General features: G+C 42.1%; 2 protein-coding genes across 2 annotated transcripts; one reads left to right on the forward strand and one right to left on the reverse strand.

Annotated features, from left to right (window-relative positions):
• The first annotated feature begins 6,736 nt into the window (after positions 1 to 6,736).
• On the forward strand, positions 6,737 to 9,607 carry LOC112227088 (growth arrest and DNA damage-inducible protein GADD45 alpha). Its single transcript, XM_024391925.2, has 4 exons — positions 6,737 to 6,911; positions 7,601 to 7,702; positions 8,012 to 8,228; positions 8,728 to 9,607. Exons 1-4 carry the CDS (start codon positions 6,862 to 6,864, stop codon positions 8,839 to 8,841), a joined length of 483 nt encoding a protein of 160 aa, XP_024247693.1. The 5' UTR covers positions 6,737 to 6,861; the 3' UTR covers positions 8,842 to 9,607.
• Positions 9,608 to 16,391: 6,784 nt separating this feature from the next.
• LOC112227089 (guanine nucleotide-binding protein G(I)/G(S)/G(O) subunit gamma-12) lies at positions 16,392 to 60,698 on the reverse strand. The gene is made up of 4 exons (XM_024391926.2): positions 60,379 to 60,698; positions 18,495 to 18,529; positions 18,272 to 18,380; positions 16,392 to 17,156 (listed from the first exon to the last, which is right to left on the reverse strand). The coding sequence occupies exons 3-4, from the start codon at positions 18,362 to 18,364 to the stop codon at positions 17,031 to 17,033; spliced, it is 219 nt and encodes a 72-aa protein (XP_024247694.1). The 5' UTR covers positions 18,365 to 18,380; positions 18,495 to 18,529; positions 60,379 to 60,698; the 3' UTR covers positions 16,392 to 17,030.
• Between the last annotated feature and the right edge of the window lie 250 nt (positions 60,699 to 60,948).

A 60,948-nucleotide genomic window follows, 5' to 3' on the forward strand; every position in this document is an offset into this window, starting at 1 on the left:
ATTTTCCCTTACGAAAAATATATCAACCCCTACAAAAATGTCCATTAATTATAATCCACATAATAATTCACATTTCCTATTGCTGCAGGATTATTTTCCTGCTGTAGCAAACTGGCTCAAATGACGATCCTACATCTGCTACCACTAATATAGCACAAGTTAAGGTAGAAGTGGTGGTGGTCGTGCAGTACAATGGCGTGATTTATCATCTGATGGTCCTGTGTGGAAGCATATTATTCTCCCTCTCTCTGGTGTAAAGAGGTGTAGGCTCCAGGCCCCAGTTTTTACCTTGCCCTTGTTCCAGGCTGCGGGCTGGAGGAGAGACTAAAGTAAGAATGGGGCCACTGGCACCTCAAGGGTACTGTAGCTACTACAGCTCCCTGCTTAGAGCGGAGCTTGGAGCTTTTGCCCATTACAAAAACTCCCTGAGGTTCATTAGACTCATAATAGCTTTTAGTTTGATATAGCACGCAAGGGTTCCCTTCAGTAATTACATTCATCTGACGCACTCTCATATTTTTATTGTATGCATTTCCCATGTAAGGTAAGGGCTGCTCAATATCCCACAATAGTATACATAATATACTGTATACACATTACTCTAGGGTTTTCATTTTCACAATAGAAAATATCAAATTTCCATTGTGACGGTATTACAAAATGTTTTCTTTTAGGTATAGTACTATTCGCCTACACAGTCTACTGGTAATGATTTCATCATTTCCAAATAATGTATTTGTTTTAATAATAAAAAATGACAATAGTAATGTGTAAATGTGTAACCAAATGACCACGGAAATGAAGGTATAGGTAGGCAAGAAGCGGTAAAGCTGAATATTCTCTGAGAAAAAGAATGGCTTCAAAAGACCAAGACTACAGGAAAAGAAGGACCGAGCACGCCCCCATTCTCATCGACGGGGCTGTAGTCTACATCAACAACAAAATAACATGGTCCAAGCACACCAAGACAGTCGTGAAGACGACAAAACCTATTCCCAATCAGGAGACTGAAAAGATTTGGCATGGGTCCTCAGTATCCTGACTGCATTACTGCCTGGTATGGCAAAGGCTCGACCTCCGACCGTAAAGCACTACAGAGGGTAATGCATACGTCCCAGTACATTACTGGGGCCAAGCTTCCTGCCATCCAGGACCTCTATACCAGGTGGTGTCAGAGGAAGGCCCTACAAATGGTCAAAGGCTCCAGCCACCCTAGTCATAGACTGTTCTCTCTGCTACCGCATCGCAAGCTGTACCAGAGCCCCCAAGCCTAGGTCCAAGAGACTTTAATAATTCTACCTACAATATACACCTGCATATCACCTCAATTACCTCGACTAACGCACATTGACTCTGTACCGGTATACCCTGTATATAGCCTCGCGATTGCTTTTTACTGCTGCTCTTCAATCATTTGTTACTTTTATTTCTTATTCTTATTCTTTTTTTTACTGCATTGTTGGTTATGGGTTGTAAGTAAGCATTTCACTGTAAGGTCTACCTACACCTATTGTATTCTATTGTATTCTGTATACCACATGTGCCAAATACAATTTGATTTGATCAACGTTGTTTTCAGGGACTGTTAATGCTGCTGCTCTCTGGTCAATGAAGCTCTAGCTTCCTCTAGTGTATAAAAAAGGACGCTACAAGACAAGACATTTAAATACTAAATAAAAAACTCAAACTATCAGAGCTGCCAACTCATGCATTGTCCGTGAAACACACGCTTTTCACCCACTTCTCACGCTCTCAAGGAACACGTCTTATACCTCACACATTGAAAAGTACTGCTTTTGGTTTTCTAATTAGTCCATTGTGTAGTCAGCGCGTTAACTTTTCAACTGTGCTCCAAATAGTTTTGAAATCGGAGCATCTTCGCCTGATATTGAACATCACGAACCTCCATCATTGTCCTGTATTGCCACAGCACTGTGAACCGTGGCACATTAAAGCATATGATTGGTCTAGTTATGTAAAGGATCAAGGGGACTGGATGCGTGTTTTAAAGAAACGCCCCTCAAGACTAGAGTGGAGATGAATAGAAAACGTTCTCTGGAGTTTAGTAATCTGCTGTCTAGACCGGGTGCGTCCTCGTGCGCCAATGCGCGCATATTGATTTTGTACATCCACACCAGGCGATCCAAGACAGCAGGTTGAAATATCAAAACGAACTCTGAACAAACTATATTAATTTGGGGACAGGTAGAAACACATGAAACATGCATGGACACGTTTCTAGCTAATTTGTCCTGAGATACAAACATTGGGATGTTATTTTACCTGAAATGCACAAGGTCTGTTTTTTCTGGATCTTTGTAGAATTGTGACCCATTTTGAGTCACACAAAATCGTGTGTTCTCTACTCTGATATTTAATCCACAGATAAAAGGGGAACCCTATTTTATTTATCCTTTAAGAGCCAGAAGCTGCCAGCAGCAGCCTAGTGGTTAGAGTGTTGGGCTGGTAACTGAAAGGTTGCTGGATCAAATCCCTGAGCTGACAAAGTAAACATCTGTAATTCTACCCCTGAACAAGGCAGTTAACCCACTGTTCACCAGTAGGCTGTTATTGTGAAAAACAACAACAATGTGTTCTTAACTGATTTGCATAGCTTAAAAAAGGTAGAAGTCTCCTGTGGACTTGACATGTTGGTTGGCAACCAACTTTAAGGTGCATTACCACCAACTGGACTGGAGTGTGGACCTCAGTTCATCTTTCAATCACCCATGTGGGTATATGCTCCTAAAAACCAATGAGGAGATGGGAGAGGTGGGACTTGCAGTGCATCAAGCATCAAAAATAGAATCAAGTTCTATTTTAGCTCCTGGCTACGCAGACTCTCGTTGAAGCGCTCTGGCAGTTCAGATGAAATGATTGAATAACATCTATGTGTACATTTATTTGGTGCGCAACGCGAGCGGTGTGGTCAGCATGTAAGAAGAGAGCCCCGTAGTGCTGTTTTATGCACAATGTTGTCAACAAAATGGGGTTGCTGTTACTCCTGTCCCTATTGCAGAATGTAGCCTTTTGAAGTCGATTTAATCCACATTTAGCATTTAGACCCCTTGTTTGTTGATTGTCATTTAGGCTGTGACAACGCAAAGGCAGCAGGCAGAAAGACCTACATTATGTTTTAGCAAGGAAGTTAGGTAGGGTGATCTGATTTGTAACTATGACAATAATTTTGTCAAACAGATTGTGAACCCAAAAGTGTACATTTGAATCTAGATTGGGGACAATAAATATATAAATCATTGGGTTAGGGTGTACGAGCAGATTTCTGTCATCTTGTCGACGGGACATTTTATAATCTATTTACTTGACTTAGTCTGATCAGTGGAACAATTCTTAGTTGTAACAATGGACTAAAATATAGGGTGATTACGGTGCTCGTCAGCAAGAACACTACTGATATTCCCCACACTTATTGTATTATTCCACTTCATCCATATTTTGCCGGTGTAATCTGCATATTTGAAATCTGATATGCCTACCTGTGTCCGGAAATGCATTATTTGAGGTTATGTATTTTTGTAGCCATTCATGGACAGTTTTGAATAAGTCATACAAATAAGCATTGGATATTAAATGCTCCAGGAATCAAATATAATTGTTGCCATTTTAGTATTGTGTACATGCTAGGCAGAGATGGTAGGGGACTCACAACTCATAAACACAACACATTTTAGTATTGTGTACATGCTAGGCAGAGATGGTAGGGGGACTCACAACTCATAAACACAACACATTTTAGTATTGTGTACATGCTAGGCAGAGATAGTAGGGGGACTCACAACTCATAAACACAACACATTTTAGTATTGTGTACATGCTAGGCAGAGATAGTAGGGGGACTCACAACTCATAAACACAACACATTTTAGTATTGTGTACATGCTAGGCAGAGATGGTAGGGGACTCACAGCTCATAAACACAACACATTTTAGTATTGTGTACATGCTAGGCAGAGATGGTAGGGGGACTCACAACTCATAAACACAACACATTTTAGTATTGTGTACATGCTAGGCAGAGATAGTAGGGGGACTCACAACTCATAAACACAACACATTTTAGTATTGTGTACATGCTAGGCAGAGATAGTAGGGGGACTCACAACTCATAAACACAACACATTTTAGTATTGTGTACATGCTAGGCAGAGATAGTAGGGGGACTCACAACTCATAAACACAACACATTTTAGTATTGTGTACATGCTAGGCAGAGATGGTAGGGGGACTCACAGCTCATAAACACAACACATTTTAGTATTGTGTACATGCTAGGCAGAGATGGTAGGGGGACTCACAGCTCATAAACACAACACATTTTAGTATTGTGTACATGCTAGGCAGAGATGGTAGGGGGACTCACAGCTCATAAACACAACACATTTTAGTATTGTGTACATGCTAGGCAGAGATGGTAGGGGACTCACAGCTCATAAACACAACACATTTTAGTATTGTGTACATGCTAGGCAGAGATGGTAGGGGGACTCACAGCTCATAAACACAACACATTTTAGTATTGTGTACATGCTAGGCAGAGATGGTAGGGGGACTCACAGCTCATAAACACAACACATTTTAGTATTGTGTACATGCTAGGCAGAGATGGTAGGGGGACTCACAGCTCATAAACACAACACATTTTAGTATTGTGTACATGCTAGGCAGAGATAGTAGGGGGACTCACAGCTCATAAACACAACACATTTTAGTATTGTGTACATGCTAGGCAGAGATGGTAGGGGGACTCACAGCTCATAAACACAACACATTTTAGTATTGTGTACATGCTAGGCAGAGATGGTAGGGGGACTCACAGCTCATAAACACAACACATTTTAGTATTGTGTACATGCTAGGCAGAGATGGTAGGGGACTCACAACTCATAAACACAACACATTTTAGTATTGTGTACATGCTAGGCAGAGATGGTAGGGGGACTCACAACTCATAAACACGTCATATTTTGTCTATGTAGCGTAAAATGATGGCAAGGATCTTCAACTAGTAGGCATAAACCACCTGAATATTGATATTCATTCTATTTTTCTTGAAGGTCTGGTGATTATGAGAAATGTATTGTTATAACAACAAGAATATTTTCAAACACCCAGCACTTGGGAAACATAGATCAGGGGCGGTCAACCTTCCTGGAGTACAAGCAGGATTTTCTTTCAGCCCTATTTTAAAGAGAGAGTTCACCCAAATTACAAAATGTTTGTGTCATTACCTTGAAAGCAGTCTATGAACAAGCAGACTGCAATCTATGATTTGATTGCCCACTGCCATCAAGCATTAATATAAAAATGTCCTTGTTGTAGTGGTAACCCTCCCCTGCATGTGCTGCATACAACTTTCCACCTGAGAACAGGGCTTAATCCCTGCTTCCAACCTTCCCACTGTTTCTCTCATTTGCCATATCTCATTTCACTACTGTTTGAATAAAGTGTCAAACCACCCAAAAATCTAATGGTAAGTTGTTGAATTTTGAAGTCATGTCAAAAACCTTGAATTGCAATAAATTAGCTTTAAAACATAGCAAATCTCCCTCCAAGCTTTCTTCAAACTTTGGCAGCCCTGTTTTCATTATATTACTTTGTACACCAGTTGATACTAAAGTCCCATAGAAAACCATGAAAGGTTTAACTCTCCTGGCCTCAAGTGCTGTTCAGCCATTGAAGCTTCCTTGGGGGCAATGACATGAAATTTGATACCACCTGAACTCATTCACCCAGGTATGCATTGACATCAAATAGGCTGTCAAATCCAGATGACAAAAATACAAAATGTGTAAAGATGACTATATAGAAGAAAAGGAGCGGGGTTTGAAACAGATAAAATTGGCATAATAGATTGCATGCATTGTAGTAGTAGCATATACTTCACACGATTCTCACCCGTCTCCCGCAAATATTTTGTAGGCTACTCTCTCCTCCAGATGTCGCGGTTTCGCAAGCTCTGCCGAATGTCCAATCAGAAACGGTTTGCGTCTCGTTGCTATGTCTTCACACCCGGCTCTTTCTTATGACAGGTGAGTTTGCAGAATTTTCCTAGCAAAATACAGGTCAACATATCCTCGCATTGTAGTCCATTTCAATTTTCAATAACACAATTGAAATATTTGTTTATTCTGGTTGATGAACTTGACTTCTTGACACACGTCCTCCTATGATGTTTAGCATACAGAGTAGCCTCTTGATACGACTCTTTACTTTTCATCGTGTGTCATGTTCTTCACACCCTTTGGATAATACTTACTATACGTGTTTGTGTATGTGGGCATACCATCTGTAGGTTACTGAAGCAAATGTTCACAGACCAGATATAGCACAAGTAGGCTGCTACATGCTGTCTTGTGTTCTGTTTCCAAATGCACAAATAAACACGGACAGATAGGAATGCAATAAAGCATTCGCATCAAAATAACTTTTTCAAGACCTCTTTCGTTTATCTTGAATAACTAAATAACCCTTCACATTTTGACTGGCTTCATAACATGCTTACACCACCTCAGATACAGGTCATGCAACTGCTGAGGCAGACCACGCCTCTCTAAAATCGTGTTCCAATCAGAATATCTCATTACTGTTGCTACCAGTGGTTGCTACTCATTTTACAGCCATTCCCTATTTAGAACGGTCTTGGTAAATTAGCATGTGGCCAATGATCTCAAGTATGCAAATGTTCGACATAACCCCAAATCGCCAATAATATCTGCGTGTACAGCAGATGAGTTGCTTCATTTTCAACAGCGAACGATAAACGGAGTATAGTGACAAAAAAATCGCTAGCACAAAAAGTGATATATCAGCAAGCAATATCATTGTTTCAAATTGGATTTTATGTGCAAGATGACATTTGAGGAACTAAGTGGGGAATATTCTACAGAAAGGTAAACTATAATTTTAAGCGCTTTTGCATTTGCCAATGTTGTCAGTACAATTTGTGAGTGACTGTTCTCTGTCACTTGGCCATCAAGCCATGCATGCATTCAATTTACCAAAAAGAATGCGCAAAACTTAAATGTAATTTTATTCAGATATTGAACTACAGTTAACTTGACCCCAAACTTTGATATTGTTTACTTTGTTAACTAGCTAGGTAACAGTAGCTTGGCTTGGTTGAGCTTTATGCAATATTTGAATATGTAGCTAGCTAACGCCAGCTTTTCTGTTCAGCTCACTTACTGTTTAGCCTACTGTAAATGCCGGTGTCGGGTCACTTTAGGGTAGCACACTTTTGACATGAACTAAAAGCTTCAGTGTATTCGACTATCAATGTACTCATCATACAATAATATTAAGTCAATTATGGAGTGACATGCACCGAAAATCAAACGCGATTTCAGAGTTTCAACTTGCAAATCAGTCATTTTTACTCGCAACTAGCACAAGGTAAGTAGCTACCTAGCTAATGCTAGTATACCAAAGCCGGCGCCTGCTTTTGGCTGTAATTTACCAGGCTGATAGATTAGCCCTGGCATGGCCTCCTTTTCAAGAAGTTGAGCTTTGGCCATGAATATGTGAAAGTTGATGTGAATTTGATGTTAGTTCTAACAATTAGTTCCTTTCGCTGTTGTAGGATGGATACAGTGACAAAAGCCTTGGAAGAGGTTCTCTCATCAGCATTACCCCAAGGATGCATAACAGTAGGGGTCTATGAAGCAGCTAAATCATTGAATGTGTAAGTAGGCTTCGCTTCATTAAAATCAATTAAAGTTGCAATGATGTAGTTTTTGTCTATGCATGCCTGTTTTAGAATGTCTGCAATTTGGGGGCAGGTAGTCTAGTGGTTAGAGCATTGGGTCAGTAACCAAAAGGTTGCTGGATTGAATCCCTGAGCTGACATGGTAAAAATCTGCCATTCTGCCCCGGTAGGCCATCATTGTAAATAAGAATTTGTTCTTAACTGACTTGCCTAGTTAAAAAAATGTTTTAAATTCATGCGCTATTACTGCGTTACTAACCATTTGTCTGTTATTTTCTTCAACAGAGATCCAGATAATGTGGTTCTGTGCATCCTGGCTACAGATGACGAGGATGTAAAGGACGTGGCCCTTCAGATCCACTTCACCCTGATCCAGGCATTCTGCTGTGAGAATGACATCAACATCCTGCGAGTGAACAACACCAGGCGTCTGGCAGAGATCCTTGGAGGGGGAGGGAAACAAGGGGGAGAGCCCATGGACCTGCACTGTGTCCTGGTCACTGTAAGTATCCATTTCCACTAATATACACTAAAATATGTTAAATGTAGACTTCAAAGGGACTTTCAAACAGACCAGGGTGCTAAAAATGTCTCCAACGTTTATTTGATTTTAATACTAATATACTAATATACACTAATATACACTAAAATATGTTAAATGTAGTCTTCAAAGGGACTTTCAAACAGACCAGGGTGCTAAAAATGTCTCCAACGTTTATTTGATTTTACTGATGCACTTGAGACACTCATGCTCTGAACTTGTCAGAACACACCCAGTAATTACTCACTCCTTGAGTCCTGTAGCGCACCACTCAGTCTTGATATCTAGACTTGCCGCTTGTGGGATTTTCATTTAGGCAAATAACTGAATTGCTCATAGTCTTGAAACCCCCAGGTTTCTATCTATTCCATTGTCATGTTAGGCCTACATGTCATAAAACAGGCATTTGGATCCTTGTGCCACTATTGACTCATTCTCTCTTTTTCTCTTGTCTGTGCAGAGCCCACACTCCTCGTCCTGGAAAGACCCAGCCCTGAGCAAAGTGAACCGCTTCTGCAGGGAGAGCCGCTGCATGGACCAGTGGGTGCCCATCATCAACCTCCCAGAGCGCTGAAGGGTCCCCCCCCCCAACAGCAAGGCCTGCAAAGTACTCTCTCTGAACAGGAGTAGTGTAATCCCTGATGGACACACTACCCTGGGGAAATTCCTGATGGAGGAAAAACAAGATAAACGACCACAAAATAAGGCATTTCGAGAAGAAAAAAAGATCAGACCCTGCCATCTAGATGGGATACAAAAGAGGATGGTTTCCACTGGGCTGGTGGAGTTAAACTCTCAGCTATGGCAGTCGAGGCGAGATGAGGCACATTTTATGTTCGGTCACGAGACCGAAACCGACGTCTGTGCTTTTTAACAGAAGATGGACACACTGTACAGAAGGATAAAAGCATATATGGCAGAGCACTTCACCTTGTGGGGACTTTAAAGAGGGAATAGCAACAAAAGTAGGCACTGTTGTTAAGAGGACCATGGCCTTGGCGTCTCTCTGCAGAAACAGAGCACTTGTAGAAACACTGGACTTTTGCAATTTCATTTTTTATTCACACTGTTGATGTTGTCTTTACTTTTGTTTTGTAATTATTTAAAAAGGGAAGGGCTAAATATCTAATGAATATTCAAGATACTATGCATTCAGTCAGTGTTTCCAATGCCAAATGTTTTTTACTCAAGTGAAAAGTTCTTTTTTTTACAGTTAAGTTATTTCTTATGATATTTAAATGTATTTATATTAGCAATTTTTTACCATTATCTATATGAAAATCTCTGCAAAAGCACAAATGTATTATTGTGGTCAATAAAACATATTTTTGGAGCCAGAACTCGATGGTCTTTCTCATTCATTTTTTTTCAACATTTCTGGAAATGTAACAAAGCTAGTTGAACTTTGACCCCACAACATTTGTATAGGGAATCACATGCGATCATGGAGGTCACACTAGGCTCTATGCACTCAGTGACATCCTCTTGCCAGGTGACAATAGCCCCACCCCCACCACGCTTTGTCAGCATGATCGTGCTCATTCATCCGTATGCCTTCCCCTTTTCATCGTCCTGAATTCAGCCCACGGGTAAGCTGAGAGCCCTTCCTGCATACCTCTTTGAATGCCTCACACCTACCTGCTGCCTCGCTAGGAAAAGTACTGCACGTGTGCAAAGTGCACCCACAGTGCTCACGTGCACATTTGACAATCCAGGTTTCTGCGTAGTACACACACGCGTTGATTGTCCACTTGCATGCAGAACTATCTGCTGAACAAGACAATAGTGAGTGCTCAGGTGAATAAAGGTAGAATGGAAACAGAAACACTTGACTGCTTCAACTAATAGAGCATATCCAGGGGAACATAGTACATATCAATCGCGTCAAATAACAAACATATTACAAAACCTCTGCTGAGTGAGGTTATAGCGTAAACTTTCCCCCAATTATCAAACACATGCTGCTTGCGAGGACTCTGTTTGAGCCGGTTGCTGTTTATTAGCATTTCGCACGGAAGGTGCGGTAGAGAGCGCATGACTTTACGCCCTTGGAGAGTTGTGTAAGGTAGACACTGCCGTGCGTGTAGGTTGTATAACACGCTCTCCCCCAGTCCTTCCTCTACATGCTTACAGGTGACGCTGGCGTTGGGTGTGGATGATGTCAGAGCTGATGCAAGGCAGGCTTTCCCCTGGTTTGTCATGATCACAAGAGCTTGTCACCTTTGCACAGGAAAACAACGTTTCATTGTAGATGGCTTTAATTATCTTCTAGAATGTGTTTAATGATTAACAACTCCAATATTGCTCATATTTTTATTGGTGTTTTTTAATCGTTTTTCATATTTTCTTACTCTGACTGCAAATAATTTACATGGATTCTATGATATTTTCATCAATAATAATGTATATTATATATTAATAACACGACTGGGTAGACCCTCCCAACAGCACTGTGTTAAAGGTTACCATGTCGTAACTTAGGTGTGTGACGACCAGTTGAGGGTGTGACACTGATGTCATGTGGTATTGTGTTGGTGGTGTTTGGGGGAAAGGTTAGATACAAGTAGGGGAGGTGTGATGTAAGGTTTATGTTGGTACTGGAGGAGTTCAAGTCAGTCACAGGAGGAATTTTACATTCCCCAGCCCTTAGTAACTACACAACCGGCTCCTTGGGTATCCCTGTGTTTTCCGGTTATTACCATCGACATACGCAAAAGTTGTATAGGGGGTTTAAGAAGGTTGTATAGGACAATACATACTCAGGTCATCAAAATAATCTGAATCATATTTTTCACTCAATGTAATACAGATTACTCAACAGATTACACTCAACATGTTACTCTCAACATGTTACACTCAAATGTTACTCTCAACAGATTACACTCAACATGTTACTCTCAACAGATTACACTCAACATGTTACTCTCAACAGATTACACTCAACAGATTACTCTCAACAGATTACACTCAACATGTTACTCTCAACAGATTACACTCAACATGTTACTCTCAACAGATTACACTCAACATGTTACTCTCAACAGATTACACTCAACATGTTACTCTCAACAGATTACACTCAACATGTTACTCTCAACATGTAACACTCAACAGATTACACTAATAATACAATACATATTGCAGAATATCAGTGTATATAACTAGAGAAAATAAATCAAATACAATTGCTGAATAAATTGTGTAACAACAGTGTAACAACATCCTGAGGGAACACTCGGGGTAGTAGACAGTAGATCAGATGTCATGGTTTGGCATGGTCCACTGCACTGCTGAATGGGGGTGAATGAGTGGCTCGGCCTAACCGAGGGGCTGTGCGGGGGTGGGACCACCAACAGTGCAGAGGACTGTGCTGGGATGGGTTCAACGCTGCCCCCCTCCCTCCCCATCTCCCACACATCAGCACATTCCAACACACTGACACTGTGACTGCCAGGCTTTCACCAAGGGAGGCACGCGGTCAGTGGGCCTGCCAGGCCTTAGCAATGTGCCCACCAGGCTCGCCCTGGAACACAATGACATTGTGCTTGCCAGGATTACACTGTGTGCTTCGCGTCCAATACGCCTGCTTTGCACCGATATCAATACACTGTTACTGGGCAGCCAGGCTTCTGCAGGACACGGCGCCTAAAGACATCCACAGTAAAAGACTGTACTTACTGTGGCTTTCCCAGCTGCAGAGATAAACCATGTGCAAGAGAGAACAATATCTAAAATGTGTCATGTATACTCCCTCTCCGGCCTCTAGGTCATCAGGCTGCTGATTATCCTGCACACCTGTCACCATCGTCTCGCGCACCTCATGACACTCACCTGGACTCCATCAAATCAAATTTATTTGTCACATACACATGGTTAGCAGATGTTAATGCGAGTGTAGCGAAATGCTTGTGCTTCTAGTTCCGACAATGCAGTAATAACCAACAAGTAATCTAACTAACAATTCCAAAACTACTGTCTTATGCACAGTGTAAGGGGATAAGAATATGTACATAGAGATATATGAATGAGTGATGGTACAGAGCAGCATAGGCAAGATACAGTAGATGGTATCGAGTACAGTATATACATATGAGATGAGTATGTAAACAAAGTGGCATAGTTAAAGTGGCTAGTGATACATGTAATTACATAAGGATGCAGTAGATGATATAGAGTACAGTATATACGTATACATATGAGATGAATAATGTAGGGTATGTAAACATTATATTAGGTAGCATTGTTTAAAGTGGCTAGTGATATATTTTACATCATTCCCCATCAATTCCCATTATTAAAGTGGCTGGAGTTGAGTCAGTGTGTTGGCAGCGGCCACTCAGTGTTAGTGGTGGCTGTTTAACAGTCTGATGGCCTTGAGATAGAAGCTGTTTTTCAGTCTCTCGGTCCCAGCTTTGATGCACCTGTACTGACCTCGCCTTCTGGATGATAGCGGGGTGAACAGGCAGTGGCCTGGGTGGTTGATGTCCTTGATGATCTTTATGGCCTTCCTGTAACATCGGGTGGTGTAGGTGTCCTGGAGGGCAGCTCCTTGATTACCTTCCCGATATCTGTCGCTCCCCTTGGTTCTTTCCTCAGGTATTATTGACTCTGTTTTCATGTTGGTGCGTTGTTTGTATAACCTGTTTATTGTTTATTTTATTTATTAAAACACTCCCTGAACTTGCTTCCCGACTCTCAGCACACTCGTTACAAGATGTCTCTTTTGGTTACTATCCAACATTTTCCTCATACTGAATTTTTTCTTTTTTTTACCCACTAGCTGCCCGAAGACAAGGTCAGAAAATAAAGGGGAACAAGCTTCAGGCTTACAAATCCTTAAAATAGCGCCTCATCTCTCGATAAGTGGAAACCAGGGTTTCAGCACCTATTTTTAGCTCTCTCCAGTTCATTGGCCCAGACGGCCGTGGGCCGAGGCCTATTCTAGTCTCACCATGGTGAGGTATAAACACATGTTCGCTGGACCCCACGTAATGAGAGGAAACAAGGCTAGGCTATAGATAACTCACAGTAGCTTTCTTTAGGCCACATGGCTGGAGTTGAATCAAACTGTTGAGCTTGGTCTGCATCCCCTTTGTACAGATGTAGGATCTTGTTGCTGGAGAACTTTCCTGCAATGCAAAACTTATAGTGTATTTTAGCTAGTAATTTCCACTTAGAATTTTGAGACTTGATTTTCCCTTACCAAAAATGTATCAACCGCTACAAAAATGTCCATTAATTATAGTCCACATAACCTGTAACTGCAGGATTATTTTCCTGCTGTAGCAAACTGCCTCAAATTAAGACCTGTATTTGTTAATTATTCCCTTTAGATATGAGTGATATTGAATGCTGCATTTTAATAATACGTTTCAATTCATTGTTAGATTGTCTTAACATAATGGGAACAATGGATTCTTGCACGTGGTAGTATAATTACATTTTTTGTCATTTAGTAGATGCTCTTATACAGTGTATACATTTTTTGTGCTTTTTCACAGTGGTCCCTCAAACCACAACCCTGGCTTTGCTAGCGCCTTGATCTACCAACTGAGCCACACCGGACCATATTACCCACCATCAGACTAACAATCAAGTGAGAAAAGTGAGGAAGTAACAAAAATAAAGAAGCAGAGGAGACAAGGTGCAATTATAAATCTATGTTTAATAACAACAGGAAAGACTGTACTCAGCAGAGAGAGAGAGAAACAAAGGCTCCATCACTTGATATAATGAACAAAACCACATACAGATGTCTTTAATCCACCAGGTTCACACTGTCTTCACAGAGGGTCAGGGAAAGGTCACGTACGAGTCTCACAAAGTTATATAAAGGCCATTGCTGGTATGCTGGTTGAATCAGAATTGTCTGGTGATGTCACACAAAGTAACAGTAGCCAGATTTAGCATATTAGAGAGATACACTGTCAGAGAGAAAAGTAGTTGAGATACAATTGTCATCGCTCAAGAATTCATAATGGGTTACTGGGTCTCCCTGTCTCTGATTTCAAGACCTTTATGATGAATGAAGTACCTTTTGGAGGGAGGTTAACACAAACATTACAAACAGTAGCACCAGGTGTATACAATCAGACATTTTCTTTTCTCTTCTGCTAGTGACAAGACGATGGCACGATTCAGTTAGAAATCACAGGAAATCAGCACAGAAAGATCCATTTCATTTAACAAATAAAAAAATAATAATCTTCACACCACAATGCAAACACTTGTAAGGCTTTGTGAATGCAAACATAATTATACTTTCCAACCTATCTGTGCTAACCACATCGATACAGCTGGTTCGTTTTATCGAGACATGTTCCCAACAGCTAACTGACAGGGCATACGGGACATTCTATTTTTTACTGTTCAATAGGACAGAGTTTCCCAAACTTGGTCCTGCCCCCCCAAATACGATACTTAGTATTATCACAGGACATTGGGGTCAGCTTCAAATCAACGTGGTCTCAGAGCATTTAGTATTATTCTGTTTGTAAATTGAGACACTCCATTTAGTATGATATGTGTTAATTTGTGGATGTCCATCATCAGTTTTTGATGATATGTTACGAATTCCAATTTGTTGTGGTTAACGTTGGTTAGGTGGCTAACATTAGCTAGCTGGCTAACGTTAGCTCTAGGGCTTAGGGGTTAAGGTTAGGAGTTGGACTAAAAGGGTTAAGGTTAGGGTTAGGGGAAGGGCCAGCTAAAAGGGTTAGGGTTAGCTAATATGCTAAGTAGTTGTAAAATAGCTAAAAAAGTAGTAAGTAGTTGCCAAGTTGCTAAAATGCTTAATTTGTCCGTGATGAGATTAAAGCATGCAACCTTTGTGTTGCTAGACATTCGCATTATACGCCTATCCCATCCCATCCCAACCAACCAACCTCCTTTTGTTTTTGCCTTAACTAACTTTCTATCTTATGTAACCATACCAAAGGTAACATGCCATATACTATAATGAATAAAATATAAATGCAACATGCAACAATTTCTTGAGTTCAATTTCTTTTGTTGAGTTACAGTTCATACAAATAAATCAGTCAATATGAATACATTCATTAAGCCATAATCTATGGATTTCATATGACTGGGCAAGGGCGAGGCCATGGGTGGGCCTGAGAGGGGATAGGCCCACCCACTGGGGAGCCAGGCCCAGCCAATCAGAATTAGTTTTTCCCCACAGACAGAAATAGTCCCCCCTTTCTCCTCTGACGATCCCGCAGATGAAGAAACCAGATGTGGAGGTCCTGGGCTGGTGTGGTTACAAGTGGTCTCCGGTTGTGAGACCGGTTGGACGTACTGCCATTCTCTAAAAGGATGTGGGAGGTGGCTTATGGTAGGTAACAGCTCAGTCAGCATGTCAATTGCACGCTCCCTCAAAACTTGAGAATTGTGCAATTGCGTTGTGTGACCAAACTGCACATTTTAGAGTGGCCTTTGATTGTCCCCAGCACAAGGTGCACCTGTGTAATGATCATGCTGTTTAATGAGCTTCTTGAAATGCCACACCTGTCAAGTAGATTGATTATCTTGACAAAGGATACATGCTCACTAACAAGGGTGTAAACAATTTTTTGCACATAATTTAAGAGAAATTCCTTTTTTGGGCGTAGGGAAATATCTCAGGGATTTTAATTTTCGGCTCATGAAACATGGGACCAGCCCTTCACATGTTGCATTTATATTTTTGTTCAGTGTAATTTGAGTGTTCCGGATGTACGTTTACTATGTTCCTTCTAGTCTATGAGACCAGTCTGCTCAAATACATGGTATAGTGCACATAGTTGGAGTGAAAATAATTTATTACACCATTAATAACAACCCATGTGCCAAGCTGGTGCACCTCCTATGGTCTCTCCCAACAGAATACTTGTACCTGAACCCCCTCCTTAAAATACCAACCTATACATTGTTTACATGATTACTATCGTAAATATGTTAAGGTGACTTGGCTCACAGTGTTCTGTTATGTAACACCTGGTTTAAATGGCTGGGTGGAGTGCTGTATACTGAGGTTGTGAATTACCTGTCTTAAAATTGGCAGTGAGTTAAAATATCCTCAGCACTAATCAAAAACTTATGCTCTTTACATTAATAGAAGGTTGAGGGCTCTGATGATGTCTATTTTACAAAATATTTGTCCCTGGGTCTACTTCCTCCATTGCTCACTGACAGTCCAGATGCCATCCTGCTGAACCAGGAAGTTATTCATAAACAGCATGAAGCTGCGTTCACATGCTAGTCGGAACTAGGTTACTCTGACATGTTTGATTTGCTAACTGGTTGTAGTTATACACATGCCCTGTTCAACCAGTTAGCAAGTCAAACATGTCTGAGTTTCCTAGTTCCAACTAGCACGTGAACGCTGCACGGGTCAATGATGAGTCAATGGGAAGAGGACAATACAGCCACATGTCCCAACCATGACTCCAAAGCCTGAAATATATTAAATTAGGTCATTATAATACAAATGACAGAAGATACGATTAAAACAGACTTGTTAAATTGCTGGTCGGAAACATCGGTTAAATCCACTGAGCTAAATCAGACACACATTAACAGTCAGTGTCCCAAGGTATATTTGAACGATGTACTGTATCAATGCACTGTATGTTATGTCTGTAAGTATGTTCAACGTGAGTGATAAAATACAACATTTTCATTAAAGGGTAAGGTTATAGGCTATAAGGCATGACGGGTGGATGAGTAGAAAAAAAAGACATACAGGAACATTAAAAAGCCAACAGATACATAAAGGGGTCATTACAATATAGCGCAAGGTTTTTTGTCCTTGAAGGGGTTCTCTGAGGCAGGGATGCCCATGAGCAGAGGGTCGTACTTGGCATGTTCGCCACAGTAGTGCATGAGGTCCGCTGAGGCCTTGGATACCTACAGGTGATATAAGAGAGTGTGCATGAGTGTGTGGGCAAGAGGAGTCTCTCTGCTCACACACATACATGTACAGCATGCACACTAGGCTTGGGCTGTATACCGTATATACCGTGTAGCGAGGTATTTGGAAATAGCCTCAGGATGGTTTTTCAATACCATTGAAACTATTTATTTGTACCTTTTTTTAAACTAAATTTTAATATTTGTCGCTACTTTTTAAGTAAATACCCACAGTCAACTTGTGCAATACGCTAGGAGATAAAGAAGATTGTGTTCTTCATTTCACCTGTCAAATCATTTTTCATTATGACGATTACTACCGGTCAAGTGGTGTTTGTATATAAGCACACAACGATGAGAGACCAGAGCCTTGTGAGTCACTCACTGTTGTGCAGCACGCACCAGATGATTTAGTTACAGTATGTTACAGTAAATATTTGCCAGTCAGATATCTTATAATTAATAAGATAACTGTCTAAAATGTTGTAAATGCTCTGCAGTTGTGCATTTGGTTTGCTAATTTAGTAGCTAGTTAGCTATCTACGTATATCTAGCTAAGTGGTTAGCTTCTTCCAAAATCAAGCTTTGTTTGGTAACAGCTGAGATATCCCTCCTGGATCAAGAGCCTTCCTGTCTAATATTTGTTTTGTGCATGCAGCCAACTGATGTTGCATTTTTTTGTTACTTGTATAACTTTATGAGCTGGGATATCCGTCCTGCAAATACTTTCGGTCAGAGACCATAGAAAGTGTTTGCAACGCTTGTTAGCATTTAGTTAGCATTCTTTATGTGAAGCTACATATACTTGTTAGCATCGCTAACCTTTGGATTACAGAGGAAAAAGCAGCCCTTGTATTCAGTGTCAGTATTACCGAATATCCCGGTAAGGCACAAGGTCGGTATAAAGGTATGACAATCTGGATACCGCCCAAGCCTAACGCACACTCACAAGTACCCATAGACGTGTATACTGTACACAGACACACACTAACAAAAGATCATTGGGCTATCCTTAATAGCAAGATGGTGTGCACTTAGGGAGACATTTAGGTAAGGAAAGGTAAAATCTACTTTGTTACTCAGCACTCCTTTCTACTTTCAGCATGCCGTACCTTTATCCTCTCAATACTGGCCTCTATCTTTAGCTGTTGTACTGTCCTTCTGGCCTGAGTTACGTTGTTAGAGCTTGGCATCTTCGATGACATCTTGGCCTCCACACCACTGCATGGAGGAAGTACACAAGAGAAAAGCTAATATTATAGAATTTGTCATGAAACACAACAGATATGGCAAAAATATAAATAGTCTTTTTATAGATAATTTGACAACACTTACCTCGTCAAATATTTTGAAATCTAATCTTACGAAATCTGAAAGAAAAAAAAAGTTTTTTTTAAACAACTGGCAATCATTGCATTAAAAGCATGACCACTCACTTTAGAACGGGTATTGGGACAGAACATTCCCCCCCTCCCCAGACATACATCCTGCTATCTGACGGTAAAGACCAACCCATCTTTGACGCATGAGAAGCAGTTAGGCCACTTTGCAAGCCTCTTGACAAATCACGGCACAGTATGTCATTACAAAACCATTCATATGTCTGCGAAGGGAATGTACAGTAAACAAATAATGGAACGTTGCTGTTGTGTCAACAAAGTGTGATTCAATCAGTTCTCCATTGTGTTTTTGCTTGATATAACCATGTTTTATTGGAGGCATGTATACTTTAAGAGGCAGTGCAGCTGGTAGCGCTTTGCAACAAGGGTAATACATAGATTTTTATGTACAGTACCAGTAATTGTTTGGACACACCTACTCATTCAAGTTTTTTTTTTCTCAACCAGCTTCATGAAGTAGTCACCTGGAATGCATTTAAATTAACAGGTGTCTTGTTAAAAGTTTGTTTGTGGAATTTCTTTCCTTCTTAACACATCTGAGCAAATCAGTTGTGTAGTGACAAGGTAGGGGTGGTATACAGAAGATAGCCCTATTTGGTAAAATACCAAGTCCATATTATGGCATGAACATCTCAAATAGGCAAAGAAAAACAACAGTCCATCATTACTTTAAGACATGAAGGTCAGTCAACATTTCAAGAACTTTGAAAGTTTCTTCGAGTGCAGTCGCAAAAACCATCAATCGCTATGATGAAACTGGCTCTTATAGGAAAGGAAGACCCAGAGTTACTTTTGCTGCAGAGGACAAGTTCACCAGCCTCAGAAATTGCAGCTCAAATAAATGCTTCACAGAGTTCAAGTAACAGACCCATCTCAACATCAACTGTTCAGAGGAAACTGCGTGAATCAGGCCTTCATGGTCAAATTGCTGCAAAGAAACCACTACTAAAGGACACCAATAATAAGAAGAGACTTGCTTGGGCCAAGAAACACGAGTATTAGACCGGTGGAAATCTGTCCTTTGGTCTGATGAATCCAAATGTTTTGGTTCCAACCACTGTGTCTTTGTGAGACAGAGTAGGTGAACGGATGATCTCCACATGTGTGGTTCCCACTGTGAGGCATGGAGTAGGAGGTGTGATGATGTGGGGGTGCTTTGCTGGTGACACTGTCTGTGATTTATTTAGAATTCAAGGCACACTTAACAAGTATGGCTACCACAGCATTCTGCAGCGATATGCCATCCCATCAGCTTTGCGCTTAGTGGGACTATCATTTGTTTTTCCATGACCCAACACACCTCCATGCTGTGTAAGGGCAATTTGACCAAGGAGAGTGATGGAGTGCTGAATCAGATGACCTGGCCTCCACAATCACCCAACATCAACCGAATTGAGATGGTTTGGGATGAGTTGGACAACAGAGTGAAGGAAAAGCAGCCAACAATTGCTCAGCATATGTGGGAACTCCTTCAAGACTGTTGGAAAAGCATTCCAGGTGAAGCTGGTTGAGAAAATGCCAAGATTGTGCAAAGCTGTCATCAAGGCAAAGGGTTGCTACTTTGAGGCCACTTTGATGAGTCTAAAATCTTAAATATATTTTGTTTTGTTAAACACTTTTTTGGTTACTACATGATTCATATGCGTTATTTCATAGTATTGATGTAGAAAATAGTAAACATTTAAAAAAAAAACTTGAATGAGTAGGTGTGTCCAAACATTTGACTGGTACTGTATATATATATTTTTAAATACATTATTTATTTTTTACACTCCTGAAACAAACATATAAATACGAACAACAACTTACAGACACAAATAATTATTACATCTCATCTGCCCAGACCCTCATGCTCACACCACCATCCCTAGTGCCTGCATTATTGTTTGCCACTTGGCCTTAAGTTGTACCAATTTGTTTTTCTCAGTTGCCCATGCTATTTGAATATTTCAATAATATATCATTGCAACAAGGGTAATCATGAGTGTCAACACCTTCCGTTCACACACTTCCTCCATTCACACACAGACCTTTCCCTTAAGTGACATCACAAGGTTTTCCTCATCATGCACAAAGTCACACGATTTTTTATTTATTTTACCTTTATTTAACTAGGCAAGTCAGTTAAGAACAAATTCTTATTTTCAATGACGGCCTAGGAACAGTGGGTTAACTGCCTGTTCAGGGGCAAAATGACAGATTTGTACCTTGTCAGCTCGGGGATTTGAACTGGTCAGCTTTAGGTTACTAGGCCACGACTCTAACCACTAGGCTACCCTGACGCACCAGGGTAGCCTACCAAGATGCTTGAGAATGGTGCAATTGCGCAATTCGGGGTATTCCTGTATCTGTAGGGACCCCTCTTTATATTTCTATTGGTAAATGTTTCAGTTAGGACAGACGGGAGGCCGGGGCGCTCCAGTACAGTATGTGGCATTAATGCACCACAATAACCTTGGATGCCTCACAGAAGAACCTCATAGAAGAAGGGCAGGTGTTCAGCAGGCGGGAGCGAAGGACACTCTGTGATAGCTTAGCCAGCTAATCCTAAGGAGGACTCTGGTATACATCAAATCAAATCAAATCAAATCAAATTTTATTTGTCACATACACATGGTTAGCAGATGTTAATGCGAGTGTAGCGAAATGCTTGTGCTTCTAGTTCCGACAATGCAGTAATAACGAGCAAGTAATCTAACTAACAATTCCAAAAAAAACTACTGTCATACACAGTGTAAGGGGATAAAGAATATGTACATAAGGATATATGAATGAGTGATGGTACAGAGCAGCATAGGCAAGATACAGTAGATGATATCGAGTACAGTATATACATATGAGATAAGTATGTAAACCAAGTGGCATAGTTAAAGTGGCAAGTGATACATGTATTACATAAGGATGCAGTCGATGATATAGAGTACAGTATCAACGTATGCATATGAGATGAACAATGTAGGGTAAGTAACATTATATAAGGTAGCATTGTTTAAAGTGGCTAGTGATATATTTACATCATTTCCCATCAATTCCCATGATTAAAGTGGCTGGAGTAGAGTCAGTGTCATTGACAGTGTGTTGGCAGTAGCCACTCAATGTTAGTGGTGGCTGTTTAACAGTCTGATGGCCTTGAGATAGAAGCTGTTTTTCAGTCTCTCGGTCCCAGCTTTGATGCACCTGTACTGACCTCGCCTTCTGGATGGCAGCGGGGTGAACAGGCAGTGGCTCGGGTGGTTGATGTCCTTGATGATCTTTATGGCCTTCCTGTAGCATCGGGTGGTGTAGGTGTCCTGGAGGGCAGGTAGTTTGCCCCCGGTGATGCGTTGTGCAGACCTCACTACCCTCTGGAGAGCCTTACGGTTGAGGGCGGTGCAGTTGCCATACCAGGCGGTGATACAGCCCGCCAGGATGCTCTCGATTGTGCATCTGTAGAAGTTTGTGAGTGCTTTTGGTGACAAGCCGAATTTCTTCAGCCTCCTGAGGTTGAAGAGGCGCTGCTGCGCCTTCCTCACGACGCTGTCTGTGTGAGTGGACCAATTCAGTTTGTCTGTGATGTGTATGCCGAGGAACTTAAAACTTGCTACCCTCTCCACTACTGTTCCATCGATGTGGATGGGGGTGTTCCCTCTGCTGTTTCCTGAAGTCCACAATCATCTCCTTAGTTTTGTTGACGTTGAGTGTGAGGTTATTTTCCTGACACCACACTCCGAGGGCCCTCACCTCCTCCCTGTAGGCCGTCTCGTCGTTGTTGGTGATCAAGCCTACCACTGTTGTGTCGTCCGCAAACTTGATGATTGAGTTGGAGGCGTGCATGGCCACGCAGTCGTGGGTGAACAGGGAGTACAGGAGAGGGCTCAGAACGCACCCTTGTGGGGCCCCAGTGTTGAGGATCAGCGGGGAGGAGATGTTGTTGCCTACCCTCACCACCTGGGGGCGGCCCGTCAGGAAGTCCAGTACCCAGTTGCACAGGGCGGGGTCGAGACCCAGGGTCTCGAGCTTGATGACGAGCTTGGAGGGTACTATGGTGTTGAATGCCGAGCTGTAGTCGATGAACAGCATTCTCACATAGGTATTCCTCTTGTCCAGATGGGTTAGGGCAGTGTGCAGTGTGGTTGAGATTGCATCGTCTGTGGACCTATTTGGGCGGTAAGCAAATTGGAGTGGGTCAAGGGTGTCAGGTAGGGTGGAGGTGATATGGTCCTTGACTAGTCTCTCAAAGCACTTCATGATGACGGATGTGAGTGCTACGGGGCGGTAGTCGTTTAGCTCAGTTACCTTAGCTTTCTTGGGAACAGGAACAATGGTGGCCCTCTTGAAGCATGTGGGAACAGCAGACTGGTATAGGTATTGATTGAATATGTCCGTAAACACACCGGCCAGCTGGTCTGCGCATGCTCTGAGGGCGCGGCTGGGGATGCCGTCTGGGCCTGCAGCCTTGCGAGGGTTAACACGTTTAAATGACTTACTCACTTCGGCTGCAGTGAAGGAGAGACCGCATGTTTCCGTTGCAGGCCGTGTCAGTGGCACTGTATTGTCCTCAAAGCGGGCAAAAAGTTATTTAGTCTGCCTGGGAGCAAGACATCCTGGTCCGTGACTGGGCTGGGTTTCTTCCTGTAGTCCGTGATTGACTGTAGACCCTGCCACATGCCTCTTGTGTCTGAGCCGTTGAATTGAGATTCTACTTTGTCTCTGTACTGGCGCTTAGCTTGTTTGATAGCCTTGCGGAGGGAATAGCTGCACTGTTTGTATTCAGTCATGTTACCAGACACCTTGCCCTGATTAAAAGCAGTGGTTCGTGCCTTCAGTTTCACACGAATGCTGCCATCAATCCACGGTTTCTGGTTAGGGAATGTTTTAATCGTTGCTATGGGAACGACATCTTCAACGCACGTTCTAATGAACTCGCACACCGTATCAGCGTATTCGTCAATGTTGTTGTCTGACGCAATACGAAACATCTCCCAGTCCACGTGATGGAAGCAGTCTTGGAGTGTGGAGTCAGCTTGGTCGGACCAGCGTTGGACAGACCTCAGCGTGGGAGCTTCTTGTTTTAGTTTCTGTCTGTAGGCAGGGATCAACAAAATGGAGTCGTGGTCAGCTTTTCCGAAAGGGGGCGGGGCAGGGCCTTATATGCGTCGCGGAAGTTAGAGTAACAATGATCCAGGGTCTTTCCACCCCTGGTTGCGCAATCGATATGCTGATAAAATTTAGGAGTCTTGTTTTCAGATTAGCCTTGTTAAAATCCCCAGCTACAATGAATGCAGCCTCTGGATAAATCGTTTCCAGTTTGCAGAGAGTTAAATAAAGTTCGTTCAGAGCCATCGATGTGTCTGCTTGGGGGGGGATATATACGGCTGTGATTATAATCGAAGAGAATTCTCTTGGTAGATAATGCGGTCTACATTTGATTGTGAGGAATTCTAAATCAGGTGAACAGAAGGATTTGAGTTCCTGTATGTTTCTTTCATCACACCATGTCACGTTGGCCATAAGGCATACGCCCCCGCCCGTCTTCTTACCAGAAAGATGTTTGTTTCTGTCGGCGCAGGTGGGAGGAGGGGGCGACACTGTGTGCTAGCTAACTAGCAAGCTAGCTGGCACACTGTGTCGCTTACTATCAAGCTAGCTAGTACACAGTGTCGCTCTAGCCTCCCGTCTGCCATGCTAGCGGGAGGCAGGTACGACCGGTAGACAGTGTCCTTCGCCCCCGTCTGTCAGGCACGGTTTTCCCACAGTTCTGTTAATGATGGTGAGGGTAGGTGTTCAGCAGGTGGGAGCGAAGGACACGGTCTACTGCTAGCAAGGAGGACTCCGTTAGGTGGAGACAAAAAAAATCAGATAATGCTTTTATTTCCCTTTTGACCAACATTCAAAAGTGTCACACAAGCATAAAGATGTCATGCAGGAACCAATGGGGTGCTCGAGGGGGGGGAGTTCATGTAGGAACCAATGGAATGCTGGGAGAGGGGGCAGAGTAGAGTCCTGAGAGTAGAGTCCAGAGAGTAGAGTCCTGAGAGTAGAGTCCTGAGAGTAGAGTCCTGAGAATAGAGGCCTGAGAGTAGAGTCCTGAGAGTAGAGTTCTGAGAGTAGAGTCCTGAGAATAGAGTCCTGAGAGTAGAGTCCTGAGAATAGAGTCCTGAGAGTAGAGTTCTGAGAGTAGTGTCCGGAGTGAAGTAAAGTGGGGTAAAGTTCACAGTCAGTTAGAGGAGTCATTCCATCTGAGCTCTAATTCCCCTTCCTGGTAATCATTTACAGGGATGATGGGAACATGCCTGGACACATCCTCTCCCTGCTTCCTGGGATCTCTGGTTTCTGTGTCTTTTTCACTCCCTCTCCCTCCCTCTCACACACATATACACACTTCATTTTTTTACTGCAAGAGACAGGAAACATTGAGCACTTTTCTCAGAACATATTGTGTAATAAACAGAAACACCACATGTGCAACAATGAGGCCCACAATAAGGTAGGCCTTATTAAATCTTCAACTAAGCCAATCAGCATCCAGTGTTAAAAGTCCTATGTTCATGCACACTGCAGAGGAATTAAAGCAGAGTGAAATGTAAGAAACATTGTGTAATATCAGTAAAGAATATGAATGTAATTACACACAACTTAATGATCAAAATACAGAAGTGTGCAGTGTGCACAGGACCAGAGCTAGTATTCAAATGATCCTGTTCCTCCATTAGAGAAGTGTGCAGTGTGCACAGGACCAGAGCCAGTATTCAAATGATCCTGTTCCTCCATTAGAGAAGTGTGCAGTGTGCACAGGACCAGAGCTAGTATTCAAATGATCCTGTTCCTCCATTAGAGAAGTGTGCAGTGTGCACAGGACCAGAGCTAGTATTCAAATGATCCTGTTCCTCCAGTAGAGAAGTGTGCAGTGTACACAGGACCAGAGCTAGAATTCAAATGATCCTGTTCCTCCATTAGAGAAGTGTGCAGTGTGCACAGGACCAGAGCTAGGATTCAAATGATCCTGTTCCTCCATTAGAGAAGTGTACAGTGTGCACAGGACCAGAGCTAGGATTCAAATGATCCTGTTCCTCCATTAGAGTGATTGGGTTGTTTTGTTTGACCCCTGTGCCCAACAGGATGCGATTCCTTCTAAAGTCTTTGATGCTACGACAGGCGTCCACTGTATTTCTCTTTGTGTCCAGGAAGGAGGGAAGACTCTAATTTCCTGGCCTTTGCTTTGGGATGACTGATTAAAGCACAACGTTCCAGAGCAAAACATAGCTGGACAATGATGAAGCTGGAAAGCTTTGTTGCTGCATTTAGCCCAGGGTAAAATACATATGTCAGATACTGTCAAAGACTTTCATTTAGCCCTGGGTAAAATACATATGTCAGATACTGTCAAAGACTTTCATTTAGCCCTGGGTAAAATACATGTCAGATTCTTTCAAAGACTTTCTTGATTTAGTTTCCCTGGTACAATGTGACCAAAGGAAAATTCTGTGTCACAAGTGCAATCTCTGCCTACCCTGCATTCCAGTCAAGCCAAATCAACCTGAAACCCCAAACCCCCAATGCAAATATGTATCAAAAATAGTCTTCCAGAGACACTTCTAGCCAAGAGTCCTGAGAAAAGCCCCGCCCATTTGCCACCATGTCAGGTTTTTGGTGGGTCAGTTCCTGGTGTTAAACTAACACAAGGAGTCAAGCTAACAGAGCTGAACAGTCAATGACCCGAGGGAAAAAAGGATGTAACATCATCCTCCGACAGAACAGAAGCACGATAGCTTTTCAAGTGAACCATAACAATAGAATGAATAAAAGACAATGTGTAAATCAGAAAACTGATTTGTCAATCAAATCAAAATCAATCAATCAAATGTGTTCATAAAGTCCTTTTTTACATCTTATGGTAATAGATCACTAGCTCTTCCTCCAAATTCCTCCAGCTTCCTTGATTCTCTCTTAACTTCATAAAGAGTAAAGATGTGTACAATATTCCAGCTTCGCACCATGATGACGTGCCACAATCAAAATAAATCAAGCTGAAGTTTAAAGTCAACGTGATAGAGAACGTCGTTAGTCACGGACTGAAGTAAAGATCCCTCCTAGGAGCAGTAAACAGCAACCGGATATTTATTTCCTCTTCTTGGAAAGAAGGCAGGCCTGAGGAGCTCAAGTGGTCTGCTGTTTCTAGCAGAAGGAAGAGAGAGCTGCATTAGAACCTGGGTCAAACTGGGCTCCGCGGGTTCTGATGGAGCTGCAGTCAGTTGATGTTGGCTGTCACTTGTCAATATATATATTTTAAATCCAACCTGAAATTCCTAGAAGTTAGGGTTGAATAAAGGTCACAGTGCATGCTTACAAAGAACAGACTATGGTACTAAATGGCAGTATGTAGCAGAGGTAAGCTGGTCCTGGATACCGTAGCCTCGTACACTGATGTTAGGCCTGTATTTACTGTCGCCCCCGAACCATAGAAACCTTTTTGTGGCTTCGAAAGACCAGATCAATCAGTCTGAAGTGAAAGGGAGTTTTCTGACCCGCTCAACATTAGTGATTTTTTAAACAGCCCAACCCAAGTGAGTCAGGCTAGCAAGTCCTCTGATCTGATGCCAACCATCACCACCACCACCATCCGAATTGACTTTGGGAGGGGCACCCCCATCCCCCTGCAGTAACTCCAAGGCGGGGGGGCCACACAGCCACCATACAGTAGTTCTACCACCTAGGATCAGAGGGAGAGACCACCCCATAACATAGCCCACCCCATCGCCCCCCGCCACCACTCTCCAGCCCTCACATGTCAACCTCAACAGGACCACCAACAGTATTGAATACAGCAGGCCCACTACTCTACTGTACCTTACACACACACACTCACCCACACACTATTAATTAACATGACATTCAAAGCACAACGCCGGAGAGTCCTTTGTGAGTCACTAGAATGAATCGAGTTTTCTATGAATAGGGTCTGTGTTAATTAATGTGATATAATCAGGCCACTGTGAATTTTATTGCCACTGACGAATACATGTTAAGTGCATTGCAAGATAATGGACCGTGTCAACTGGTTGTGTGGTCCTTTAGTGTGAAAGTTAGCAAAAAGTAGGTAGCATGCAATAATAAATGTTCCCCTATGGCTGCAGCTGTACATCTTTGCTTGAAGTCAGGACTCATAAACAAACATTTTTGCAGGTCATATAACGTCTGCATGATTATATCTAAAGAAGGCTATGGCTTATTAAAATGTGTTCATATGGGTTGTCTATAGACATCGTCTGAGGCCAAAGTCGCCACTCTTGTGTAAAGTGATATTTGGAGTCTAGACAGACGTCTGCCTCTTTGAACTTTCCAGAGTTCAAAGCCCTGGGCTGCAGCCAGAATTGGTCTCTCTCTCTCTCTCTCTCTCTCTCTCTCTCTCTCTCTCTCTCTCTCTCTCTCTCTCTCTCTCTCTCTCTCTCTCTCTCTCTCTCTCTCTCTCTCTCTCTCTCTCTCTCTCTCTCTCTCTCTCTCTCTCTCTCTCTCTCTCTCTCTCTCTCTCTCTCTCTCTCTCTCTCTCTCTCTCTCTCTCTCTCTCTCTCTCTCTCTCTCTCTCTCTCTCTCTCTCTCTCTCTCTCTCTCTCTCTCTCTCTCTCTCAACGCTTGCTGCAGGAGTTCTCTTGTCTGCAGGGCGAAAGCTAAAAGTAGCTGTTCACACTGCTGGAGCCGTGCTCTTTTGCCAGTATCAGCACTTTCCATCTGAGTCTGTGAATAAAACCAAACAATTTTCTACTACGAACCCCCATAACAAAGATGCCATTGGTCTTGCTGAGTAAAGTAGGATACGTTTATGAGTCGGTGAGAGAGAAACAGAGAAGCTGCTGATGGTGGTAGCTTATGTTTGCTAATGTGTGAGAAACATTGAGGCACTGAAGAACTAGAGAGGATGACATCATTCCAATCCCACCAGAAAAGCTGCTCAGAGTTGTTCAGCCTTAGAAAAAAAGGGTTCCAAAAGGGTTCTACGGTTGTCCCCGTAGGATAACCCTGGTAGAAAGAACCCTTTTAGGTTCCATGTAGAACCCTCTGTGGTAAGAGTTCTATATGAGCCCAAAATAGTTCTACCTGGAAACAAAAACAGTTCTTTAAAGGGTTCTCCTATGGGGAGAGCCAAATAACCATTTAAGGTTCTAGATAGATTGGCAAGCAACTGTTGTCATGCACATTGGTTGGGACTGCATTGGTCCAGTCTTTCTGTTGAATATATTTTGTAACCTAGGATAATCAGACAGCTTAGACAACTCAAACAGTAGTCAGTGGATGTTGAAACTACAAACATTACATCATAGAGACAACTCAAGTGTGTGAGTTTTCAGGAACTTTATAAACCATGGTGCTTATCTGAGCTGTTCCAGTAGTAGGTCATTGGCTTCACGAGAGAAAGCTACAGGGGTGAGAGATATGTCACTTCAGTTCTGGGGTAAGAGGAGAGTGAAAAAAGCAAACTACTCAAAGAAGAGGGCATGGTTACAAAGATAACTTCGCTAGGGTGACCCCACCCAGTCCGGTGTCAGCATTGGTGTCAGACTGGAGATTTGAATGCTAATTAATTGTTAAGTAAAAAATTTTAAAAAATTATCCGCTTGATGCCCCCATCAAAATCCGTCTGTTTCAGCTAGAGATATTTTTTTGCATAGGCTGCATCTCAATCCACAGCATCTGCCGATGTCATCTTTCCGCATCTGTGGTGGAAGGTGGCTAAGCTACAGCTGTGTTTGTCAGACCAGGAGGTGTCGTAGTGTAAGAACCGTTTGGGAAGACAAGACTTTCACGAACATGATGGCGTTCTCCGTTTTGCTCTACGACCCCACAAGTGTCACGAGACTTGTGTTAATAACCCAGTATTGAGCCAACAAATGACTGGAAATGAATAGGGCATTTCCAAGTAAATGTATACGGGTAATTCCATGGTATTAAAAAATATATATATAAATATAAATAAATACATATATATATATAGAAAATATACACACACAGAATGCATTCAGAAAGTATTCAGACCCCTTCCCCATTTCAACATTCTAAAATTGATACAATAATTTTTCCCCTCATCAATCTACACACAATACCCCGTGTACCCCATGATGAAGCAAAAACAGTTGTTGTTTAAAAAAAAAAAAAATGTTTGCTAATTTCTGATAAATAAAAAACAGAAATAACTTATATACATAAGTATTCAAACCCTTTGCTATGACTCTTGAAGTTGAGCTCAGGTGCATCCTGTTTCCATTGATCATCCTTGAGATGTTTCTACAACTTTATTGGAGTCTACCTGTGGTAAATTCAAGTGATTGGACATGATTTGGAAAGGCACACACCTGTCTACAGTCGTGGCCAAAAGTTTTGAGAATGACACAAATATTAATTTCCACAAAGTTTGCTGCTTCAGTGTCTTTAGATATTTGTGTCAGATGTTACTATGGCATACTGAAGTATAATTACAAGTATTTCATAAGTGTCAAATGCTTTTATTGACAATTACATGAAGTTGATGCAAAGAGTCAATATTTGCAGTGTTGACCCTTCTTTTTCAAGACCTCTGCAATCCGCACTGGCATGCTGTCAATTAATTTCTGGGCCACATCCTGACCAATGGCAGCCCATTCTTGCATAATCAATGCTTGGAGTTTGTCAGAATTTGTGGGTTTTTGTTTGTCCACCCACCTCTTGAGGATTGATGGGATTAAGGTCTGGGGAGTTTCCTGGCCATGGACCCAAAATATCGATGCTTCGTTCCCTGAGCCACTTAGTTATCCCTTTTGCCTTATGGCAAGGTGCTCCATCATGCTGGAAAAGGCATTGTTCGTCACCAAACTGTTCCTGGATGGTTGGGAGAAGTTTCTCTCGGAGGATGTGTTGGTACCATTCTTTATTCATGGCTGTGTTCTTAGGCAAAATTGTGAATGAGCCCACTCCCTTGGCTATAAGAAGCAACCCCACACATGAATGGTCTCAGGATGCTTTACTGTTGGCATGACACAGGATTGATGGTAGCGCACACCTTGTCTTCTCCGGACAAGCTTTTTCCAGAAGCCATTCCTCAGTAAAAGGCACGACAGCCCGCTTGGGGTTTGCCAAAAGGCCGCTAAAGGACTCTCAGACCATGAGAAACAAGATTATCTAGTCTAATGAAACCAAGATTGAACGCTTTGGCCAGAATGCCAAGCGTCACATCTGGAGAAAACCTGGCACCATCCCTACGGAGAACCTGCTCCAGAGCGCGCAGGGCTTCAGACTGGGGCGAAGGTTCACCTTCCAACAGGACAACGACCCGAAGCACACAGCCAAGACAATGCAGGAGTAGCTTCGGGACAAGTCTCTGAGTGTCCTTGAGTGGCCCAGCCAGAGCCCGGACTTGAAACTGATCGAACATTCCTGGAGAGACCTGAAAATATCTGTGCAGGGACACTCCCCATCCAACCTGACAGAGCTTCAGAGGATCTGTAGAGAAGAATGGGAGAAACTCCCCAAATACAGGTGTGCCAAGCTTGTAGCATCATACCCAAGAAGACTCGAGGTTGTAATCGTTGCCAAAGGTGCTTCAACAAAGTACTGAGTAAGGGTCTGAATACTTACGTAAATGTGATATTTCCCCCCCCAAAAATTATAAACCAGCAAAAATGTCAAAACCTGTTTTTGCTTTGTCATTATGGGTATTGTGTGTAGATTGATGAATGGAAATGTGGAAAAAGTCAAGTGGACTGAATACTTTCCGAATGCACTGTATATATACAGTGGGGCAAAAAAGTATTTAGTCAGTCACCAATTGTGCAAGTCCTCCCACTTAAAAAGATGAGAGAGGCCTGTAATTTTCATCATAGGTACACTTCAACTATGACAGACTAAATGAGAAAAAGAAATCCAGAAAATCACATTGTAGGATTTTTTATGAATTTATTTGCAAATTCATTAAAGGAGTGGGAGGCCCCGGTGCACAACTGAGCAAAAGGACAAGTACATTAGTGTCCAGTTTGAGAAACAGATGCCTCACATGTCCTCAACTGGCAGCTTCATTAAATAGTACCCCCAAAACACCAGTCTCAACATCAACAGTGAAGAGGCGACCCCGGGATGCTGGCCTCCTAGGCAGAGATGCAAAGAAAAAGCCACATCTCAGACTGGCCAATAAAAAAAAAGAGATTCAATTGGGCAAAAGAGCACATACAATGGACAGAGGAACTCTGCCTAGAAGGACAGCATCCCGGAGTCGCCTCTTCACTGTTGATGTTGAGACTGGTGATTTGCGGGTACTATTTAATGAAGCTGCCTCCAAATCACTATGTCCGTCCCTGGATCTAACCACACCAAGACTATGTTAGCCTCCTGACCCTAAAGGGATACTTCGGCATTTTAGCAATAAGGCCATTTATCTACTTCCCCGGTGTCAGATTAACTTGTGGATACCATTTTAATGTCTCTGTGTCCAGTATGAAGGAAGTTATAGAGGTAGTTTAGTGAGTCCATGCTAACTAGTGTTAGCACAATGACTGGAAGTCTATGAGTATCTGCTAGCATGCCTGAAGCATCCCTTTAAGTCTTTATGTTATCTATATTATATTACCAGAAACACAAGTCTCCAGGTCTTAAGACCTGTTTGCTCATCAACGCTCGCTCCCCATTAAAAATGCATCCTTTTATTTGATACATTTAAAAGACTGACGTTTCGGCCTTCAATGTCCTTCTTCAGAATAATCACAAAAGGAATGGACAAGTTCTCACACAAAATACACTTTTCCAGTACTGTAAACATAGAGTCATTCCCTTGTCCACACATACCGTCAGACATGCAGTACATGCATACACACAGGCTTTATTGAAAACGGTCCTGTTGCTTTCACAGGTTTCACTCTGTAAGCTCTGTTTCAGCAGCAGAGCACAGCTCTGTCTAGACAGTCGTCTCTACACTGAACTCATTTCTGAGGAATCCACAAATCCCCAAATTCCCATGTAATTACTATAGTCTCATTTCTAACCTTCTCTGTTACCCGTGTTGATTCTATACTGACAGAGCAGCCATAGAGGTTTCCTGTAGAGGTAGAACGCTAGCCCAGATTATTCCTACATTCAGCGATGTGTGCATTCTACATGTTTGGCATGAAAATGTCTCATAGGCAGGAAGGGGCCAGCACCAGGTTTCATAAACGCATTAGGAGTCAATCCAAACTCATCTTGTTCTTGCTTCATATTCAACATGATAAAACTAGGTTTTGATGTTCTCGCATGCAATGATAGCAGCAACCCATGATTGTGTGAGTACAATACCGTGCTATACATCCAGCAGTAGTGGGCTAGGCAGGTACAGAGTTGAAGAGCACAGGATGTGTTTGGAGTCTGACGGACGGACTTGAAGAGATAACGTGATAACACAGGGATATGTGGTATGTGTGGATTAAGCTGAATCCAGTCTGACTCATGACTTAGCCGTGCATAAACAGTAACAGACTGGACTCTGCCCATTTCACCTCACACACTGGGACTATGACTACATACAGAGTAACAAGTCGAGGCCCTGAGGCCTCCCGAGTGGTGCAGTGGTCTAAGGCACTGCATCGCAGTTGCTAGCTGTGCCACTAGAGATCCTAGTTTGAGTCCAGGCTCTGTCTCAGCCGGCCGCGACCGGGAGACCAATGGGGAGGCGCACAATTGGCCCAGTGGCGTCCGGATTAGGGGAGGGTTTGGCCAGCTGGGATGTCCTTGTCCCATCGCACTCTAGGAACTCCTGTGGCAGGCCGGGCGCATGCACACTGACACGGTCACCAGGTGTATGGTGTTTCCTCTGACACATTGGTGCGGCTGGCTTCCGGGTTAAGCGGACATTGTGTCAAGAAGCAGTGCGACTTGGCTGGGTCGTGTTTCGGAGGACGCACGGCTCTTGACCTTCGCCTCTCCCAAGTCCGGTACAGGAGTTGCACCAATGAGACAAGACTGTAGCAAACCAATTGGATACCACGAAAAAAAAACAAGTCCAGGCCCCGTTCATAAAATAAACATGTTAGTCCTTTTTTACTTGATGTAGGCCGAAGCATCTGATAAATGCAAACAATTTCCACCGTTTCAGCGTTTCAACAAGTGATTTCTTCAAGAAAAGAGGAAGGATGCATTGTTTAACACACTGGACACACAGTGTTGTCCTGGCAGGGCACTCGGCCTACTAGAAGAACTACATTTCCTGGCAGGATCGTTTTCCCAGACTGTGGAGGAAGGGACTTTTGGATAATTAAACTAGAATTCTGCTTCAGCGTTCAGGGTAAACAGTACAGAATGTTCCTATTGAACCACTCATGGAATTTAATTATTAATAGTTTGTGTCAACTGACAGTTTCTTCTCCATTATCTACGTGAAGGGGAATTCAGGCACCTGCCCCACATCACAAGACTGCAATAACAAGGAGAGAGAGAGGATGAGAAGGAAGGAAGGAAGTGTGAGAGAGAGAGAGAGAGAGAGAGAGAGAGAGACAGAGAGAGAGAGAGAGAGACAGAGAGAGAGAGAGAGAGACAGAGAGAGAGAGAGAGAGACAGAGAGAGAGACAGAGAGAGAGAGAGAGAGAGAGAGAGAGAGAGAGAGAGAGACAGAGAGAGACAGAGAGAGAGACAGAGAGACAGAGAGAGACAGAGAGAGAGAGAGAGAGACAGAGAGAGAGAGAGACAGAGAGAGAGAGAGAGACAGACAGAGAGAGACAGAGAGAGAGAGAGACAGAGAGAGAGACAGAGACATACAGGGAGAGACAGAGAGATACCGAGAGAGACAGAGAGATACAGACAGAGAGATACAGACAGAGACATAGAGATACAGAGAGATACAGAGAGATACAGAGAGAGAGACAGAGAGATATAGACAGAGAGAGAGACAGAGAGAGACAGAGAGAGAGAGAGAGAGAGAGAGAGAGAGAGAGAGAGAGAGAGAGAGAGAGAGAGAGAGAGAGAGAGAGAGAGAGAGAGAGAGAGAGAGAGACAGAGAGAGAGAGAGAGAGAATGAAAGAAAGAATGACATTGGAAATGGAATTTTACTGTCTATTTTTATTGGTGCAACTGTCATCTGAGTTGTTCAGTCTTTCTAGAGAATGGGCGAGGCACCATGGATTAGGCCTAGAGTAAACAGAAACCTAGTACATGACTGTAAAGTCTCTTCAGAACACCAAATCTTCAGACATATCCCACAGCTTCACACACAGCACGTCAATTGTCCTATTACACTGTGAAACACTGATACAAAACCCAGCCAACGCGATGACATCATGAGCACTAACAGCCCCATGCAGCAGGTCCTAAAAATAACCTGGCCAGTGGCTACCTTGGAGTAAGCAGGAAGCAGGGAGCAGGGAGCAGGGGGAGTTGCCAGCTGGGTAGGATCCAAATTGTAGACAGTGGGTCTTCCAGCAAACTGCACAGGAGCCCTTATTCTCCAGTAATGGGGCCATTATCAGCCACTGGGTGGCCCAAAACAAACAGAGGCTTATGGAAGATAATATCCCTCAGACGTCACCGCAGACGCAAAGGGGTGACATGCAGGAGTCAAGGCGGCCGAGTAGCACAGGCAGTGCCTCATCCCTCTGGATAGCAAATGGCATTGTTGTGAGAACTAGGCATATATACCTGGGGCTCAGAGGAAAGAGCTGGTCTGGAAATGGTCTTGGATGTGTTGGATGGGGGTTTTGAGTGAAAATAGGGAAAGTTGAGAGGGCTGACAAAGTGAAAAAGTGAAATAGACTAGAGACACTGTTAAAATGTGTATAAGAGTGAAGATGTTAAGCGAGAGAAGCAGAGAAAGAGAGTGAGCGTTAAAAAACGGGGGGGGGGGCATGCTCCGCAGCTGGGTGTTTCCATAGGCCCCGTGCCCAAATCTGCTCCAGCAACAGTAGCACCATAAAACTTAAAGCTATTGTATCCTCATGCTCTCGCCTCCCCTCTACTGAATACTGTTATTCATGATGCATCTCCATCTCTCGCCCCAACAGAACCCTGCCTGTATGGAACAATAAACAGTGTATTCTTTCTGTCCACTCCCAGAGCTGGTCCAGCTTCATGTACATTACTGTGTTACTGTTTCCAGAGAGAGAGTTTATAAGGCTAAAGGTCCACGGTGCACCCTGCTTTCCGCCCTCTTCGTCCTCTTCCATCCATCCGGGGCAGGACTAGGAGTGAGACAGAGCGAGGCAGCAGGGACAGGAATAATGGCATAAGCACGTCACACCAAGCGGAGGACAGCAAAGGGAGCGTCATGGAGAAAGTCGGCTTAGTAGAAAGGTGGAACAGGTTTGAGAGGGGAGGAGAGCACAGACAAGAATACAGTAGGAGACTTTAATGCACATCAGCACACCATATGGGTATTTGATAGCTCCTGCTTGCTGAGTGGCCAAGGAACATTCAAGCAGTGACAACATTCTACCTGACAACACAACACCAGCCACATTCCCCCAGCCATATTCATGATATACCACGGCATCTTGTGCATTATCATTTTAGCATAGGTTTAAAAACAGAACAATTCAACCATTAAGAGGGAGAGGAGAATACCTGACCACTGTGACTGACCCAGAATTAAGGAAAGCTTTGACTATGCATAGATTCAGTGATCATAGCCTTGCTATTGAGAGAGGCCTCCGTAGCCAGACCTGGCTCTCAAGAGAAGACACAAAATGAGGTGGAAACTGAGCTGCACTTCTGCACTGATGATTTGATTTGATTTGATTTGACCATATTAGAGACACATATTTGCCTCAGATTACACAGACCCACTAAGAATTTGAAAACAAATCCATTTGTGACCTGTTGCCACAAGAAAAGGGCAACCAGTGAAGAACAAACACCATTGTAAATACAACCCATATTTATATTTATTTATTTTCCATTTTGTACTTTAACTATTTGCACATCATTATAACACTGAACATAGTCATAATATGACATTTGACATTTCTCAATTCCTCTGAAACATTTTTGAGTGTAATCTTTGCTGTTCATTTTTGATTGTTTATTTCACTTATGTTTATTATCTATTCTACTTGTTTTGGCAATGTAAACATATGTTTCCCATGCCTATAAAGCCCTTTGAATTGAATTGAGAGAGAGCGAGAGAAAGAGAAAGAGAGCGAGAAAGAGAGAGAAATTGAAAGCAAGAGAGACAGAGAGAAGACAGAGAGAAAGAGAGAGAGTGAGAGATAGAGAGAGAGAAGACAGAGAGAGAGATAAAGAGAGAGAAGACAGAGAGAGAAGACAGAGAGAGAGAGAGAGAGAGAGAGAGAGAGAGAGAAGACAGAGAGAGAGAGAGAAGACAGAGAGAGGGAGAGAGAAGACAGAGAGCGGGGGGGAAGAGAGAAAGGGAAAGTGTAACCTATCCACATGACTTTTTATAAGACAACTTCAGCTGCAGCCTCTGCCAAGCACAATCATGACAAACGTTAAAAGAACAATGGACAAGCACTAAGCACACCGCTGGGCCACTAAAAACACAATAAAAAGTGATTCAGTAACAAACCTCACCTCTGTAAACAATAATTTTCCATAACTCTATGAAACAGGGCAATGAAACAGGACAAATTAATTGGTGATCAAAAACAAAAAAGTATGGCACGTTTCCATGCTGGCACCATTTCATCTGTAAGAGGTAAAGGTCGAGAAGTAAATGAACCTATTTTCTAGTGGTGGGGGGGGGGATCAATACTGGTCAATATCGGAATATTATTTTTGACGATATATCGTATTGTATTGTTTTGACAATATTGCAACATTATTTTTGCGTTAGTTGGCTGTAATTGCAGTAATACTCCAGTATTTTTGCGTTAGTTGGCTGTAATTAATACTCCAGTATTTTTGCGTTAGTTGGCTGTAATTAATACTCCAGTATTTTTGCGTTAGTTGGCTGTAATTAATACTCCAGTATTTTTGCGTTAGTTGGCTGTAATTAATACTCCAGTATTTTTGCGTTAGTTGGCTGTAATTAATATTCCAGTATTTTTGCGTTAGTTGGCTGTATTTGCAGTAATACTCCAGTATTTTTGCGTTAGTTGGCTGTAATTAATACTCCAGTATTTTTCCTTAATAGCTTGTTCTCCATCTCCTTTTTAACCTCTACGGTACGGTTGTTGCTAACTTGAGCTAATGTGACTAGAATGATGTTGTATACAACAGCCAACTTTCTGGGACATAGACATGTCTTATATGGACATAAAGCTTAAATTCTTGTTAATCTAACTGCAGTGTCCAATTAACAGTAGCTACTACAGTGAAAAAATAGCATGATATTGTTTGAGGAGAGTGCACAACAACAAAACACTTTATCACGGCAACTGGTTTGATACATTCACCTCTGAAGGTAAATAGTGTACTTACATTCAGTAATCTTGCTCTGATTTGTCATCCTAAGGATCCCAGAAATAAAATGTAGCATAGTTTTGTTTGATAAAATCCTTTTTATGTTAAAATGTAGGAACTGTTGTCTACAGTTTGACCCCCCTACTGTCTCTGGCTCCACACCCACCCTGCCAGCCCGCCATCTAGATGTGTGAAAGTTTGTGTATAAGCTAATTATCCATCATGTATGACATTCATGGGAGTGTGTAAAGTTTAATTGTGTATTAACATAGCAGTTTTGTATGTTCTCTCTAATTATGTACTTGAAAATGAATCAATTGACCAATTTGCACACACACTGCCACCATCTGGTGGCCAAAATCTAAATAACACCTAGACTCCTACCTGAAAGGATGGCCTTTCGCTTGCATTTCAATGATGATGGAGAGAAGAAAAACATGTTTTTGTTTGTTTGTATTATCTTTTACCAGATCTAATGTGTTATATTCTCCTACATTAATTTCAAATTTCCACAAACTGCAAAGTTGAGCTACAGGCAGTAGCTACAGGCAGTTAGATTTGGGTATGTCATTTTAGGCGAAAATTGAAAAAAAAAGGGTATGATCCTTAAGAGCTTTTTAAATAGGGAGCCAATTTGTTTTCAGCACTTTTATTTCCATGACTGATCAAAACTAATTTTCTTGCCTCCCGAGTGGCACAGCGGTCAGGCTGTGTCACAACAGGCGGACTTCGGTCGTCAGTTAAATGGTATTTCCTCTGATACATTGGTGCAGCTGGCTTCCAGTTTAAATGGTGGGTGTTTGGAGGGTTATGTTTCGGAGGACGCATGACTCGACCTTCGCCTCTCCCGAGCCTTTTGGGGAGTTGCAGCGATGAGACAAGATCGTAATTGGATCGCAATTGGATAAATAAAAACTAATTGTTGTCCTTCTGCAGCAGACATATGGTGAGCAATATGAACATCGAATCGCAAATAAAATCACAGTATCGAATCACAATACATATAGAATCGTGAGAATCGCAATAGATATTGTATCGTCACCTAAGTATCGTGATAATAGGCCCAGACGGCATCCCCAGCCGCGCCCTCAGAGCATGCGCAGACCAGCTGGCCGGTGTGTTTACGGACATATTCAATCAATCCCTATACCAGTCTGCTGTTCCCACATGCTTCAAGAGGGCCACCATTGTTCCTGTTCCCAAGAAAGCTAAGGTAACTGAGCTAAACAACTACCGCCCCGTAGCACTCACTTCCGTCATCATGAAGTGCTTTGAGAGACTAGTCAAGGACCATATCACCTCCACCCTACCTGACACCCTAGACCCACTCCAATTTGCTTACCGCCCAAATAGGTCCACAGACGATGTAATCTCAACCACACTGCACACTGCCCTAACCCATCTGGACAAGAGGAATACCTATGTGAGAATGCTGTTCATCGACTACAGCTCGGCATTCAACACCATAGTACCCTCCAAGCTCGTCATCAAGCTCGAGACCCTGGGTCTCGACCCCGCCCTGTGCAACTGGGTACTGGACTTCCTGACGGGCCGCCCCCAGGTGGTGAGGGTAGGCAACAACATCTCCACCCCGCTGATCCTCAACACTGGGGCCCCACAAGGGTGCGTTCTGAGCCCTCTCCTGTACTCCCTGTTCACCCACGACTGCGTGGCCACGCACGCCTCCAACTCAATCATCAAGTTTGCGGACGACACAACAGTGGTAGGCTTGATTACCAACAACGACGAGACGGCCTACAGGGAGGAGGTGAGGGCCCTCGGAGTGTGGTGTCAGGGAAATAACCTCACACTCAACGTCAACAAAACTAAGGAGATGATTGTGGACTTCAGGAAACAGCAGAGGGAACACCCCCATCCACATCGATGGAACAGTAGTGGAGAGGGTAGTAAGTTTTAAGTTCCTCGGCATACACATCACAGACAAACTGAATTGGTCCACTCACACAGACAGCAGCGTGAAGAAGGCGCAAGCGCCTTCAACCTCAGGAGGCTGAAGAAATGTCACCAAAAGCACTCACAAACTTCTACAGATGCACAATCGAGAGCATCCTGGTGGGCTGTATCACCGCCTGGTACGGCAACTGCTCCGCCCACAACCGTAAGGCTCTCCAGAGGGTAGTGAGGTCTGCACAACGCATCACCGGGGGCAAACTACCTGCCCTCCAGGACACCTACACCACCCGATGTTACAGGAAGGCCATAAAGATCATCAAGGACAACAACCACCCGAGCCACTGCCTGTTCACCCCGCTATCATCCAGAAGGCGAGGTCAGTACAGGTGCATCAAAGCTGGGACCGAGAGACTGAAAAACAGTTTCTATCTCAAAGCCATCAGACTGTTAAACAGCCACCACTAACATTGAGTGGCTGCTGCGAACACACTGACTCAACTCCAGCCACTTTAATAATGGGAATTGATGGGAAATGATGTAAAATATAAAATATATCACTAGCCACTTTAAACAATGCTACCTAATATAATGTTTACATACCCTACATTATTCATCTCATATGTATACGTATATACTGTACTCTATGTCATCTACTGCATCCTTATGTAATACATGTATCACTAGCCACTTTAACTATGCCACTTTGTTTACATACTCATCTCATATGTATATACTGTACTCGATACCATCTACTGTATCTTGCCTATGCTGCTCTGTACCATCACTCATTCATATATCTTTATGTACATATTCTTTATCCCCTTACACTGTGTATAAGACAGTAGTTTTGGAATTGTTAGTTAGATTACTTGTTGGTTATTACTGCATTGTCGGAACTAGAAGCACAAGCATTTCGCTACACTCGCATTAACATCTGCTAACCATGTGTATGTGACAAATAAAATTTGATTTGATTTGAATATCCCAGCACTACAATTTACAAGTTTGCAGAATGCGTGTGTGTGTGTGTGTGTGTGTGTGTGTGTGTGTGTGTGTGTGTGTGTGTGTGTGTGTGAATGTGTGCACGTGTGTTAAATACATCTAAACTAGATCACTGCCACCATGATTTAAAGGCATCATTCAATGAAGAGACATTCGAGAAGCTGCACATACTACATCAGTGTCAACTGGGTCAAGTGTCAATAGTCTGTTGACCTTTTGCTTACAGGTCAGTGTTTAACTCTCTCAGTGGACCAGACTGAATATCTGTTTCTGCCACCCGCCATGTTCTGACACTGCTAGATGTGGCAACGATCAAAGGAGAAAAGACACAGACACACTCTCTAACTAACTGAACACCGGTTGAAAGTTCTGTATATAACGCTTCTTCTTAGTGATAGTGAGGTGTGTAGTAAAACAGATGACTTGAGCAAGACGGGATGCTTTTAACACATCTTCAAAAACGAGGAAAGTCTCTCCTACACTTTTACAACCGAAACTCACTTAATGACAAAAACCTGCTCGTAGAAAGGCGATAATTTGAACAAGTGAGATGATAATAGGCAGACAGGGTTTCGCTCTCTGTGCGTACTCAAGTTCTTTAGATAGACAAAGACCTCAGATAGACAAGGACCTCAGATACTCAAGTTCTTCAGATAGACACGGACCTCAGATAGACAAGGACCTCAGATAGACAAGGACCTCAGATAGACAAGGACCTCAGATAGACAAGGACCTCAGATACTCAAGTTCTTCAGATAGACACGGACCTCAGATAGACAAGGACCTCAGATAGACAAGGACCTCAGATAGACAAGGACCTCAGATAGACAAGGACCTCAGATACTCAAGTTCTTCAGATAGACAAGGACCTCAGATAGACAAGGACCTCAGATAGACAAGGACTTCAGATAGACAAGGACCTCAGATAGACAAGGACCTCAGATACTCAAGTTCTTCAGATAGACACGGGCCTCAGATAGACAAGGACCTCAGATAGACAAGGACCTCAGGTACTCAAGTTCTTCAGATAGACAAGGACCTCAGATAGACAAGGACTTCAGATAGACAAGGACCTCAGATAGACAAGGACCTCAGATAGACAAGGACCTCAGATAGACAAGGACCTCAGATAGACAAGGACCTCAGATAGACAAGGACCTCAGATAGACAAGGACCTCAGATAGACAAGGACCTCAGATAGACAAGGACTGAATCCCTCCCCCCTCTTTGTAGGACAAAAGTAACTTTGTTTTAGCAGGACTCAAGATTTACTGTATAGGACGTGTGTGTGTGACCCATCAATGTAAATCCCCAGTTATTACTGTAACAGGAAGAAAAGTGTCACTCTGAGAAGTGTTTCCCCTACCATTACGTTTAACCCCACCTTCTCAAGAACAAAACCGGCTTCCTTTAATCTTAACGGAAAGTGTTGGACCCGGCAACCATTAATGTTGCTTCAGGGGCCTTTGCACCTCATTAATGCAAACATCCAAGGGCAACACTGACAGAGGCAACATACAATGCAGAAAAGGCAAAAGTACAGAAACAGAGAGCAGCCGTATTGCATTTGATGCAATATCCTGTCGTCATTGTGTTTGTATTCATTCAAACTATATGGTACCACACAGCTGCTATGCTAAAGGGCAAGTTCCTGATTGTAAGATATTTATGACTGGTTCAAGGACAAGGACTGTTTGAATCTGAGAGCGGGAATGGGCAGGGTCAGGTCATGAGAAACCAACCCAATAACATCTGACGAAGGGAAAACAGAAAGGAGAAGAATGTAGCAGAACAGGGCTGGGTTTCATCAAACGCATCGTAGCACTAAGATCATCTTTCATTTAGTTTCAGTTGAATTAAGATGGTCTTAGTGCTACAATGGTTCTGGGAGAGCCAGCCCAGGAGTAGGCCTATAGGACTACCAACCAATGAACCAAGACTTCAAGCCGTTACGCCTCGATCACACCGACAGCGTCATCGCATTCTTTTCCAATGGAACGCTCTGTTTGCCTTGCAGCATTGCGTTGCAGAAGCAGTTGCAGTGCGTTCTGTGTGGTGCATACGTTGTATTTATCAAAACGTATGCATCAAATTGTATAGGCGTAGACGGCTTGACAGAAATATATATTTTTGTTGCACACATATCCAGATGATGCATATCCATATGCATATATATATATGTCATTGAAACCAGTAGCTTTTTGTTTTATAAAGACTTCCATATGTCATTGAAACCAGTAGCTTTTTGTTTTATAAAGACTTCCATATGTCATTGAAACCAGTAGCTTTATGTTTTATAAAGACTTCCATATGTCATTGAAACCAGTAGCTTTATGTTTTATAAAGACTTCCATATGTCATTGAAACCAGTAGCTTTTTGTTTTATAAAGACTTCCATATGTCATTGAAACCAGTAGCTTTTTGTTTTATAAAGACTTCCATATGCCATTGAAACCAGTAGCTTTTTGTTTTATAAAGACTTCCATATGTCATTGAAACCAGTAGCTTTTTGTTTTATAAAGACTTCCATATGTCATTGAAACCAGTAGCTTTTTGTTTTATAAAGACTTCCATGTCATTGAAACCAGTAGCTTTATGTTTTATAAAGACTTCCATATGTCATTGAAACCAGTAGCTTTTTGTTTTATAAAGACTTCCATATGTCATTGAAACCAGTAGCTTTTTGTTTTATAAAGACTTCCATATGTCATTGAATCCAATAGCTTTTTGTTTTATAAAGACTTCCATATGTCATTGAAACCAGTAGCCTATTTCTCTCAGGTTCTATTGGCTTTAAAATGTCTTTCATTGTCTGTTCAGAGTTTGTTTTGATATTTTAACCTGCGTGTCGTGATCGCATTTGGTGTGGGGAGACAAAATACATTTATGCACGATGGAGAACGCACAAAGCCGGTTTGGGTTCCGTGTTATTCTACAATGTAGAAAATTGGCAAAAATTAAGAAAAACCCTTGAATGAGTTGGTGTGTCCAAACTTGACTGCTACTGTATGTTATTTTATATTCTCAAACTAACAGCAGTGCCTATATGATGTCTTTCCATTCAGGTGTGACATTCTGGAATGATTATTTTATGCAAATGTTGTTGATCAGTAGGCTAATATCAGTCCCATATGGAAGGAAAACAGATTGTTTGTCATCTGTAGCACCATTGATTCCACTGATCAGCCCAAACAAGCTCAATAACTCATGGTGCGCACACACTCCTATTGAATATGCATTCACCTGTATTGTGAGTAGGCCTATGCCATCTTAATAATAGTCCCAATTTATCAAGAGAGTTACCATTCAAATAAAATTATTACCATTATGTTGTTATGTAGTTAGGTTGGTCAAATGTATTGTTTGATTTAAAAATTCATGCATTAAAGCATACATGGCTGTCTCTGGGAAATTTTGTCATCAACATTTCCTAATTTAATGATATTGAATATCGGCCTAAAATATTGGCCATTGGCCTCCTTGACCCCCAAACATCGGCATCGGGCCTAAAAAATCCATATAGTTTATTCTCTAAACCAGACACAGACAGAGAGACACACACAGGTAAGCAGCCAGTAAGCTAGACACAGTGGGGTAGGGTAGGTAGAGCCCCGGGGCCCAGATTAATGCTTGTGTGGTTCTGTATCCGGCTCCTCTTCCTCCTCCTCCAGTAACTCCATCTGTCTGAGATGTCAGGGATCCAAGGGACTGGGGACAGATACCGCAGGGTCAAACTGAGGTCACTTCCTGGAGAGGCCACCCTGATATATGTCAATTATCCTATACCCCTCTTTACATCCCCTCCCTTCAGACTTTCTCTCGTGTCTTATTTTCTCTGCACAGATACATGGGTCTGGGTCAAGGTCTGGCTCAGGGTCTGGGTCAGGGTCTGGGTTAGGGTCTGGGTCTAGGCTGGCCCATTCACACTACCATAAAGATGTGTTGTTGTCAGTTTTGTTTTTTAGTTAAGTTAAAGGTTGCGACCTTTACAGAAAATGAGATTGAGTGAGTGTCTACTCACACAAGTGGCCAACACAAAGAGCTAGTTTACTAGCGCACTTTCTCTTTAAAAAGGTTAAAGCAGCAGAATGGATTCCGTTAAGCTGTACATCTTGGGTGTTTTATTAGGATCTCCATTAGCTGTACATTTTGGGTATTTTATTAGGATCTCCATTAGCTGTACATTTATTAGGATCTCCATTAGCTGTACATCTTGGGTGTTTTATTAGGATCTCCATTTACATCTTGGGTGTTTTAAGGTTAAAGCAGCAGATTATGGATTCCATTAGCTGTACATCTTGGGTTTTTATTTAGGATCTCCATTAGCTGTACATTTTGGGTATTTTATTAGGATCTCCATTAGCTGTACATTTATTAGTTTTTATTAGGATCTCCCATTAGCTGTACATTTATTAGGATCTCCATTAGCTGTACATTTATTAGGATCTCCATTAGCTGTACATCTTGGGTGTTTTATTAGGATCTCCATTAGCTGTACATTTATTAGGCTGTACATTTATTAGGATCTCCATTAGCTGTACATTTATTAGGATCTCCATTAGCTGTACATTTATTAGGATCTCCATTAGCTGTACATTTTGGGTGTTTTATTAGGATCTCCATTAGCTGTACATTTATTAGGATCTCCATTAGCTGTACATTTATTAGGATCTCCATTAGCTGTACATTTATTAGGATCTCCATTAGCTGTACATTTATTAGGATCCCCATTAGCTGTTGTGAAAGCAGCAGCTACTCTTCCTGGTGTCCACACAAAACATGAAACATGAAACATGACATAATACAGAACATTGATAGAACAGCTCAAGGACAGAACTACATAAAAAAACTACACAAAACGTCACACATAGCCTACATATCAGTACATAGCACACAATATCTTGGTCTAAAAAGGGAGACGTGTATCTCTTATTTGAACCCAGGTTTGCTGTTCACTTGAGCAATCTTTGATGGGTGGGAGTTCATGGGTGCAGGGGTGTTCATGGGTGCAGTCATGGCTCTATATAATACTGTACGTTTTCTTGGAATTTGTTCTGGATTTGTGGACTGTGAAATGAGATGCAAATAAAGTTTTGTGCAATTTGAATGTGAATGCAGCACCTGAGTTTGGTGTAGGATGAATTGGACAAAGAGTGTGTCTGTGCAGCTCCCTGACACCTGTGTATGCCTCTTCAACACAGTGGAACAAGAGACAAAAACTTTGGGGCCCAAGGAGCGAGAGAGCATAAAGGGTGGTGTCTCTGCTCACACACATGCACACGCACACACACACACACACACACACACACACACACACACACACACACACACACACACACACACACACACACACACACACACACACACACACACACACACACACACACACACACAACCCTACTCCATAGTTTTCCAGTTAATTTCTCACCACACAGGCACTAAAAACTATCCCAAGACTGAACAAGGACCCAGAAATTACCAACAATCTATCCCTTTGTTTGGGTTGCCAGCCAACTTCCCTGAGGACTCTAAAGAAATGAAACAATCCATCAAACCGACATCAGTTCTGAGCATTCTGAAGCCTGAGCTCCACAAAAAGACAACAGTTAACAGATTACAGAAGATGCCATTTGGAAACACAAGAAAAACGTATATTTCCTCTCGTTATTGTATCAAATAAATTGTTATTAGTCACATGCTTCGTAAACAACAGCTGTGGACTAACAGTGAAATGCTTACTTACGGCTCTTCCCAACCATGCAGAGAATAAGAAAATAGAGAAATAATAGAACATAAAACACGTAATAATACAAATAATACTAGATACACAATGAGTTACGATAACTTGGCCATATACAAGGGGTACCAGTACAGAGTGGATGTACAGGGAGGGGTACAAGGTAGTTGAAGTAGATATTGTATTCACGTATAACTAGGAATAAAGTGACCGTAAATAGTAGCAGCAGCGCATGTGATGAGGCCTAAAAGTTTGTGAAAAAAGGGTAAATGCAGATAGTTAAATAGTTAACCAAATATCTACCCGGACTATCTATTTAGCCTTCTTAAGTCTTGGGGATAAAAGCTGTTCAGGGTCCTGTTGGTCCCAAACTTGGGGCATCGGTACCGCTAGCCGTGTGGCAGCAGAGAGAACAGGCTATGACTTGGGTGGCTACGGTCTTTGACCATTTTTAGGGGCTTCTTAAGACACCGTCTGGTAGAGAGGTCGTGGAAGGCAGGGAGCTCGGTGATGTACTGGGCTGTATGCATTACCCTCTGTAGCGCATTGTGATTGGATGCCAAGCAGTTGCCATTCCAAGCAGTGATGCAGCCGGTCAAGAGGCCTACTCACTTTTGGAGGATCTGAGGAGCCCAAATCTTTTCAGCCTCCTGAGGGGGAAGAGGCATTATTGTGCCCTCTTCACGACTGTGTTGGTGTGTTTGGACCATGATGTGGACATCAAGGAACTTGAAGCTCTCGACCCACTCCACTCCAGCCCTGTCGATCACTTCCATCGCTCATGCATTTATCAACTTGACTGTGTTTCATGCACTTTTTATTTTATATTTATTTAACCTTTATTTAACTAGGCAAGTCAGTTAAGAACAAATTCTTATTTACAATGGCGGCCTACACTGGCCAAACCCGGACAACGCTGGAACAATTGTGTGCCGCCCTATGGGACTCCCAATCACGGACGGATGTGATACAGCCTGGATTCAAACCAGGGACTGTAGTGACGTCTCTTGAACTGAGATGCAATGGCTTAGACCGGTGCTCCACTCGGGAGCACCTTGTGCTTCCTTTGGTTTTGAATGTGAGCTATGAAACATGCATTGTCATTGTTATTATTGATACCACTTCTTCCTGATCGGCTCCACGCAGAGGAAGTCATATCTATTGTATAACATCTACCTTTACCTGGATTAGTGCTATCTTGAATCCTTGGGACGTCCCTATTTCAAACCCTAACCTTAACCCTTACTCTAACCTTAACCCTTACTCTAACCTTAACCCTAACCTCAACCTTAACCTTACTCTAACCTCAACCCTAACCTTAACCCTTACTCTAACCTCAACCCTAACCTTACTATAACCTTAACCCTTACTATAACCTTAACCCTTACCCTTACTCTAACCTTAACCCTTACTCTAACCTTAACCCTTACTCTAATCTTAACCCTAACCTCAACCATAACCTTAACCCTTAACCTTACTCTAACCTTAACCCTTACTCTAACCCTAACCTCAACCTTAACCCTTACCTTACTCTAACCTTAACCCTTACTCTAATCTTAACCCTAACCTCAACCATAACCTTAACCCTTAACCTTACTCTAACCTTAACCCTTACTCTAACCCTAACCTCAACCTTAACCCTAACCTTACTCTAACCTTAACCCTAACCTTAACCCTTACCCTTACTCTAACCTTAACCCTTACTCTAACCTCAACCATAACCTTAACCCTAACCTCAACCTTACTCTAACCTCAACCTCAGCCCTAACCCTAACATTTCAAATTTGATGTGATGTCAGAGTTGGGACATTCCAAGGATCCCGCTTAGACTTTCCCCTTCACCCGTCCGGCAGGAAGTTGACGTGGGCTGGTGGAGCCTCCTCTCCTTAGGCCGGGGGAAATAACCCATATAAGTGCAGTATGGTTATGAAATGCTGTAGAGTATAGGTCAGGGTCAATATTAATATTGGTTCAGGTAAGAGAGAGTTGGCGTCTTTATGAAAGGCGTGTCTTCCTGTATTGCCCTGACGGGGGTTTTATGGAAAATAACAGAAGCCTAACACATTTCACGTGAACGTTATCATTGGAAATATGATATAGTTCTAAAATAGACAACAAAACCTGCCAGTGTTTTCTCAAGCAAACCACAAAGCTATTGGCCTACTGTTCAATGTACACGTCTGTTATTAGAGTAAACGAAATGCCATTTGGTCCCCTGGCAACACACAGAGCTGTTATCAAAGCTGTTGACAGCATAGTGGGATCAATAAGCGAGAAGCATATCTCTAGGAGCTTGGGGAATCCTCTGCAAAAAAAACACACACACGTATGACACTATAAACACTCCACACACTCTGTGGAGCTGTTAGAGGATACTTCAATGGGGCCAGGCCACCCGCTAGACACAGACAGGGTAACTTTACCTCAGCGACCCAACACACGCACACACACACACACAGGAGATATACAACAGAAGAGAAAACAATATCAATGGGCTGTGGATAAGTCTACTCACTAAAGGTTGTAGTTAGCCCACCTGGCAAAGCCAAGCTGGCAGAAAAGGGGTGGGGGGGGGGGTCATTGTCAGGACACCTGGACCTTGTAGTAAGGCCCCTCGTCCCTATCTCCATATTAAAACTTGACGTGGGGTAAAGGAATTCCACAATGCATCTCTTCCCATCTGAGTCATTTCAGATGTAGTATTTTAATTTGAGCCAGTATTCTACAGCAGGAAAATAATCCTGTAGCAACGGGAAATTTGAATTATTATGTGGATTATAATTGATGGACATTTTTGTAGGGGATGATACATTTTTCGTAAAGGATTATTTAATTTTTTATTGAACCTTTATTTAACAGGTCTGAAATGTCAAAGTGTACATTACAGACTTCAGAAGCCTTTTAAAACCTCAAATACACTACAAGTTTAAAATGTCCTGCATTGCAGGAAAGTTCTCCTTCAATCTGTAGCTAATGCAGAACTATAATTGCACCTGCAAGTGAGGACCCTATTTCCCTACTGACCGAGTACATTGTACTAGCTAACACACATTACCCTAACTTTGTCCTCTACCAAACAAAGCAGCTTTGTTTCAGGAATGGGAGTGTTGGAAACTTTTGCTCATTCAAGTATTTACTTCAGTATTTAGTCTAAGGTTGCGACTTAAGTATATTTACATTCTTTAAACCACATGTAACACAATACATACTGCAATATGAGAAGACACTGCTCTGCCAAAGTGGCAAACCCTCACATACGCACAATATCAATATTTGGATATGTCACTGTTTGTAAGTAGCCCATTAAAAGCAGGATACAAGTGTATGCTCTGCCTCAGGAAAGTTTTAGACCGCCTGAGGAAAGACAATGTGAGAGCTGGGAATGTAGTCTAGTGCGCCACCTAGCGTCCATAAAGAGGAATTGCTATTTATTTGAGCCTTTTCTTCTTTTTTTCTTCCATATGCCATGCCAACAATCGTGCGCCAATTTCAGGTAATTTTAAGACAATTGTCATTTCATTATTACCTATGTTTCTCCTGTTAATTTCATGTCAGGACAATGTTTAAGGAATTAATAACTTTGAGTAAGTGGCCCTTTCGAGGGCTGTAAACAGGGATGAAATGTCAATGACAAAACCATGGCAACGAAACATTATTTTATAATCCGAGACATTCTTTTATAATCTAACAGTACAGCCACAACAAATATAAGAAAAGTTTCAGCAACAAAATTCCACAGCAAAAATACAGCTTTTCTATGAGGAGCACAGCGACGGAAACAACCCCTAGCAACCTAGCTAACTGACAGAGGCATAAATAACCCCTAGCTAGCCCTCTGATAGAAATTTCTGCCATATAATATGTTTTTTTTCTATCCAATGTTTTCAGGTGTTTTGGTTTCAACAGGAAAATCCAAATTGTGATAATGCCTGCATTCCCACCATATCAGCAGCAGGGGACAGCAGAATATAGGATTCTCCATTATTTGGGGGGGTAATACCATTATGAGCTCTGTGCACGTACAGTAGCCTACACACAAACGTGTTCTCTGCATTTCCATAAGTTATGACTATAGTTAATAATAGTATGCATCAATCTGTCTTTGGTATTTAATTTCCAACATATTAAAGAGCCACTGAACACGCCGATTGGCACTCGATTTCAGTCTTGGTGGTGTGTTTCCTGACCGATTCCACGTTTGGTTAATAATGTTTGTCCAAAAAAAGAAGAAAGAAAATGCTGTTTCATGTAAACTTCCTCACTGTATATGCTATTGTATTAAGAGCAATCCCCGCAGCTGTTTACCCCCAGGTTAGTGGGCAAATGGACGTCGTCAAATCAAAACCCAACCTTCATTTATTTACCCATTGTGACGCACGGATGTTCAAAACTCCGTTTTGGATGAGACTGACTTTATGACAAAAATGATCATATTTACACTTTGTAGCCAATTTTCACTCGAATAAATGTTTCTGACACATATCAATGCCACATAGGCCATTTTCAAAGGGATTGTTTGCTTTTTAAAGGCAGTGGCTCTTTAAGTAATTTAATACAATGAGTAACACGTTGTATTGCACACACATTTAATATACTTAGCTTAACACACATACAGTACTTTACATTTGTTCACTGCATGTCTATGATTCAAATAATTACTAGTACTACTGGGCCAGGATTTGCGGCCCGGAAGTTCGTGGAGATCTTATTAACGGTAAACGCTAAATGTCAGCTCAAACGTAAATTACCTTTAAAAGTCAAGAGCAATGCGCTACCTTCTAACGTGCATTGGATTGAATCCCGGCCCTAGTCTTCCGACACAAAGACAAAGCATTAGAACAGAGTGACCGAGGCCAGAGCTTCATATCAACAACGGAAGTTAACGTTAGCTTGACATTAGCCTGAGCCGCTAATCTTAGGAGAGACTCAACCGTTACGTCAGGAGCCTCAAATTAAAAAGCAATATTTTATCCCACCCTCAGACTGGTTTAGGGAATAAACATCACACTTCCTGAGCTCCCTGGTTTGGGATCAGATTCACTGTATCAGCCTCAGTGATTCCAAATCACTACTATAGAAACACTGCCATACATAGTTTACAGTCAATTCACTTATTGTACTATATCAGGTCAAACAGCCATCCTCTCCACTCTCAGCTACTACTAGTCATCTAACAATACCACAACATGTATGGTGTCAGAGATAATGCTGTTATGTCCACATGAACCACTTTGTCTTTCTAAATGGATAGGCCAGCTTGGCTGTGTTTTCAGTGCTTACTGAATCTTTTAATTGAATATCTAAATCTATAGGCTAACGAAGTGAGCAACAGCAGTTCAATATATACAGTGGGGCAATAATTGGCAAATAAATTCATTAAAAATCCTACAATGTGATTTTCTGGATTTGTTTTCCTCATTTTGTCTGTCATAGTTGAAGTGTACCTATGATGAAAATTACAGGCCTCTCTCATATTTTTAAGTGGGAGAACTTGCACAACTGGTGGCTGACTAAATACTTTTTTGCCCCACTGTATGTAGGCTTTTAATTTGATCACTTTTGTTGCAGAGAATTTTCCTGCATAACAGGAAGTGCAAACATGTAGTGTAATTGAGTTTTAAAAAGGCTTCTAAAGTTTGTAATTTCCAGACTTAATTTGCCCTAAGTAAAACTGTATCAACTTCTACAAAACTTTACATGAATTATAATCCACATTATGATTCAAATTTCTTGTTGCTGTAGGATTATTTTCCTGCTGAAACAAAATAGCTCAAATTAATAACTGTAGTAGTGTATTATAACACTCCTAGAAAAAAATGGTTCCAAAAGTTATTCGGCTAGAGAACCCTTTTTGATTTCTGGTAGAACACTTTTAGTTTCAGGTAAAACCATCTGTAAAAAGTGTTCTACCTGGAACCCAAAAGGGTTCTACCTGAAACCAAAAGGGTTCTAACTGGCAACCAAAAGTGGTTCTTAAAAGGGTTCTTCTATAGGGACAGCTGAAAAACCTTAAAGGTTCTAGATAGCACCTTTTTTTCTAAGAGAGTATGATTTACATCCTCCCTGGGTTTGGACAAGCAATCAGTTATCATTGGCATCACCCTCAGTATCAACAGCTGCTAACCTCACTGGGATGGATTCAAAAGGCCAGGCTATGAGTGCCTAGGGCTGGATTTGAGCTTCCCATAAACTGACTTAAATTCAATTATATCAACTAGGTGTGCATCAGTGCATGTGTAAATTCATGAGAAAACAATTGCTTCACCATAAGAATACAAGTGTGTGTGTGCGTGCGTGCGTGCGAAAGAGAGAGACAGAGAGAAAGCACCAGGTGGAAGACAAAGCTCGTCCACTGAAGAGGTTTCTGCATATGACAGCTTCTACATGGTAACAACTCACGTGGTCACGATGACGGCATGTGGCACAAGGCTGCCTGCATCCAAAAATAAACCATTGTCATATCCCTCCCTTCTTTGTTGTCTTCTCATCCATCCTCTTCCTGCCATCCCCCTTACTAATGGACATCTTAGAATTCCTTTTGAAGGGGATTTTAGTTGGAATTCTGCTTGTCATATGGGGAAATCTAGGAATGTTTTAAGGTTGATCGGAACATCTGGAAATGTTTGGAGATTGACCCTCGATAACCTGAGAGAGAATGAGGATCTGTAGGGTGGTTAAACCACTTGATGGACTCCTCAAGAATACAATGACTATCTATCTATCTATCTATCTATCTATCTATCTATCTATCTATCTATCTATCTATCTATCTATCTTACCCACAATCCTCTCCACTTCATCTGGATGGAAGTATTTTCACTACAGCAGTACAACAAAGAGATTGAATGAGCCTCCAGGAGACCAAAACAGAGTATTCACCGTGTAGCTGATTGAGAGGTAGAGAGAGAAACGTCTGGAAAGGAAGACTTGACACTAGTGTGTCACACAGGGCTTGTAAGGACGAGACACAACATGTTATACACCGCCAGAGTTTATGACTACACAAATTAGGTGGAAGTCCGCTTCCATCTCAGATAGTTGCTACGACAACCATTAAATTATTGAAGCACACGTTTGATCCCCATTCAAATCAGATTAAAATACAGGTCCTAACAGACACACTTTGTGCAGGAAAGCAGAGAGGCACAGATGTTTATCTATTATATGTCATTTCCTGTGACGTAATATCTAGTTCTTTATAAAAAGAAAACGTTTTTTTAGGGGGGGTCTAAGAAGAATGGGTCAGCAGGGTAGCCTAGTGGTTAGAGCGTTGGACTAGTAACCAGAGGGTTGCAAGTTCAAACCCCTGAGCTGACAAGGTACAAATCTGTCGTTCTGCCCATGAACAGGCAGTTAACCCACTGTTCCTAGGCTGTCATTGAAAATAAGAATTTGTTCTTAACTGACTTGCCTAGTTTAATAAAGGTAAAATATATTTATTTTTTTAAGAATCAACTCCCAGGGCACTAAGGTTGTCATAACCCAATCTTGTGCATTTTTTTCCCCAGTTATAAAATTAAAAGCATAAATTCATCAACCTATTGCTGAATCATCAGTTTTGGGTGTGTCTACTGTACATCGGTAATGTCAACACTCTTGTTGGTTAATCAATACTGAACAAAAATCTAAACGCAATGTGCAACAATTTCAAAGATTTTAACAAGTTACGGTTCATATGAGGAAATCAGACAATTGCAATAAATTCATTAGGTCCTAATCTATGGATTGCACATGACTGGGAATACAGATATGCATCTGTTGGTCACAGATACCTTTAAAAATAAATGGGCCTCACATTGGGCCTCAGGATCTTGTCACATTATTTTTGTGCATTTAAATTGCCAATCGATAAAATGCAATTGTGTTCGATGTCCGTAGCTTATGCTTGCCCATACCATAACCCCCCTGCCACCATGGGCACTCTGTTCACAATGTTGACATCAGCAAACCGCTGACCCTAACAATGCCATACACATTGTCTGCAGTTGTGAGGTCGGTTGAATGTACTGCCAAATTCTCTAAAATGACTTTAGAGGCTGCTTATGGTAGAAGGATGAACATTCAATTATCTGACAACAGTTCTGGTGGACATTCCTGTTGTGTGATTAATCTGCACATTTTTGAGTGGCCTTTTATTGTCCCCAGCACAAGGTGCACCTGTGTAATGATAATGCTTTTTAATCAGATTCTTGATATGCCAACCCTGTCAAGTGGATTAATTATCTTGGCAAAGGAGAAATGCTCAATAAAAGTAACACGTAAACAAATTTTCTGCACAAAATTTGAGAGAAATAAGCTTTTTGTGTGTTTTGAACATTTCTGGGGTCTTTTATTTCAGCTAATGAAACATGGGACCAACACTTTACATGTTGCATTTATATTTTTGTTCAGTGTATGTTCTTGGGTCAAGTGGACAAACTTTCCTTAACATACGGCTGAACCAACCACCACAAACAACAGGACAAAACATGATTCTGGATTTGCCGGCACTAATAAAGTCATTTTTGTTTGGTAGCACTTTATTTTAAGTACAGAAATCACCAGGTATTTACTAGCAAACTACACTGTCAAATGATTAATACACAGTTATACTCTATTTTCTGATTTATTGGGATTGTTTTGGGGATTCATTTTTAAACTCAGTCAGACCCCATTTTAGACTAGTGAAGATAACAAAGTGTTATTGATGTTGCACTGTTTTGTCAATGCAATTTGTGTGCGATGACAAAGAGCTCATTTCCACATTATGTCAACAATTATGTTCTATGTTGTATTAGTGTATTAGTGTATTATGATATTGTCTTGGGGACACCAGTCGATCAATGTGGAGTGAGCAGTCATATCCTCTGAGTTCATTACTGAGAAGGTTATTCAATCCCCCACATAAACATGGACTAGAGGAAACAGAGGAAGTGAGTGACTGTGTGTGTGCACGTGTGTGTGTGTGTGTGTGTTCGCACATATTTTAATCACTGGCAAGACAGTTGGTATTAAACTGTATCAACAAGAACGACTTGAAGCCTCACAAGTAGAACACACAGCTCTTCCTTCCTCATATACAAACCTGAGTTTATTCAAGACTGTAGCCACAGCTACCGAGCAAGTTCTGCAGCCTTCTCTTTCAAAGAAGACACTTGCTTCTGAAATCATTACAAGTTGGCTCAAAAGTCAAACTGTGTGAGTACCCTGTGGGTTTATTGCTGTCAAGAATGTACAGCTTCCCATGATTTGTTATTATTATATAGGTCCAAAAAGGGAGGAAGGAAGACAGAAGGAATAGTCAAAATTGAAACTACTACAGTTTCAACTACTAATAGTTTCCAAATGAAACATCATGTTAAGATGAATGCACTAACTGTAAGTCCATCTGGATTCCTGACGGGCCTCCCCCAGGTGGTGAAGGTAGAAAACAACATCTCCACTTCGCTGATCCTCAACACTGGGGCCCCACAAGGGTGCGTGCTCAGCACCCTCCTGTACTCTCTGTTCACCCATGACTGTGTGGCCATGCACACATCCAATTCAATCATCAAGTTTGCAGACGAAACAACAGTAGTGGGCTTGATCAAATCAAATCAAATGTATTTATATAGCCCTTCTTACATCAGCTGATATCTCAAAGTGCTGTACAGAAACCCAGCCTAAAACCCCAAACAGCAAGCAATGCAGGTGTAGAAGCACGGTGGCTAGGAAAAACTCCCTTATAACAGAACATGGCCAAGATGTTGGGGCGGCAGGGCAGCCTAGTGGTTAGAGCGTTGGACTAGTAACCGGAAGGTTGCAAGTTCAAACCCCTGAGCTGACAGGGTACAAATCTGTCATTCTGCCCCTGAACAGACAGTTAACCCACAGGCCGTCATTGAAAATAAGAATTTGTCCTTAACTGACTTGCCTGGTTAAATAAAATAAAAAATGTTCAAATATTCATAAATAACCAGCATGGTGAAATAATAATAATCACAGTAGTTGTCGAGGGTGCAACAAGTCAGCACCTCAGGAGTAAATGTCAGTTAGCTTTTCTTAGCAGAGTATCTCTGTTGATCACCAACAATGACGAAATAGCCTACAGGGAGGAGGTGAGGGCACTCGGAGTATGGTGTCAGTTAAATAACCTCGCACTCAGCTTCAAGAAAACAAAGGAGATAATCGTGGACTTCAGGAAACAGCAGAGGGAGCACCCCCCTTTCCACATCAAGTGGAGAATGTGGAATGTTATAAGTTCCTCGGCATACATGTCACGGACAAGCTAAAATGGTCCACCCACACAGACAGTGTGGTGAAAAAAACGCAACAGCGCCTCTTCAACCTCAGGAGGCTGAAGAAATGTGGCTTGTCACCTACAACACTCACAAATTTTTATAGATGCACATTTGAGAGCATCGTGTCAGGCTGTATCACCGCCTGGTACGGCAACTGCACCGCCCACAACCGCAAGGCTCTCCAGAGGGTGGTGCGGTCTCCACAACGCATCACCGGGGGCAAACTACATGCCCTCCAGGACACCTACAGCACCCGATGTCACAGGAAGAACAAAAAGATCATCAAGGACATCAACCACCCGACCTACTGCCTGTTCACCCCGCTACCATCCAGAAGGTGAGGTCAGTACAGGTGCATCAAAGCTAGGACCGAGAGACTGAAAAACAGCTTCTATCTCAAGGCCATCAGACTGTTTAACAGACTAACAGAGAGACTGCTACCTACATACAGACTTGAAATCATTGGCCACTTTAATAAATGAATTACTAGTCACTTTAATAATGTTTACATTTCTTGAATCACTCATCTCATATGTATATACTGTATTATATACCATCTATTGCATCTTGCCTATGCCACTCTGTCATCGCTCATCCATATATTTATATATATATTATTATTACATCCCTTTAGATTTGTGTGTATTAGGTAGTTGTTGGGGAATTGTTAGATTACATGTTAAGATGTTGCTGCACTGTTGGAACTAGAAGCACAAGCATTTCGCTACACTTGCATAACATCTGCTAACCATTTGTATGTGACCAATAAGATTTGATTTGAGAGAGTCTGCTAAATAACTAAAATGTCAAATGTAAATGTAAAGTTTCAAAATAAAAGCTAGAACAAAAACTGATAGTGTATGTCATCATAAAAAGCTGAAATTGTAAGTTACCGGAAATGATTACAATGGCAATTCATATAGTAATGTTTTGTTTTAGCGATAACTGTACCGATATGCCAAGAAACAGGCCGGGAGCCTTATGACAAAACCACACGTTTTGACAAGACTGCCTTTCATTTTAATGGGCATAGTAGAGTGAGGCTTTGATGAGAGTAAATAAGGGTACTAATGAGTTGGTCTAATCAATGCCTTGCCTGTGTTGACTCTGTGATGGGGCGACAGAACACAGGGCGGCTTATTGTCTGTGTATAAACGCCTTGGCCTAGAGCCTCCCTGGCCGGGCCTCCCTAGCTGGGCCTCCTTGGTTGGGTCTCCCTGGCTGGCCTCCCTGGCTGGTCGTAATTCTGCTGCATCATCACTCTCTCAGTCAGCACTCTAGTTGATGATCACAATGTAAACTGTACTACGAGGAGGTCCTCGAGACATGTTAAGCACAGGTCTTCTAAATAAATGACATAAACAGAGTTCCAAAGAGCCACGGTTTATTAACAATCGCAGGGCAATACAAAAGTTGATAAAATTGTGAGTCACAATACACCACACAGAAGGACACACACTGGCTGGGGCTATTTCTTAGAAGACACACAATGAGTTCGCAGCAGGGCAAGAAATAATCACAAGTATTCACACTCTTTGTAAGACAGCACACTCATGATGATACACTCGTATTTAGATAAAACACTTAATAATTAGCATACAAAACACACACGTGGATGAATAAGACTTGCTTCTGCTCTCAGACTAAATAGTTCCCTCCTAAGTAAAGTCAGATGTGGCGGTATCTAGGAAAGTGGTGACCAAAAAACAGGTACTGTAGACAAACAAACATTTTAAATAAATAGTCAGCCCGCCAAGGCATCCCCAAATATTTTGCCTGAAATACCAGACTAAACAAAATACCAAACCCTGCCTAACTAATGTAAGAAACTCAATAATACAGTAAGAGCAGTGAAAGGCTTCTCCCAAGCTCACTTTGAAGTTGGCAAGCCATGCTCTTTCCTGGCCTCCACAACCATAACTCGCTGTCAAAGCCGCTTCTCCCAACAGCACTGAACACTTCCCTCCAACTGCGTCGAACACGTCACAAAAGTTCACTAAACTTTAGACTTCAACTTCTCCGTCCTCCTCTCCTCCGTGACCCGGAAACCAATAAGTGGTCGAGAAGAGTAAATGTGTTTGTATGCGAACGAAGGAGTCTGCTCCCCTCCTCGAAAACCTACTTCGGCAGAGGATGCGCGAGAGTATCCTCGCAGCGTCTAGGCAGAAGGGTTTAACAATCCGCAACACCCCCTTTGAATCAGCTGTTGAGCTGTTGTTTTCCCAAAGGAGAAAAGAATGCAAACATTTAAAAATGATACGCTACTTGTCTTTTTGTCAATAAAATGTCTTGCACAACTAGCTACATTCGTGTTACCACTTTACACATATATTTTGGGATTCCACACCTGTAAACTCCATTTGCCTGATGACACACAAGTGGAGGTGGTTCTCATTTCTTATAAGTCATTTCCCACTGGGCACAGACATCAATTCAACATCTATTCAATGTTGGTTCAACGTAATGTTATTGCAATTATGTGGAAACAATGTTAATTCAACCAATGGGTTGTTTCCACGTTTCCTTTCCTCGACTCATGTCCTTGATTACCTTTGACATTTTTCAAAAGGTGGAGAGGACAGAGGAGAGGAGGCGAGCAAAACCATTTGAGATACTCCCATGGAGTGAACAGGAAATGTGCACTGTTCCTTGCGCTGCCGGGTGGAACCAACACTCTCTTTCCCTGAACGTTTCGCTTCAGGTATTTATGCAAATCGTACACCTCATCTCATAGCGGCCAGTAGGTGCCACTGGCTACAATAAGTTACACATTGGACAGAGTTGAAGACACAGGTGGATCAAGCTGACCTTCAGGAGCCAAGAACATGCAATCATACACTTTCTTCTATCGGGATAAAAATGTGGAATCCGGCCATTGTGCTGTCTTATGCAGTGTAGCCTAATGGTTGCTAGACTTCTCATTGAAATAGTAGCAATAGAACATCCTCACTTTGTAACTGGTTTACTACAGTATTGCCATATTTGATTATCTACTGCATGCATGTGGATATATTTTATTCTGATAGGTTTCCATTAAAGGTGGTATTAAAAACATTGCACACTCCTCGAGCCCAATGTGTGTGCCTGGCCTGTCATATCTAGATGTAAGGAGAAGGATTGATATGAAAAGGTAGCCTATGACTTGTTGCACGAACAAGTCGACCAGTCTCTGGAAGGCCTGACAATAAGTAGCCTACACGAATGGAAATACTGGCACTGTACGTTGTGCTTCAGCTGTTTCACAATAGGCGTATTACAATTCATTCTTGGTCAGAAGGGCGATTACCGTCGACACCCAAAGGCATAGCATACAATTATCACGGTAATAACTACAAAATGCACTTATGTTACGCGCATGGCCTATTACGCACTCTATTAATGTGACAGGTTCTGTCCCAATGTAAGCAAAATTGGTAACAATGTCAATATTTTATGTTATCTGGGTGCCACTGGAGTATCCTACAAATAAATACATTGTAATGGCAAGTTATCTTTCTGAACGTTTTTTGAAGAGCTAAAACAGGGAATGTGTTTTATAGGCCTATTGATTAACCCTTGACTTCCTAGGAACACTGACACGACACACTTACCTGGCGAGGGCAATACAAGCTGGTCTCCCCGTGTCGCCTAATGTATCCGTCACCAACTAGGAGGAGACCTCACTCAATAACAGTTGACAGCTATGAAAAGCAGATCAAACGACGGTCTTTGGGACTGCCAACTGGTGCCACTTTCACTTTCTCACGGTGTTGGCTGTCGCTTATCGTAAATATCGTTGATTATTTTATTTTCTCCACCTACTTGCCCGTATGACTAGGCTACACTCCCTCGTCCGCTTCGTGACGAAAACTAACGATCGCAGCCGGATAGCGAAGTGGAGTCACAGAACAGTGGGAACACTAGCGGGTGTTTTGAGAATTTGTTGTTTTGCAGTCTCTGCTCCTGTATTTATTGGTGCCTCCCAGGCGCCCTCTTTCTGTGCAAATCGTTTCAATACAATATGTACTAGGCATCCGCGGGTCGATTCTTTTCTTGAGCTGATTTGGCGGGGCGCCGGAACATAATTACAAGAACATTTGTAGACGGCAAATTGACCGCAAGAAGACCAAACAGATATGTTTGACTAAAACAATAATTTCAAACCCTGATTACATCATACG

Source organism: Oncorhynchus tshawytscha, linkage group LG28 (assembly GCF_018296145.1).
Source record: "Oncorhynchus tshawytscha isolate Ot180627B linkage group LG28, Otsh_v2.0, whole genome shotgun sequence".
Lineage (NCBI taxonomy): Eukaryota > Metazoa > Chordata > Actinopteri > Salmoniformes > Salmonidae > Oncorhynchus > Oncorhynchus tshawytscha.

What these genes read in the sequence shown, in the direction of transcription:
- LOC112227088 (XM_024391925.2), top strand. Translation starts at nt 6,862, where the DNA reads ATGTGCAAGATGACATTTGAGGAACTAAGTGGGGAATATTCTACAGAA. An exon ending in GGGGAATATTCTACAGAAAG is followed by an intron (nt 6,912 to 7,600) that starts GTAAACTATAAT and finishes TCGCTGTTGTAG; the next exon opens with GATGGATACAGTGACAAAAG. An exon ending in TGCACTGTGTCCTGGTCACT is followed by an intron (nt 8,229 to 8,727) that starts GTAAGTATCCAT and finishes TTGTCTGTGCAG; the next exon opens with AGCCCACACTCCTCGTCCTG.
- LOC112227089 (XM_024391926.2), bottom strand. Translation starts at nt 18,364, where the DNA reads ATGTCATCGAAGATGCCAAGCTCTAACAACGTAACTCAGGCCAGAAGG. An exon ending in CCAGTATTGAGAGGATAAAG is followed by an intron (nt 17,157 to 18,271) that starts GTACGGCATGCT and finishes TATCACCTGTAG; the next exon opens with GTATCCAAGGCCTCAGCGGA.